Genomic DNA, 72,089 nt, shown 5'->3' with positions numbered 1-72,089 from the left:
TTAAAGAGGAGTGCATGATTTGCTTTCTAATGATCATGATCTTTTCCTCAGCTTTGCAACAGTATCAAAAATACATTTTGGATTGTTCTTATTTTATAGGCTTTCAATGGAAAAACAGGCATTTCAAAATAATAGCACTTCCTGGATGGATTTTCATCAGGTTTTCGTCTGCCATATCAGTTCTGTTATACTCACAGACATTATTCTAACAGTTTTGGAATCTTTAGAGTGTTTTCTATCCAAATCTACCAATTATATGCATATCCTAGCTTCTGGACCTGAGTAACAGGCAGTTTACTTTGGGCACGCTTTTCATCCAAAATTCTGAAAGCTGCCCCCTACCCTAGTGAGGTTAATAAAATTGGTGCCAAAATATCTACAAAGGCTTTATAGAACTAATTTGCTAAACCTTCCAAACCCTGACTTTTATTGCCTTGTGTTAAAAATTGTGTCCTTGATTTACATAATCAAAATCTATTCATCACACCTGCCTGAGATACTTTGGCACTGATTTTACCCAACACTTTGACAACACACACTTTATCTACGTCATTCTTTTTGTAAAAATTTCTGAAAGTATTCAACTGTATCTAAGATCGCAACAAAATAGTTTTATCTTTGAACTTTTATAATTTTCCAATTCTACAATATAATTATTTTTTTAAGCCCCCCCCCCCCCCCCCCCAAAAAAGACGAAATGTGTTCATTTTTTTTATTAGGCTACTGTGCAGTTTACAATACATACTGTAGTAAATATGGGAAAGTTCCTAATTCCTTTCATAAGGGAGAGCAGGCCATGTCTGTGCTACAGATGGCACGGCATGCGGGAGACCGGTGTTGTTTCATAGTTGTGATGTTTTCACTATTCTTCTACAATGTTGAACATAGTAAATATATAGAAAAATCCTGGAATGAGTAGGTGTGTCCAAACTTTTGACTGGTACTTGCTTAATTTATTTGATTGATATTATGCTGTTTCTATTCCATGAAAAACTAAAAACCTTCTTGGTTTCTGTTAGAATGGAACAGAAAATATGGCGCTGTACAACGTGATGGTCGGCAGTACAGTACTGGGCTATTTAGCTAAAGAATCCCTGTGTTGTGCGGACGGGAGACCGGGATTCCATCCCCCAATGAGGAGGAAGTAGTAGGCTGTCCTTGTAAATAAGAATTTGTTCTTAACTTTTTCATAGTTGTGATGTCTTCACTATTATTCTACAATGTTAAAAACAGTAAAAACATAGAAAAATCCTGGAATGAGTAGGTGTGTCCAAACTTTTGACTGGTACTTGCTTAATTCATTAGAATAATATTATGGTCTTTCTATTCCATGAGAAACTAAAGTGTTTCCGTTAGGATAGAATGGAAAATATTGCGCAGGATTGGAGGATTCTAAATTGTTTGCCTTCGTTAGACAACTTTGTTCCAATATTTCTGTAAATCAGTGATATATACTCCCATAGTAATTTGTTATGGATCAAACAGCAACTTTATTATAATATTTGCGAATCTGGAGCAGTTAATCTTTCTGGGAAGGGAGTTCCGCGAGCCGAACACCTGGCCAACAGCCAGTGAAATTGCAGGGCGCCAAATTCAAACAACAGAAATCTCATAATTAAAATTCCTCAAACATACAAGTATTAAACACCATTTTAAAGATAAACTTCTTGTTAATTCAACCACAGTGTCCGATTTCAAAAATACTTTACGGCGAAAGCACACCATGCGATTATGTTACGACAGCGCCTAGCCACAAAAACCATACAGACATTTTCCAGCCAAGGAGAGGTGTCACAAAAGTCAGAAATAGCGTTAACATGAATCACTAACCTTTGATGATCTTCATCTGGTGGCACTCCCAGGACTCCATGTTATACGATAAATATTTGTTTTGTTCGATAAAGTGAATCTTTATGTCCAAATACCTCCTTTTTGTTTGCGCGTTTAGTCCAGTAATCCAAATGCACTAAGCACAAAGTCCAGACGAAAAGTAAAAAGAGTTCCATTAGAGTTCGTAGAAACATGTCAAACGATGTTTCTAATCAATCCTTAGGGTGTTTTTATCATAAATATTCGATAATGTTTCAACCGGACAATACTGTTTTCATTAGAAAGGAAAGGGAACGGAACTCACGCTCACGGCCACGCACGAGACGAAACTTAAGGCTTTCAACCTGCTTTGAGTGGTCTTATTCTCTCCGCTTCACAATAGAAGCCTGAAACAACGTCTAAAGACTGTTGACATCTACTGGAAGTCTTATGAAGTGCAATCTGACCCCACAGACACTGGATATTCGATAGGCATTCACTTGAAAACTACAAACCTCAGAATTCCCGCTTCCTGGTTGGATTTTTCTAATTTTTTTGCCTGCCATATGAGTTCTGTTATTCTCACAGAAGTTATTGTAACAGTTTTAGAAACTTCAGAGTGTTTTCTATCCAAATCTACTAATTATATGCATATTCTAGCTTCTGGGCCTGAGTAACAGGCAGTTTACTCTGGGCACGCTTTTCATCTAAACTTCACCATGCTGCCCCCTATCCCAAAGAGGTTTTAACAATCAATCAATATTGCAGAGTTAAAAACCCAACAAACAGAGTTGGGCCTCAGCTTTTATAGAGAAGAACAACCTCTGTGTACGTGGCATTTAGCAGATGTGTGGAAACAGGGGCGGGGAACATGGTGCGTAAAAGGTGATTAGCTTGTCTGTGCAGATTAAGACAGCTGATGTTGCCACAGCTCACAATATTGTCGTTTCCTGCAAGTTTACACACAGCTCAATTCCTGCAGATAGTGAACACGGGATGTCACATACTGCTGTCACCCCGAAATGGCTCTTATCTGTATGCCCAGACTTATGCCCAGACTTATTCACACAAGACAAGTTTGTATCAGTAAAAAAAACACTAGCATATTACAAACAATTCTCTAAGTCAAAAACAGCATAGTATGTCTAATTAGTAATTTTCCACCACACCCCACTCTACCTCCTGCCCAAGATCGACAAGGACCCGGCGACTTGGGCGGCACCGCACCCTACAGATTTTCAGAGTGTATCAATGCCTACCTACGGCTGCTGGCATCATGACACAACAGCTACATCAGGGACACAGGCGACTTTCTGGCCAAGGTAAGGGCCACAAGGCTGGGAGCAGACAACCTGCTGTTCACCATGGATGTGGACAGCCTCTACACCAACATCGAGGTTACACTGGTCCTCGCCGCGATCCGACCTGCCTCGAGCGGCACCTTCAAGCCAGGCGACCGGACGAGGAACTCCTGTGGTTGTTAGGTGTCGCCATTGAACTGGAAGATGTTGTGGGTGAGTGACAGCTCTATCTACAGATCAAGGGAATGGCCATGTGTAAGCATTTGAACAGGGAACCTTTCACATGTGAGGTGAACTGGATAACCAGTACCCTACAGCAACTGCTGGTTGAAGAATCTACAAGGAGTAAACTGAATTTTACTGCTATTCTTTTCATTTATTTGAATTCCCATAACGAGGCACTTATGAAACTCAGAGAACTCTTGTTTCGAACCGGGGAACTATCGCCTATTAGGCAAATGTGATAGCCACTGCACTACAGAAACCGCTGGTTGAAGCATCTACAAGGAGTCAACTTTATTTCACTGACATTCTTTGCATGCATTTGAATTTCCATAATGAGGCATTTATGAAAAGTGGACTTCTCTGTGACGAATCAGGGACTTAGTGAGGCAAACTGGATAGCCACTAACTTAAAGGAACCGCTGGTTGAAGCATCTCCATTGAGTCAACTGTATTTTACTGATATTCCTTTCATCTATTTGAATTTTCATAATGAGACTTTCATGAAAAGTGGAGTTCTCTGTTGAGAATCGAGGACCTTTCACATGATACAAAGGTGATAAGCACTTGTTGGTTCCACTTTTCTGGGCTCCGTTATTTACTTAACAAATAAGGAATACCTAATGTGCATATATAAAATGAAGATGTTTTAATTAGAATACAGCAGTAGACAGAGGTCAAAGATCAACATACAGCTTATGTCTCTCCTGAGTTCTGCGCCCGAACAAAAGAAAGACAGCATCTTATATACACGAGATCACACCTCAAACCCTACATCTGCAGCTAAAAAAACAAGTTATTCTAAACACAAGGTTTCTGAGAACCTGTCTCAGCGGTATGCAAATCTGCCCTTGTTTCAGAAAAAAACAGAAGCTGTCTCTCTGTGTCTCGCTATCACCCTCAGTCCCTTTTCTCACGTTTTCTCTCAGACACCGTGCTGCGGGTTTTGGCAGAGAGCTAGACACAGAGAGAGGTCTTCTTTAGAAGACCCCCAAAATCAACTTTAACCCTTCATTCCCCCCCTTTGAGACTCACCCAGAGTCTCAGACAAAAGTATATCCCTCACCCTCAGTGTCATCTTCCAGATAAGCAGGTACAATATCAAAACCTGGGTCATTCCAATCATTTACGACATAGTGACTCAAATCAACATTCTGAGTTTGCAGTACAAAGATCCTCAAATGTCTTTTTAGCCAAGCACATTATTATACAGAAGACAACAGCAAACCACAATAACCCTACTAGAAGCGGAACAAACATGGCAGACAGGAACATCATTACCTTACCCAGCAAGTTTGCAAATGCACCATTGAACCAGTTCCAATTTGGTCAAATATGGTGTTGTCAGCTTTACAGAGTACCTCCTAATTTAACCAGGTTACTAATGATGTTTGTCATATTATCAGAGGAGTCAGGGCGCAGCATGACACAGTAATCATCATTGTCTATTCCAAGGGCCCTGCAGGCCCCACCCTCTTCCGCCAACATGTAATCAAGAGCCATTTCATGTCTGGTCACTACTGCCTTCAAATTCTGCACATCTAGTGACAACTGAGTAAAACCCTGTACGGTCAAATTAGTAAGGGCCTGCATGGAGTATGTCAAATTGTTAATCCACTTACCCATTACTACAACTCCTGCACCTGGAAAGATTACTAGGGCTGCCATCTCTACCTGAGACATCTCTACCTACCATGTCCATAAGCCTCATTATTTTGAGCCTCTGCTCTTTTAGCTCTGCCATTCGATCTGAAACTAATTTGCAAAGAACTCTTCAGCAGCACAGAAGCAGGTAATATTGCTGTTGTCAGTTCAGTTTTCCCCAGATAACAACACCCTTTCCATCCCAGGGGGAGGGAAATGTAGCCCTTACCCCCACAGATCCAGAGATGATCCGGAGGTGTCCCCATGCCTTTTCCTATGTTGGACATGTTCACTCTGGTTATCAATTGTTGCCCACAAAGCACATCAAAACTACTGGAATCCGTTTTTAGGCCTGTGTAAGACAGGCAATTAGTGGGGTTTCCTACATCCACATTCCCTGAGTTGCAGATACAAGCAGGGGGAGTTATTGTGGGTTTTAATCGTGCCAACACAACATCTACTACCTGTCAGATACTCCCTCCATTGTACTTTTGGAGGTCCTATGCATTTAATCAGCTTGGAAATGTTACCTGGTTGTACGCTAGGAACCTTCTTCCACCTTGGCCATTTAGTCTCAATGGGCGCACCCTCATTAAATTATTTAGCTGCATCTGAACTATTACCTGTTGTCTTATTGGATAATCCACTTCCCCATGCTGCTTCCTTCCCCCTAGTGACCAACGTCAGAATAGTATAATTACTGTTACTTTGTTGAACCCTGGTATTGTTCCTTTGCATAAAGTGGAACAATCCACATCCAAAATCATTACTTCCAATTGGTACTGCTTGGGTTCCCCACAGAGAGGTGGTGGAGGTGGGTTTCTGGAAAATCATTACCCGTGTGCCAGATGTGTTCCCCTTCCCCTGTAATCCTATGTATGTCACTGCTTTCACCCATTTATTATTCTCCACATCCCCATTCACAAAGGAAACGAGTAGGATTTGGAGAGCAATAAATACCCTGCATGTGTGTTTCCATGGTTGCGATTTTCTTGTTTCACAACCATAGTGTGTGTGTGTATGATGGTGACATCTAATGACTCTTCAGGTTCTGTGGCTGAACCCTCTGTTGGTTCTTCTGGCCTTTGGTCTCGGCCCTCTGGCTGTGGTCTTCCCAGTTTCTCCTCTGGCCCCTCCTCATCGGTGGATCTCAGCCTCTTTTGTTGCCATGGTCACCTGGAAGGGTCCCATCCATCTTGGCTGGTTCCATTTTATTTTATGGACTCGTAGTTTCACCCAGTCTCTAACGTTTATGGGAAGCTCGTCAAAGTCTTCACCTGGGGGAACCTCGTTTGCTTTCCTAGTGTGAGAGTGGAGACAACTTTACAACAGAGCTTAGTTCCTTCATGTACTCAAGATGGTCACACTGTGTCTCAGTTATTTCTATCTGTCGGTCAGTAATAGGTCTCCCCCCTGGGGTGTTCATTGGTCATCTTGTTAACATCTCATAAGGTGTACACCCAATATCTTTGTTAAGGCTGCTGTGCATTTTCATGAGGACAAGGGGAACGCATTCCACCCAGCTCATTTTTGTGGAATGGCAGGCTTTTGCAATCCTCCCTTTGATCATTTAATTAGCCCCCTCTGTAATCCCGTTACTCCACGGGTGATAGACGGACACAAACTTCTGGTCAACACCCATCATTTTGGCCACTTGGGCAATCACATCCCCTATGAGATGGGTCCCATTGTCTGCAGACAAAACCTCAGGCACTCCGAACATGGGTATAATTTCCCTGACTAGCAATTTTGCAACTGTTCGTGCATCACAGTTGGTGGTGGGAAATGCTTCCACCCACCTGTTGAACCTGTCAATTATCACCAGGCAGTATATCTTTCTTTCTTTTCGCTCTATCATGTCTATGAAATCCATAACAAGGTGGACAAAAGGTCCTTTTGGAGTGGGGAACTTCCCTGGTTGCAGTGGAGTTCCCTTGTCTATGTTATATAACAAACATGTTGTGCAATAATAAATGAACTGTTTCACGTGCTGATTCAAATTTGGGCAAAACCATTGGGCCGAAATCTTCTCCACCATATCCCCCTTTGACGAATGGCTCACACCATGAGCCAATCAGCAAATAGTAGAGATCATGGTTGATGGTAAACAGGGCATGCCAGACAAAAGATGTAGCAATAAGCCAGACCTATTAGTAAACCTTCTTGCTCTCCAAACCCCACTAGCATATGCTGAGTCTGAGTAGACAGTAAGGGCCTTCCATTACTTAATGTCCACAATCTGTTTTCTTTCTAGACGATACTGAAAACAAAATGCACGACGAACTGGGGGCTGTGAACTGGGTACGTAGTCTACTGTGTATAATACTGAAGGCTTGATGCATGGCAAGATATAATAGTTGTGATGACTTGTTGAGTAGTTATAGATATCACTGAAAAGCCCTTTAGTAATAGTGGCTTTTGTTTGCATGGTGGTGTTGTGAAAGTGGGGTGTAATTTGACTTGATCACCCAATGAGACACTATTCCTAATATTTATTCTTCCTTTTTCTTCAAGGAAGCAGATGTTCTTCTAAGGGACACCCTAGAGGCAGCAAGGTGGTGAGAACGCCAAACATTTAAAGGCACTGTTTCCCTCCCTAGTGTAATTGAGATGGACGGGGAAGACCGCATTACAACCATTATTTATTTATAAAAATTTATTTCACCTTTATTAAAAAAAAAATGTATTTCACCTTTATTTAACCAGATAGGCCAGTTGAGAACATGTTCTCATTTACAACTGCGACCTGGCCAAGATAAAGCAAAGCAGTGCGACACAAACAACACAGAGTTACACATGGGATAAACAAACATACAGCCAATAACACAATAGAAAAGTCTATATACAATGTGTGCAAATGTAGTAAGATTAGGGAGGTAAGGCAATAAATAGGCCATAGGGGTGAAATAATTACAATTTAGCAAGTCAACAAGGGAGTGATAGTTGTACAGAAGATGAATGTGCAAGTAGAGATACTGGGGTGCAAAGGAGCAAAAAGGAGGAGTTGGCTTTGGGGATGACCAGTGAAATATACCTGCTGGAGCGCGTGCTACGGGTGGGTGCTGCTATGGTGACCAGTGATCTGAGATAAGGCGGGGCTTTACCTAGCAAAGACTTATAGATGACCTGGAGCCAGTGGGTTTGGCGACGAATATGAAGCGAGGGCCAGCCAACGAGAGCATACAGGTCGTATATATATATGGGGAAGTATATGGGGCTTTGGTGACAAAACGGGTGGCACTGTGATAGACTACATCCAATATGCTGAGTAGCGTGTTGGAGGCTATTTTGTAAATGACATCGCCGAAGTCAAGGATCGGTAGGATAGTCAGTTTTACGAGGGTATGTTTGGCAGCATGAGTGAAGGATGCTTTGTCGTGAAATAGGAAACCGATACTAGATTTAATTTTGGATTGGCGATGCTTAAATAGCTACGGTTGTATGATGGCCTGGGTGAAGAGGAAAATGTTCTCAAGGAACCCTTCATGTTCCAGTTACAGAGATTTTATGAGATGTTCTACGTGGAGGCAGTTGACAACAAGACAATTACTGTCTTTGTCTCTTTTGAGGAGCAGGAGTGAAGCCATTTTTGAAGAGTGGTCAAATCCTGTTTTTGTCTGCTGTGTTAATTGTGTTGCTTAGTAAAGATGACGTAGAAGTCACCTGAGTCTCTGATCTCTTTACTGGAGCTGGTATAACTTAATGTAAAAGCACATTCATCTTTCAGTATGTCAATATGGTATAGTCTGTCTCCATTTTCACGAGGAAAGTAAATAGCATTATAAATCAGGTCAGGTACCAACTGTGTGTGTGTTTATATGCTCAATTAAATAATATAATTACAAAGTTATAACATTTATCAACACAAGTTTAACAGTACATGACTTACATAACAAGTATGTTCACTGCGACAATATCAGTAGCTTGTCTCAAAATATAGCATGAAGCAAAAAGTGTTACACATCTGCTGGTACCACTTTGTACACTGCTCAAAAAAATAAAGGGAACACTAAAATAACACATCCTAGATCTGAATGAATGAAATATTCTTATTAAATACTTTTTTCTTTACATAGTTGAATGTGCTGACAACAAAATCACACAAAAATGATCAATGGAAATCAAATTTATCAACCCATGGAGGTCTGGATTTGGAGTCACACTCAAAATTAAAGTGGAAAACCACACTACAGGCTGATCCAACTTTGATGTAATGTCCTTAAAACAAGTCAAAATGAGGCTCAGTAGTGTGTGTAGCCTCCACGTGCCTGTATGACCTCCCTACAACGCCTGGGCATGCTCCTGATGAGGTGGCGGATGGTCTCCTGAGGGATCTCCTCCCAGACCTTGACTAAAGCATCCGCCAACTCCTGGACAGTCTGTGGTGCAACGTGGCGTTGGTGGATGGAGCGAGACATGATGTCCCAGATGTGCTCAATTGGATTCAGGTCTGGGGAACGGGCGGGCCAGTCCATAGCATCAATGCCTTCCTCTTGCAGGAACTGCTGACACACTCCAGCCACATGAGGTCTAGCATTGTCTTGCATTAGGAACCCAGGGCCAACCGCACCAGCATATGGTCTCACAAGGGGTCTGAGGATCTCATACCTAATGGCAGTCAGGCTACCTCTGGCGAGCACATGGAGGGCTGTGCGGCCCCCCACAAAGAAATGCCACCCCACACCATGACTGACCCACTGCCAAACCGGTTATGCTGGAGGATGTTGCAGTCATCAGAACGTTCTCCACGGCGTCTCCAGACTCTGTCACGTCTGACACAGGTGCTCAGTGTGAACCTGCTTTCATCTGTGAAGAGCACAGGGCGCCAGTGGCGAATTTGCCAATATTGGTGTTCTCTGGCAAATGCCAAACGTCCTGCACGGTGTTGGGCTGTAAGCACAACCCCCACCTGTGGACGTCGGGCCCTCATACCACCCTCATGGAGTCTGTTTCTGACCGTTTGAGCAGACACATGCACATTTGTGGCCTGCTGGAGGTCATTTTGCCGGGCTCTGGCAGTGCTCCTCCTGCTCCTCCTTGCACAAAGGCGGAGGTAGCGGTCCTGCTGCTGGGTTGTTGCCCTCCTACGGCCTCCTCCACGTCTCCTGATGTACTGGCCTGTCTCCTGGTAGCGCCTCCATGCGCTGGACACTACGCTGACAGACACAGCAAACCTTCTTGCCACAGCTCGCATTGATGTGCCATCCTGGATGAGCTGCACTGCCTGAGCCACTTGTGTGAGTTGTAGACTCCGTCTCATGCTACCACTAGAGTGAAAGCACCGCCAGCATTCAAAAGTGACCAAAACATCAGCCAGGAAGCATAGGAACTGAGAAGTGGTCTGTGGTCACCACCTGCAGAACCACTCCTTTATTGGGGGTGTCTTGCTAATTGCCTATAATTTCCACCTGTTGTCTATTCCATTTGCACAACAGCATGTGAAATTTATTGTCAATCAGTTTTGCTTCCTAAGTGGACAGTTTGATTTCACAGAAGTGTGATTGACTTGGAGTTACATTGTGTTGTTTAAGTGTTCCCTTTATTTTTTTGAGCAGTGTATAATATTTCTTAAGATCTCCAAAAATGAAATACGTCTGTATACAACGTGTGCCTTGCGCAAACGTGTGTGTGTTTGTACTCAGTGTGCGACTGTCAAACCTCAGAAGGGCAAAAAAAGGTGGGTGGGGTCAAACGTGGGACTCCGCCCACATTGAGCCAGGCCCCGAATTGCACACTGCAGTCAGGGGTGTTTTGGGTTCGGCAGCAGCTTGAAGGCCGTCGACTCCGAACGCCTGAGCTGGACAGGAGGGGGAGCCAAAGCGAAAGCTGGTGTGACTAATGATTAACTTTAGTGGTTTTTATGACCAAACTCAAGGTTGATTTGTCTTCTATCCAAACAAATTCCCTTTCATGATCAATGTCTTGATTGACATTGACTACTGTGTGTTTATGTTACATAGAGCTAGTTAATGCAACAACAAACAAAAAACGTAATGGAGGAGAGTAAAACAATTCATAAAATAAATACTTTAAGCGTTGACCACTGAAAAAAAAAAAGTACTACAAATTACCCCACTTGAAAGCTACTCTATCATCTGCATACGTTTTAGTAATCTTCATGAACAGGTCTACTGTCCATCTTAACATACTGAAACTGTTCATGCATTGGAAATAGAGAGAACTCACAGAACATGAAATTATTTTATTTTATGCTACTCAGTCAGAAGTGGAAAGAGTACTGAAATATCCTACTCAAGTAGAAGTTCTGTTACTTTAATTACATTTTATTCAAGTAGAAGCCAAAATGACGTTTAAAAAAAACTACTCAAGTAAAAGTCAAAAGTAGCTCAATGAAAAAGTACTCAGAGTAAAAGTAATTGAGTTACTTAAAAAAAACATTGACCTTGATAATTAAGGTTACCTGAATGTTGCTACACATGATCTTGTCCATGCATTAAATTAAAAAAGAAAGAGAGGAAATTGTTACTTGACATCTTAGACCTTCCATCAAAATACATGTTTCACATTTAAAAACCATTCTCGAAAAGCTTCACATCTATTTGGTATTTTATTAGGATCCCCATTAGCTGTTGCAAAAGCAGCAGCTACTCTTCCTGGGGTCCACACAAAACATGAAACAATACAGAATGACATAATACAGAATATCAATAGACAAGAACAGCTCATGGACAAAACTACATCAAATAAAATTTAAAGGCACAAGTAGCCTACATATCAATGCATACACACAAACTATCTAAGTCAAAATTCTGATATTGAGATGCTGTCTCAAAGCGTTGAAGAATGGGAAAGTTTCAGTATTTCATCCACACGTTATAATCAACAATTATAATGTTTTGTTATGGATATACAGCCCCTGTGCTGCATCAGGAAAGTGCTGCCTGTCTATAGTCTACAATGAATTAATGAATGAAATTACTAATATATTAATGAATAATTGAATGAATGAATTACTAATAAATGAATGAATGACTAATATTATTGACCGTTTTTTAAGGGGACGTTTGCCCATTTCACGTGGCCTTATTTTCACTGTTTCTGTGCTTGTAGTTGATCGCCCAAACTGTATTTTGTGTATTTTTTGTTTGGTCAGAGAAAATTGGTTGTCACTTTTTGAGTCATCACTTGCCATTGACTACAATGCATTAAGAAAATGTGTCTAAAGCATGTTAGAAAAAGCTCCAAAACACACAAAAAAAAATCTCGTATTACATCAGAATCACATTCTGAATGTCTCTGCATTCGATTAAAAAAATCGTGCTCAAAATAAAAATAATAAAATATATTAAAATGTTAAAACAGTTTTGGGGGATCAACTACAAGCACAGAAAGAGTGAAATTAAGGCCACGTTAAAATGAGTGAACTTCCCCTTTAACGCTATGGTCATGCAAGAGAGCTGATCAAGAGGAGTAAGGCATAAACTATTGAATTGCATTATATTTTGAGTGAAAAACACACATTTGATTTTGTTTTGGTGTTGATAAATAGCAACCAGACAGTAGGACAAGATAAACACAGTAGACGGTTCGCTTATCAGAGTGCTGTAAAATACATTACGTAGCTAAATGTCAACACGATCTGACAATGTAGGATAGGGCGTGATTTAAATCCATGCAAATGTTGACATAATCAAAAATGTTAGATCTGATAGGACAAAATACGGATTCAGAACTCATGATGTTAATTTGACCCCGCCCTCTTTGTGTGCCCTCCACCCCCTCTGCATTACGGTCTCTAGTAGCCGTTGACGGCTCTTGTAGTGACGGATTAAGCGCTCCTGTAATAATTTTCTTTTTCATTGGTTTTGTGGAAAAAGAAAAAGGAGTACAAGTAAGCCGTTTTACACACATCAATCTCCAGTATCCCCTCTCTTATTTTATAACGTTAATTAATTTCTAGTTTGAGCTAGCAAAGTGGTAATTCTGCTAGCAAGCTAGGGTAAACGTTACTTGCCAGCGACAGCGTGAGCAATAAACTAGCTAACGTTAGTTAGTAGAGGGCTACATTACATTATTCTGCGATACAACTCGAGACAAGTCGGGACAAGACCAGGTTAGTAGTTACATCTTGTATTTCCTGATGTAATATATTAGCTAGCTAGCTAACTATATTATAGTTGAAATGTAACGATGGCAACCGCAAGAGATGTGTGCTAACATTAGTTAACTAACGTTAGCATCGGCTAACAGTCACTCGCTAGCGACAATAGTGTTGGTTAGCTAGCTATTAGCTGGCTGGTTTGGTTCATAGCAGGGCGATATGTAGAGATCTATTACAGATGGCTAGGTTACTAATTTAGATATATTGGTTCTACTGTATAGTTATACAATCTTGTTGCACAACAGCCATGCCCATGTGTATCACGGCGTGGGTCATAGCTACATGCAATGTTTGCATCGTATAGTTAGCTAGCTTAATTGCTAACCGGTTTGTTATAATGCAGATGGCCTACCCGCACCGCCATTTTGTTATGTTCTCTTCATAAAATAATTTGCGAAATCGCATAGTTCCTAGAAATTGAAATGTATACAATCTATACTAAAGCATTAAAAAATGAGTTGATTGACGTGTGATTCAACGAGGAATGTAACTAAACTAATTTCACCACCACAATTTATCTGGATATGCATTACGAAACATCGCAGTCCCCCTCCCAACGTGAATATGGAGGCCGCATTAGATTGCTGTTCAGAGTTAACTATGGCTACAGTCAATGTGATGTTTATGCTAGCAACTATTTTTGGTGAAGCGGTATACTTGGACTGTTGTGCTGACCCTTGCCTTTGAGTATGCTTGTGATTCTGATGGCATGCTGTGGCTGGCCCTGAACTCCTTTATGCGTTACAAGGCCCTTCCTGGTGTATTACATTGATGGCTTGTTTATCTGCCCTGTTAATCCCTGAACAACATGTTATTTGCTTGCCATCCCACAACCTAATTTTCTAATCTCATCGTGGTATTGAGGCACACAACGTGTGCTGCTATTTGACAGTGTTTGGGACAATAGTATGACTAAATGTACATTTATCCTATTAAAGCAACCCATATCTTCACATCATACAAATGTGCATTGAACACATCCTTTATTTATCATGTTGTGTATTTAATGGTGGGTACCTGCCGGTCTCTAATAATATTGTTGCAGTCTTTTAAATGGGTCAAGTTATCTTGTCAGTTGCATCTTGTGGTGTGCAGTGCACTATTACAAGGGTTCTCAAACTTCTTGAGGCCGGGGAACCCTTCTGTGATGGCAAAGTAATAAGGGACACCTCATAATTAGAACACAACTTGAGTGAGATACAAATAACATACAAGGTGTTTTTACCATGACTTGAGATGTCTCGGGCCCTGGGAAGGAACAGTTTAATGGTCCGCCTCTTGGCATTGGAACGAGAATATTAGTTTTCAAGCTAATTTCTTGCAATTCTGCAAAAAAAATTATGGGGCAGCAAAATGTTTTGCTAATATCCTGCAGAGCGCTGAGGCGATTTTTAAACAACTAATTGACCGACTGCAGTACAATTATTTAAATTCCATTTAATTTGTTTGTTTACTGTGAGCTCAATGCACACCTCGCGCTGCAGTTTCTCGAGATAAATCAGATCATGCCGAACTGTGCAATGCAGTAAGGTGTTGTAGTTTCCAACAGGCCAATTTTCTACATAGTTTAGTGCAGAAAAACTGATGATTAACTACGATGACCATATTGCATAGTGGTGGCTACTTGTCCGGTCTGTAATGTGAATAACTGATGGTTAATAAGTGATAATCCATCATGAGACATTTATTCTGCGCTACAGCATTCAACCCACAATGCATAGTACATTTAATGTTTAATAAATATTATTGAAATCAAAAATCTTTTTATTAATAATATAACTGAAACCGAAACGACCTCAAGGCACTAATCGCTCAGAACCAATCCTGCAATTCTACACATTTTCCCAAGAGGCAGAGTGAGAACTTTGCCATATTAAAGCTTATAGTAGTCTCCAGTGTAATTCTATGAAATATGACCTATAATTAATTACAATGTGAGTGAAATAGTTTTCCCACCAAAAAATTGTAAATAAGTATGTTTAAAAGCAGCCTTTTCTGTGTTGGAATAGTGTGTGGGCATACCCCAACAACAGAATGTTGTGGGCGTTTAACGGTCAATATTCATGCGAGTAGACCGCTGATTGGTCAGCTCATCGTCCTCAGGCGGATGACATAATCCTCAAGGAAACAAGCATTTTTTTGTGTGATTTGGGTTTTTTAACATTTAAAAAAAATTGAATTTATGCATTGGCCACAGATACGATTATAAGATCAGTCAACAACTTTATTTGGGTATGAGTTAACAGAATATGAACATTTAAAAGTGAGATTTTCAATGGACAGTTACTTTCTAATTACAGAGCATTTATGTAAATACAATTTTTGGGGAATTCAAGAAATATTGAGTTGAACAATTTATAATTGGCAGAGTACTGTGCATACCAATATCACTGTCAGCCTCTCAGACCCATTTTGTGCAGGGCAAAAAAATAAATACAATGTAATATTATTACTCTAAAATGTATTACACCCCATAAACTTATTCCGCTGGCCAAAATTAATTGCATCTGTAAACATACAGTAATCAAATCAAAATCAAATGTTATTTGTCACATGTGCCAAATAAAACCGGTAGTAGACCTTACAGTGAAATGCTTACTTACAAGCCCTTAACCAACTATGCAGTTTTAAGAAAATACATAAAAAATAAAAAAATCAGAAAAAAGTAAGAGAAGAAAAACAAATGATTAAAGAGCAGCAGTGAATAACAAAAGTGGGGTTATGTACAGGGGGTACCAGTACAGAGTCATTGTGCGGGGGCACCGGTGTCGAGGTAATTGAGATAATTGTGTACATGCAGGTAGGGTTGTTAAAGTGGCTATGCATAGATTATAACAGAGTTGTAGCGGGGGGGTGGGGGGGGGGGGGGGGGGGGGGGGGGCAAATAGTCTGGGTAGCCATTTGATTAGCTGTTCAGGAATCTCATGGCTTGGGGGTAGAAGCTGTTGGCACTCCGGTACCGCTTGCCCTGCGGTAGCAGAGAGAACAGTTTATGACTAGGGTGGCTGGACCAGTCATAAGTCTGGACACCTACTCTTTCCAGGGTTTTTCTTTATTTCTATTATTTTCTACATTGTTGAATAATAGTGAAGACATTAAAACTATGAAATGACACATGGAATCATTTAGTAACCTAAGTGTTAAACAAATCAAAATATATTTTCTTTTTGAGTTTCTTCAAAGTAGCCACCCTTTCCATTGATGACGGCTTTGCACACTCTTGGCATTTTCTCAACCAGCTTCATGCGGTAGTAACCTGGAATGCATTTCAATTAACAGGGATACCTTGTTAATGTGTGAAAATACTTTCCGTAATGAGTTTTAGCCAATCAGTTGTGATAAGATGGGGGTGGTATACAGAATATAGCCCTATTTGGTAAAATACCAAGTCCATATTATGGCAAGAACAGCTCAAATAAGCAAAGAGAAATGACACTCCGTCATTACTTTTATTGGTCGACCGATTATGATTTTTCAACGCCGATACCGATTAATTGGAGGACCGAAAAAGCCGATACCGATTAATCTGCCTATTTTTTATTTATTTATTTGTAATAATGACAATTACAACAATACTGAATGAACATTTATTTTATCTTAATATAATACATCAATAAATTAAATTTAGCCTCAAATAAATAATGAAACATGTTCAATTTGGTTTAAATAATGCAAAACAAAGTGTTGGAGAAGAAAGTAAAAGTGCAATATGTGCCATGTAAGAAAGTTAACGTTCCTTGCTCAGAACATGAGAACATATGAAAGCTGGTGGTTCCTTCTAACATGAGTCTTCAATATTCCCATGTAAGAAGTTTTAGGTTGTAGTTAGTATAGGAATTATAGGACTATTTCTCTCTATACCATTTGTATTTAAGATACCTTTGACTATTGGTTGTTCTTATAGGCACTTTAGTATTGCCAGTGTAACAGTATAGCTTCCGTCTCTCTCCTCGCTCCTACCTGGGCTCGAACCAGGAACACAACGACAACAGCCACCCTCGAAGCATCGTTACCCATGCAGAGCAAGGGGAATAACTACTCCAAGTCTCAGAGCGAGTGACGTTTGAAACGCTATTATAGCGCACCCCGCTAACTAGCTAGCCATTTCACATCGGTTACACCAGCCTAATCTTGGGAGTTGATAGGCTTGAAGCACAGCGAAGAGCTTCTGGCAAAACGCAGGAAAGTGCTGTTTGAATGAATGCTTACGAGCCTGCTGCTGCCTACCACCGCTCAGTCAGACTGCTCTATCAAATCATAGACTTAGTTATAGCATAATAACACACAGAAATACGAGCCTTAGGTCATTAATATGGTCGAATCCGGAAACTATCATCTCGAAAACAAGACATTTATTATTTCGGTGAAATACAGAACCGTTCCATATTTTATCTAACGGGTGGCATCCATAAGTCTAAATATTCCTGTTACATTGCACAACCTTCAATGTTATGTCATAATTACGTAAAATTCTGGCAAATTAGGCGGCCCGAACTGTTGCATAATACACTGTCTCTGCGTGCAATGAATGCAAGAGAAGTGACACAATTTCACCTGGTTAATATTGCCTGCTAACCTGGATTTCTTTTAGCTAAATATGCAGGTTTAAAAAATATATTCTTCTGTGTATTGATTTTAAGAAAGACATTGATGTTTATGGTTAGATACACATTGGAGCAACGATACGCACCGCATCGATTATATGCAACGCAGGACACGCTAGATAAACTAGTAATATCATCAACCATGTGTAGTTAACTAGTGATTATGATTGATTAATTGTTTTTTATAAGATAATTTACAGTTAGCTAGCAACTTACCTTGGCTTCTACTGCATTCGCGTAAAAGGCAGGGTCCTCGTGGAGTGCAATGTAATCAGGTGGTTAGAGCGTTGGACTAGTTAACTGTAAAGTTGCAAGATTGAATCCCCCGAGATGACATGGTAAAAATCTGTCGTTCTGCCCCTGAGGCATTTAACCCACCGTTCCTAGGCCGTCATTGAAAATAAGAATGTGTTCTTAACTGACTTGCCTAGTTAAATAAAGATTAAATAAAGGTGTAAAATTAAAAATCGGTGTCCAAAAATACCGATTTCCGATTGTTATGGAAACTTGAAATCGGCCCTAATAATCGGCCTTTCCGATTAATCGGTCGACCTCTAATTACTTTAAGACATGAAGGTCAGTTAATCTGGAAATTTTCGAAAGTATCTTCAAGTGCAGTCGCAAAAACCATCAAGCGCTATGAAGAGACCAGTTGTCACGAGGACTGCCACTGGAAAGGAAGACCCAGAGTTACCTCTGCTGCAGAGGATAAGTTCATTAGAGTTACCAGTCTCAGAAATTGCAGCCCAAATAAATGTTTCACAGAGTTCAAGTAACAGACACATCTCAACATCAACTGTTCAGAGGAGACCGCGTGAATCAGGCCTTCACGTGAAATTACTGCAAAGACAACACTACTAAAGGACACCAATAAGAGGAAGAAACTTGCTTGGGACAAGAAACATGAGCAATGGACACTAGACCGGTGGAAATCTGTCCTTTTGGTCTAGAGTCCAAATTGGAGATGTTTGGTTCCAACCGCTGTGTCTTTGTGAGATGCATAGTAGGTGACCGGATTATCTCTGCATATGTGGTTCCCACCGTGAAGCATGGAGGAGAAGGTGTGGGGGATGCTTTGCTGGTGACACTGTCTGATTCACTTAGAATTCAAGGCACACTTAACCAGCATGGCTACCACAGCATTCTGCAGTGATATGCCATCCCATCTGGTTTGCGCTTAGTGGGACTATCATTTGTTTTTCAACAGGACATTGACCCAACACACCTCCAGGCGGTGTAAGGGCTATTTGACCAAGAAGGAGAGTGATGGAGTGCTGCATCAGATGGCCTGGCCTCCACAATCACCCGACCTCAACCCAATTGAGATGGTTTGGGATGTGTTGGACCACAGAGTATAGGAAAAGCAGCCAACAAGTGCTCTGCCTGTGTTGCAACTCCTTCAAGACTGTTGGAAAAGCATTCCAGGTGAAGCTGCTTGAGAGAATGCCAATAGTGTGAAAAGCTGTCAAGGCAAATGGTGGCTACTTTGAAGAATCTAAAATATGTTTTATTTGTTTAACACTTTTTTGGGTTACTACGTTATTCCAAATGTTTAATAGTTTTGATATCTTCACTGTTATTTTACAATGTAGAAAATAGTAAAAATAAAGAACCTTTGAATGAGTAGGTGTGTCCAAACTTTTGACTGGTACTGTACATTCATTCTAATCTTGACAAATCCATCCTAATTGTTTTGAAATCAAATCATGTATCAAGCATTCTACTTTTTGCCACAAGGACTCAAACGCACATGTGCAGTAAGGTGATGAAACCCCTACTACATCACAAACAAAAAACTTCTCCCAAATAGATGCAGATTTAGTGATACTAGCCCAGCAACATGTGACAGAGCTGACATTCTCACCATGCAGTACCAGCACAAACAGGACTGTTGTTTTGGGTGACGCACACAGAGACAGTAGGTAGGTTGGTATGTCTTTTCTGGGTCATTCTAGAAGAAAAACCCTTGAATGGGTAGGTGTGACCAAACTTTTGACTGGTACTGTATATATTTTGAGATCTGACCGCGGACCCCCTGCATTTTTTACATATGGGTGGTCCCAGGATTCGAACAAACCATCCTGGCGTTGCAAGCTCCATACTCTACCAACTGAGCTACAGAGGGCTCCAGTTGCACGTTAATTCATTTGATAATCAACTCATTGTGCAGTTTGCAATTGGCCTCCGTCTTTGTAAAATGACAAGGGGGCAACATTTTCCTCAAAACAAGATTGCGCCGCCTACAAAGACGGATATTGTTTTTGTAATATTTGATCCGTTTACAGACACAGAACAACTCTCTAGCTGTAGCCAAATCTTTATGATTTGGACCGATGTCAGCCCAGTGGATTTTATTGGTGAGCTGTAAAATGGGCTCAACCCTGGTGTTGTTGCCATGGAGGCAACCCCTCTCAAGGCAGACCTAGAAAAAGTGGAACGTAATTTATAATGCATCACCATGGCAACTATACCATGGATCGCATTATTCTCTCGGTACAGTATTTCCTGTGTTGACGTGTTCATGGCAATGTACTGTTCACGTGCTAGCTCTGCTCACACATTGGTCTCTAATGTTATTGACCTGTTCTGAGCACTGTCCTCCCCCTCTGTCTGTCCACACTACAAACTTTGTAATGCGTACACTGCTAAGCAAAGACTGGATATCGGGACTCGTTTTGTTGTTTAGAACCTGCATCAACTCAACACCACGTTTACCTTCACGTTCGGTGACGCATACATGGTGTCAAATGTCTCCATCTCTTTCTCTCTTCCAGTCTCAGGGCTCACCTTACTCAATGAGCGGACAGCGCAATGTCAGAGCGCTCTGGGCAAACTGCAAAGGGGAAGGATGGCAAATCCAAGTATGCGTCTCTCAACCTGTTTGATACCTACAAAGGAAAGAGCCTTGAAGCACAAAAGCCTGTTGGTGAGTATTCTCGTTTCCATTGTCCAGGTTGTGTGTTAGCGTGTGGAACAATGTCAGGTGTTGACGTGAGGTGTCCGGATCATTTTCTGATCCATCATAGGTGATTGGATTTGTTGATATCGATTATGATAAATGGGTCATATTATGCAATCATTTTTCAACATGAGATGTATGGGCCGACTTGACTAGAAGTGCATACACAACCCACATTTTAGCACTTAACATTTTAGCGTTTAGTTTTAAGTTTTAATGTCACTTGCACAAGTGCAGTGAAATGCATTTCTTGCCAACTCAAAACTATGGCTGTGGCGGTCAATTTCGTCAGCCTGTGATTGTCAAGCTATTAACTGCCGGTCTCACGGTAAATGGCCGTTTAATTAACCAACACATTTAGCATCCCCTGGCTTCCTTGCATTTAAACAAACTCATTATATAACCAGGAAGGGCTCATTGCGATTTGAAATGTACTTTTCAAGAGCGTCCTGGCCAATCTAGGCAGCACAAAGTCATTACACAATTACAGACAGATACAACATGAAAAATGACAAGTCACCTAGTAAAAACCATAGAAATCAATAACGAAATCATAAAAAAGCAAATTAAAAACATTGACAGGTCAAGGCCTCTGTCAAGGTCAAGACCTCTGACACGTCGTCAGACCCACTGGCTCCAGGTCATCTACAAGGCTATTGATAGGTAAAGTGCCACCTTATCTCAATTCACGATGGCTACACCCACCCGTAGCACGCGCTCCAGCAGGTGTATCTCACTGATCATCCCTAAAGCCAAAACCTCATTTGGACGCCTTTCCTTCTAGTTCTCTGCTGCCTGCTACTGGAACGAATTGCAAAAATCTCTGAAGTTGGAGACTTTTATCTCCCTCAACAACTTTAAACATCTGCTATCCGAGCAGCTAACCGATCGCTGCAGCTGTACATAGTCCATCGGTATATAGCCCACCCAATTTACCTACCTCACCCCCCATACTGCTTTTATTTATTTACTTTTCTGCTCTTTTGCACACCAGTATCTCTACTTGCACATGATCATCTGATGATTTATCACTCCAGTGTTAATCTGCTAAATTGTAATTATTCGATTTATTGCCTACCTCATGCCTTTTGCACACATTGTATATAGATTCTCTTTTTTTCTACCATGTTATTGACTTGTTTATTGTTTACTCCATGTGTAACTCTGTGTTGTTGTCTGTTCACACTGCTATGCTTTATCTTGGCCAGGTCGCAGTTGCAAATGAGAACTTGTTCTCAACTAGCCTACCTGGTTAAATAAAGGTGAAATAATTTTTTTTTTTTTTTTTTAGAATCAGCCTCAAAATCCTTCATAAATTATTTAAAAAAAACACCAATCGGGACAAGTTCTTCCAGTTTAAAAGTAATTTGTAAGGCGTTCCAAGACGATGGTGCACAGTACATAAAAGCCCTTTTACCAAATTCAGATTTGGAACAGTTAGCACAATGAAATCCTGCGAACGAAGAATACCCACCACATTTCCGAAGAATAAAAATGGTAGTAAACACACATTGGCTTTTTAATTAAAAGTATACCGGTGACAGAGATTCAAAGCAATAAATTCCAACTGTTTACAAATAGTTTCAGACTTTGCCACACTTACAAGGAATGTAGGCTTTACATATATAGCCACACCCACACCTTTTTTAAATCGATCAGTGCGATACACACTGTAACCATTTTATACAAATATCCTTATCAAGAAGAGACTTGCGGAGCCAGGTTTCAGGAAACACAATTGCCATCAGTTGATTAAGCCAAAATCCTAACCCCATCAATCTTAGACAACAGGCTCCAATTGTCAGATATACTCACCCAGCGGCAATGTTTATTTTCTCCAGAGTTCAGTAAAGTCAGTGTGCAAAGCAATACCACTAGAATTGTCATTTTCTCTGAGAGATTTAAGAAATAGAGTCCAAGGAAAGGTAAGGGGAGAGAGGGACTGGGTGTGTGTGAGTAGATTGGGGGTCGATTGAGAGAACGGTTTGGGGATTGTTGAGCTGCCGCTGACAAACAGGTGGAGAGCGAAGAGGAGCAGCTTGGACGAGACACTCAGCAGAGGGAAAGGGAGAGTTACCTAGGTAAATTTTGAGTAAAGAAGTGCAAATGGCGATTAAAAGATTATCCAAGTTGAGGGAGACCCGCTATCTTTACACCAGAAAAAAAGTAGTTTGCACTACACAACAAGGAAAGTATAGATTTGCTCCACTATAAATGAATTGTTATTAGTAGGTTAAAAACTACTAATCACAGACAAACGACTTGACATGCTGCCATCTTGGATTGAGAGACTGCATAGCCTACAAGCCACTGATGCAGACCTTTGAAACAACTATATTTAAAGTAATATAGCCTACGTCATCACAATAAATCCAATATTTATTTTAGACTGGTCTAAAGAAACATGGTATTTAGTCTATTTCAGAAGAACAGAATAGCGTACTCTGAATTGTCGTTATGTTAGGCCCTGATCTGGCTGTGGGCTACACTGGTTCATTTTGCAGACGAGATTTGCTTTGAATTCCGTGGCATTCTTTTGTAGTATGAAGAATACAACAGGGCTCTACAGCGCTACCAGTTTGGGGGCATATGCTCCTAAATATTTTGCTGTGCTACCTGGAATTATAATTTGGGAGCACAAGTGCCTCAAAAAAAAAGAAAAGAATCACCAAGGTAATAATTATTGTAATTTATTCGCTGTCCCGCATCCTCAGTAGTATTCAAACAAAGAAAGGAAAAAGTAGAGCTTCTTCAGGACCTGAGCTCCAAAGTAGCTAGGATTTATATAGACCCAGTTAAAATATATATATATTTTCTGCTGCTCATAAACCCTGTATTTTATAATTGGTGGCAGTTATTAGTATTATTATTATTAAAGGGGCAATCTGTAATTACTACATACATTTTTTTACTTAGAAATTAATGATATAAACCCACTGATTCCTGAAGAGTATTACTTATAAATGCCCCATGGACTTAGTACCCCATCAGAAGCAAATATACAAGATTGTTTTTCCAATGTTTGTAAACAAAGTAAATGTAAACAAACGCTGTATAGCCTCAAACGTGGTTAAAACTATAGTTTTCATATGTTGATGGTCAGTCCCTGCGTCCATAGCTCTATGAATTTGGTTACATTTCTCAAGCCCCATCCCTCAGCTTTTTACTGAAACTGTGGCGGCGATGATGCTTTGTTATCGTTTCAACAGCGGATTGCCCCTTTACTACCTCCGATTTTTCATTCTGGTCCTAAATGTATTTGTGTGCTCCTAGATTTTTCAGTTTAGGAGCAGATATGCTCATTGTAAAAAATGTCACAGTCGAGCTCTGTACAATTGAACATAGCTGAATAAAATAAAGGACATTTTCTCCAAAAAATTTGAGGTAGTTCACGCGTACGGCTATTCTGTGTTGAGCGGTTAACAAAGAAACAGGTCCTATGTGCTTAATTTAGTTATTTATTTCACTTTAGTTGTGATACAAACATTGGGCTATATGTTTTGATTTGTAATACATTCAAAGACTGCATGATGCGACTGAAGATTTGAAAAAAGTTCCATGAAAGGCATGAGCGCTGCTTTGTTTTTTGTGCAGGCTGTACACACTTCATCAGTCTCTCATTCACAATTTGACAAGCACTTGATAATGCATCGAATTACCCGGCGGCATCCTCTTTGTGTGGCCACAATGACCCCTAAAGAATCCATGTCTTTTGTGGCTGTTGTGCCATTGGGCTGAATATAATAATTATAATTAGAGGGCGACCGATTAATTGGCATGGCCGATTAATTGGGGCCGATTTCAAGTTTCCATAACAATCGGTAATCTGCATTTTGGACGGCGATTATGGCTGATTACATTGCAATCCACGAGGAAACTGCGTGGCCGGCTCACCACCTGTTACGCGAGTGCAGCAAGGAGCCAAGGTAAGTTGCTAGCTAGCTTTAAACTTATCTTTGTAAAAAACAATCTTAACATAATCAGTAGTTAACTACACGTGGTTGATATTACTAGGTTAACTAGCCTGTCCTGCGTTGCATATAATCAATGCGGTGCCTGTTAATTTATCATTGAATCACAGCCTATTTCGCCAAACAGGTGATGTTTTAACAAAAGCGCATTCGCGAAAAAGCACAGTCGTTGCACGAATGTACCTAACCATAAACAACAATGCCTTTCTTAAAATCAATACACAGAAGTCAATTTTTTTTAAACCTGCATATTTAGTTTTAAAAAATGTTACCAGGCAATATTAACTAGGATAATTGTCACTTCTCTTGCGTTCATTGCACGCAGAGTCAGGGTACATGCAACAGTTTGGGCCGCCTGGCTCTTTGCGAACTAATTTGCCAGCATTTTACATAATTATGACTTAACATTGAAGGTTGTGCAATGTAACAGCAATATTTAGACTTAGGGTTGCCACCCGTTTGATAAAATATGGACCGGTTCCGTATTTCACTGAAAGAATAAACTTTTTGCTTTCGAAATGTTAATTTGCGGATTGACGATATTAATGACCAAAGGCTCGTATTTCTGTTTTTATTATAATTAGGTCTATTATTTGATATTTGATAGAGCAGTCTGACTGAGCGGTGGTAGGCAGCAGCAGGCTTGTAAGCATTCATTCAAACTTTACTGCGTTTGCCAGTTTAATAATAAAGTGTCTACTAGAACATCCAATAGTCAAAGGTATATGAAATACAAATGGTATAGAGAGAAATAGTCGACGCGTCACAATTCCTATAATAACTACAACCTTAAACTTCTTAACTGGGAATATTGAAGAACTGGGAATATTGAACCACCAGCTTTCATATGTTCTGAGCAAGGAACTTAAACTACACGCACCAATCCCTTTAGCAGGATCGATTTGACAACATCCAGTGAAATTGTAGCGCGCCAAATTCAAACTACAGGAATATATTTCCTTGAATGTTGAATATTGATACGTGTAATACATCAAAATAAAGCTTAACTTCTTGTTAATCCAGCCGCTGTGTCAGATTTCAAAAAGCCTTTACGGCGAAAGCATACCTTGCGATTATCTGAACATTTTCCAGCCAAGTAGAGGAGTAACAAAAGTCAGAAATAGCGATCAAATTAATCAATTAGCTTTGATCTTCATATGGTTGCACTCACAAGACTCCATGTTACACAATAAATGTTCGTTTTGTTCGATAAAGTCCCTCTTTATGTCCAAAAACCTCCATTTTGTTCAGTAATTTGGTTATTGCTGCCAAGGGTTCACATACTTTTCCCACCCTGCACTGTGAATGTTTACACTGTGTTTTCAACAAAGACATGGAAACATATCATTTAGAGTGTGTTATTAGTTTAAGCAGACTGTCTATGATTAGGATCAGATCAAATGTTATGACCGATTTTTGCACAAATCCAGGTAATTCGAAAGGGTTCACACTACTTTATATGTACAGAGGTAAAGTGACTAGGCAACAGAAAATAAGAACGATTAATAGCAGCTTGTATGTGTGTAGAGTCCGTATTAATGTAGGTGCATATTATGTGTGACTGAGCAGATGACGGAGTGAGTGTACATCCTTCATGAGAACTGGAGTTACACATGTAAATCCTGTCTTGGATTTGGCTCCGTTTCATATAAAATGCCTATGTAGTTTTTTCCCCCCCATTGATCGCGTAAACTCTGTTATAGTAAATATGCTTTGCTTGGGCTTACTCCAGGGCTATTCAACTGGTGGCCCGCGGGCCAGATCCGGACCGTTTATTAATTTACACCGGCCCTTTGATCAATTTTGAACACTACTGTCTTACTGTGTAAGTGAAAGGGCGAACTCCAATACATGGTGACAAGCCATATTAGCTAGTACCTAGACAAGTGTCTGTATAATAATGTTATAATGATGAACGGAGTAAAGTACTGAGAGATCCTTGATGAAAACCTGCTCAGGACTTCAGACTGGGGCAAAGGTTCACCTTCCAACAGTACAACGTCCCTAAGCACACAGCCAAGACAATGTAGGAGTGGCTTCTTGACAAATTCAATTATTAGTGGGTCTCATGGTTGTGGAAGGCTTATCTTTATTTATTTAACTGGGCAAGTTAAAGGCTTATATTTAGCTGGGTATAATTTCACAAGCCCTGCATTCGTTATATTTTTGCCTACTATTTGAAATGCAGTAATAGTTGACCCTTTACATTCTACAATGAAGCTTATTTAGATTTTTTTTGTATTTAAAAAAATAAATAAATCAAGATATGCTTTTTAGGCCTAATCACCCAGCCCTATTCTCTGCGGTTCTTGCGGAGTCTTTATCGAACGCCTACATCTTGTCGGCGATAACCACTGTTGTTTTCATGACCTCATCTCCCTTCCCATTTGGTTCTCAGTGGTCTTTCTGCTAATGACCTCGTCTCCTCTCTCTCTCCCGCCCCCCCGTCAGTTCCCCCCCGCCATGGCCTGCAGTCTCTTGGTAAAGTTGCCTCCGCGCGGCGCATGCCACCCCCTGCCAGCCTGCCCAGTCTGAAGGCGGAGAACAAAGGCAACGACCCCAACGTCTCGCTAGTTCCCAAAGACGGCACAGGATGGGCAAGCAAGCTGGAACCAGCAGACCCAAAGAGGTGAGGAGGAGTCCCCCCCTGGCACACTCCCCATGAGGCGCTCTATAGATTTCACTATACTAAATTATTCTCAGTCGCACTCTATTCACTGAGCTTTCCTATTTAACGTGGTTGGGTATTATTGCCTCTTGTTTAAAGTCTACATCTGCCCAGAACTTGAATTGAATCGATTTATCATCCATATTGATGATTTATCTGAATTAGCAGGATTGTGTCCATCTTCATCTGCAGAATAAATATATTCTAATGGTGATATGAATATACAGATGCGATGTTATCTCAAGAAACGCCAGCAATACCGTCGTGGGTCATCGGTAATAGGCCGCTACTAACTCGGTAATTGGCACAGTTGTCTGACTGGCGTGTCTGACACTTACCCATCTGGCATTTCTCTCTCTCCTTCTCTCAGTACCGATGTATTGTCAGCACCGCAGCTGGAGTTGCCGCAGCCTGTGGTTTCACAGACGCCTGTACCGACCCGCCCGAGAACCCCGCCAGCTCCAGAGGTACACACCAATTCAATATCGATGTGAACTGCAACACAAAATGGTTCCATGCCGCCATGGTCCTTAATTGTTGTGCTGTTGTGTGTGTCTCAGGCTCCACCTCCGGTTCCCGCCCCGGTTTCAGCCCAGGCCGCAGGGGCAAGGTCCTGGGCTCAGGCCAGTGTTACACATGGAGCACAAGGAGATGGTGAGTATCATACTTTACGTCTGTCACGTCTCAGCGGACTTGACTGCATCATCAATGGCTTCCTAACTAACTCACGTCTGGATATTTAACTGTGAGTAACCCCTCCTCTCTCGCACCATACAGGTGGAAAGGGATCAAACCAACCGTCGCCATTCTCTCGCGAGGAATTTCCCACCCTGCAGGCGGCTGGCGACCAGGACAAAGCTGGCAGAGAACAGGGCACTGCAGATCAGTGGTATGGGCCCGGACCAAGCCTCCGCCCTCCGAGTGAGTAACGCTCATCTCTGTATAGGTTATTATAGACCACACAGTGAAGAGGGCTACCAACAGTACAGAAGAAGCAGTGGTCAGAGCAAGTGCATCTTTTTAAATTTCTTTGTATTTAAAAAAATCCAACTACGTTGGAAAATTCCGGTAACTGCCCTAAAATTCCCACATTTTCCAGAAACCCCAATTGGTGATATGCAGGTTGATTCTAAGATTCCTCTAACTGAAAGAAAGACACATTTTTGGGAACAGTTTTGTAACTAGGACATCGGTTATGGCAAGATTTCATTGCATGTCCAGTATTTGTTCCTGAATACAAAATGCTGGTATAAGTGGCTTTTATTCCCTCGTGTTTTTTTTTAACCTCTTTTCCTTGTTTTTCCCTCTCTCCCCAGACATGACGAGTTGGCGGGACGGTGGGGGCCACGCCCTGGCGCCCACCGGGGAGGGGGTCGCAGAGGGTGGCCCAGGCGGGGCACTGGTCATAGAGGGGGCTGCCGTTGGTGGCCAGGCAGGCCCACCTCTCCACCAGCAGCAGAACCCACAGTCCCATGGGCTGCCTAGGAACCCCCCTGCCAGCAGCCCCGTGCTGCCCCAGCCCCCCGTGGGCCCTGGCTTCCCACAGTACAGAGGGATCATGCCTCCATTCGTAAGTCTACTCCTTGTGTAATCTCCGCATGTGTGCTCACAATAGATGTAGCTTTCAGAAAGTATTCACACCCCTTGACTTTTTCCATATTTTGTTATTAGAGCTTGAATTTCAAATGGATTACATTTAGATTTTGTGTCACTGACCTACACACAATACCCCATAATGTCAACGTGGATTTTCATATATTTTTTATGTTAACGAATTAATAAAAAATGAAAAGCAGAAATGTCTTGAGTCATTAAGTATTCAACCCATTTAAGGCAAACCTCAAGTTCAGGAGTAAAATGTTGCTTAATAAGTCACATAATAAGAGCGCATGGGATTCACTCTGTTTGCAATAATAGTGTTTAACATGATTTTGTAATGACTACCTCATCTCTGTACCCTACACATACAATTATCTGAAAGGTCCCCCAGTTGAGCAGTTAATTTTAAACACAGATTCAACCACAAAGACCAGGAGGTTTTCCAATGCCTCGCAAAGAAAGACACCTATTAGTAGATGGGCAAAAAAAAATAAAAAAATACATTGAATATCCCTTTGAGCATGGTGAAGTTATTAATTACACTTTAGATGGTGTATCAATATACCCAGTCACTACAAAAATACAGGCGTCCTGCCTAACTCAGTTGCCGGAGAGGAAGGAAATTAACTATGTCTTGAATACAACATCACTAAATACCACTCATCATATTTACAAGCATGGCGGTGGCTGCATCATGTTATAGGTATGCTTGTCATCGGCAAGGAGTAGGGATTTTTTTGGGGGGGGGGGGTAAAAAGAAACTGAATAGAGCTAAACAAGAGCACAATCCTAAAGGAAAACCTGGTTGTCTGCTTTCCAACAGACACTGGGAGACAAATTCATCTTTCATCTGGACAATGGCCTAAAGCACAAGGCCAAATATGCACGGTTTCTTACCAAGACGACCGTGAATGTTCCTGAGGGCCTAGTTACAGTTTTGACTTAAATCTACATGCAATATATGGCAAGACTTTAAAATAGCTGCCTAGCAAAGATGAACAACCAACTTCACAGAGCACGAATAATCTTTTTAGGAATAATGTGCAGATATTGTACAATCCAGGTGTGCCAAGCACGTAAAGACTTACCCAGAATACTCACAGCTGTAAACGTTGCCAATGGTGACTCTTAACATGTTATGACTCCGGGGTAGGAATACTTATGTAAAATGAGATAATTCTGTATTTCATTTTCAATACATTTGCAAAAATGTCAAATTCTCTCACTGTATATGGTATTGTGTGTTGAGTGAGAAGGGGAAAACACACATTTTATCAAATTTTTTTTATTCAGACTATAAGACAACAAAATGTGGAATAATTCAAGGGGTATGAATATTTTGAGGGCACTGTGTTATCTCAGTAGCTAGCTTTTCATCCATTTGTAAAAGATTTTCAAGCAAAAACGCCTGTTCTTAATATTCACACAAAATATATGCACACTTTACCGGCAGCTGTGTTTCCATCAAAATGGCTTGTTGCGAATATAAAGCGTGTGATGATTTTAAAAGCACTTTGTCGTATAACATGTTGTGTACCAAATAAAAAAAATGAAGTTCTATGTGTTTCCATCCTGTTTTTTTTTTGCTCTGTTGGTTTTGGAACAAAGTCTTGACAATACTGTCATATTAATTAGGTGTTTCTGTACATCAGTGGGTGTCTCGTTAGCGAAGTTTCCCATTGTATATTAAGGTGTTAGAACATCACACTGTTACAGGTACACACAGATGGGCTCTCAGCCTGTTAGCCACCAGTGTAGCAGCAGTCTATTGTCAATCTCTGCTTTTTTTGCACCACTGCTTTTGTGTAACTCTCTTAAGCGGGATCGCTCTCTCTCTGTCTCGCAGATGTACCCTCCCTACCTGCCCTTCCCGCCTCCCTACGGCCCCCAGGGGCCCTATGGGTACCCTCCGCCTGGTGAGGCACCTCCCAGGTTTCGCCAGCAGGGTCAGGACGGTCGCGGGCGTCCCCGTGGCGGGGGAGGAGAGATGGTGAAGCGACCCTCCATCCTGAAACAGGATGACCTGAAGGAGCTAGACGAACTGGACCACCAGGATGGAGACGAGGGCTGGGCAGGTGAGAGAGAGGGGGGGAGATGTCAGGACTCATGAACACTTATATTTATTGATTATACTGCTCCGGGAGCAGTGGCAAGTTTAAAGATCATCACATGAAGAATGCGGGTACACTGTTCAATTGATATGAGAACATTCCGTAAACAAGATAGGACAATTATGACTGGATAGCACTTTATGAAAGCATTATGTTTGAAAATTACACATTGTGACACAGCTTTTTATTTCTCCACCGTAATCGCAAAGAATATTATTTTTTTCTGTTTGGCAAAAGCAGCCAATTGAGCATGACCCCCACCCACCCACCACAAGGAAGCCAGCCCCAAGGGTTGCTATTCCGCTTTTCATTCTTTTTCAACCCGAGTTTATGCTAATATAGCGGGAGTTTGCTAATACATGGGGAAACAAAGTGGGCATCACATTTGACTGCATCTCACGGATCCAGTAGTGCTGTGAGTAGGGGAAGGGAGACATCAGGTTTATCCAAGTGGGAATACATCTGATACCCACTGTGGGTGTCATTGTACGCTGATGATTCATGTTTTGTTTTAAATCCGCAATCTGGATCCCTGCTCAGCCTCTTAGAGAATCTAGATAATTCTTCTATCCTGTCTGGATTACAACAGAACTATGATAAGTACCATATTACGTATTGGATCGCAAAAAAAATACAACTTTTACATTACTGTGTAGTTTACCAATAAAATGATCAGACGGTGAGGTTGACATACTCGGTATTCATATCCCGAAAGCAAGTAATGATCTCACTACAATACTTTTTTATAGAAAGTTGGCAAGATGGGAAGGACAATACCTGTCTATTTGTGGAAAAAATCACCCTGATCCACTCGTAACTGGTCATGTCCCAGTTTAAATATAAACGCAACATGCAACTATTTCAAAGTTCATATAAGAAAATCAGTCAATTGAAATAAATGAATTAGGCCCTACTCTATGGATTCAACATGACTGGGAATACAGATATGCATCTGTTGCTTGCAGATGCCTTAAAAAAAGGTAGGGGTATGGATCAGAAAACCAGTCAGTATCTGGTGTGACCACCATGTACCTCATGCAGCGAGACACATCTCCTTCACATAGAGTTGATCAGGCTGTTGATTGTGGCCTGTGGAATGTTGTCCCACTCCTCTTCAATGGCTGTGCGAAGTTGCTGGATATTGGCACGAACTGGAACACACTGTCATGCATGTCGATTAAGAGCATCCCAAACATGCTCAATGGGTGACATGTCTGGTGAGTATGCAGGCCATGGAAGAACTGGGACATTTTCAGCTTCCAGGAATTGTGTACAGATCCTTGTGACATGGGGCCATGCATTATCTTGCTGAAACATGAGGTGATGGTGGCGGATTATTGTTACGACAATAGGCCTCCATGATCTTGTCACGGTATCTATGTACATTCCAATTGCCATCGATAAATTGAATTCGTGTTCGTTGTCTAGCTTATGCCTGCCCATACCGCAAGGTGCACCTGATTTAGTGATCATGCTGTTTAATCAGCTTTTTGATATGCCATCTTGGCAAGGAGTAATTATCACTAACAGGGATTTTTTTTTTTAAATTGGGCACAACATTGAGAGAAGCTTTTTGTGTGTGTGGAAAGTTTCTATCATATTTTATTTCAGTAAATGAAACATGGGACCAACAATTTACATGTTGCGTTTATATTTTTGTTCAGTGTACCTATGGCCCTGCCCACACATAACAGCCTGTTTTTAAAATTATATGAGCAAAAAAATATTCCACTTTATTTGGAACGGCAAGCCAGATAAAATGTTCCTATTTATATAATGAATAAGAATTTGGATGGCAAAAATGATTAAATATTAAAGCATTGGTGGACCTCACTAAAGCAGGGCTCATCAACTAGTTATAGCCACGGGACTATTTTTTTCTTGAGCGGATGGTTGGAGGGGCCGGAACCTAATTACAAATCATTTGTAGACTGCAAGTTGACCTCAAGAAGCCCAAACGGATATGTTTGACTAAAAATAGAAATATGGTTGCTATTTCACTTTAATCCCCCAGAAAAGACAGAACACATACACTAATTGATTTAAAAAAACATATTTTTAAAAACGGTATCTTTGTAAATTGTATAACTCCACCAGTCCTATGTCACACATGCAGTTAACAAAACATATATGGACATGTCTGCTCTATCCAAAATTACAACCAACTGATTGCAGTATTACCACAAAAATGGGGGCAAGGAACTTTTCTGTCAGCCCTGCATTAATAAAAAAAATTGTGATAAAGAATACCATTTTAATTAAAGGACTAACATTTTTACAGGTTGCAAAGTGATTTAAGATGTACCGATTCCATGGTTTATGAAGTGATACATGATTCAATTTAAATTGGCCAACATTCTATTGGTAGAATTGAATCTATATGTGGGACAAAACCATCCCTGCTCTGCAGATTTTCCTGCAAAGAGATGGAATCATTAGATCACTTGTTTTGGTACTGCCTTTATGTAGCTTGTTTTTGGTCACAGGTTCAGCAATTGCTGAAGAATTGCAACATTTACCTGGATTTAACTTTGCAAATTGCACTGCTAGGGATTTGAAAAGTAATAGTCAATCGATCAATAATATAATTATTCTGTAGAAGCTATGAGAATAAAGGTTTAGATCTTTTGTGAAACAGCCGTTTAAAATTATCTGGCAATTAGAAATCAAAACGAAATGGTTTTCAGAGAGAGATGGGAGGGGTTGAGGGTAGGGCTGGGCGATATGACAAATCTCATATCCCGATATATCACTATATATCACCTTTTCAATTAATAGTTTATATAAAATGACCACATGTAAAGGCCTATTTCGTATTGTATTTTGAATTATACTCAACAAATAAAGGTACTTACTCATATTTGATTTCTCCTTTAATTGAGAACTTTTGTGCAAATGTTCAATGTATAAAATCTACAAAGGTAAATAGAAAACACTTCAACTATAGTTGCAATCAAAATAATATGGTCTAAAATATCCAAACCAAACATATAATACTATTTAATAGTAGAACTGTTCGAATTGTAGCAGCAAACCAATTAATACAGCTTTAAAAAAAATATTGGTTTATAAAATACCAAATGTAAACATGGTACACTAAAGTTTAAACTATAGCAGCAAAATAAGGCTCACAAATAAATATAACGAGTAAACAAAACACTCATTCAAGCTTGAATTAACGTTACAGCATTATATGAAAACAACCAAAGTGCTGCAAACAACTTTTTGGTGTCTCATCCGTACTGTTTCACGTGATTCTTGTGTAGTTGGTAAGAGGTTAGTGGTGTTTGAGACTGTTAGCGCGACCGGCCTGCGGCATATTTTGTAGAGGGTGGTTTTCTGGTCCGTGCCAGACTTCATACCCAAACTATGTCCATGCGACCGAAGTAGCCCCTCCATTAGGTACGAGCTCCGTGTCTCCGTGCTCTGTGTCACGTTCACTCTCTTCCATGTTTGTTTGTGTCGCAAATTTCATTCCACTGCACGTGTGGAAGACCGCAAAGTGTTCAATTGATGGAAAAATATTGCCGTAAAGTGTGATTTGCGACAACGAAATAAACGTTAGAGCATAATATGAAACAATAGACGTTTTTCTATCGTCACACGATATATATCGCCCAGCCCTAGTTAAGGGTAGCTGAAGGGTGGGGGAAAAAACAAAATAATAAAATAACGAATGTAAAATATACTGTGTACATAAAATGTATATAGTATGCATAAGCCTAAGTATTGTCCGTTAGTTTACTCCAATTAGGGGAGGGGTGGTCGTATTAGGGGAAATTAATAAATATGTGGGGGATTGGAAATTATGCAGAAAATTACATTGATATAAGCCACAATTTATCTGCAATATTAAAGCTGATCTACCCCCTAAAAATAGTTGAGGATGTCAGCGGTACAAATGCTTCTACTCTGAACCGTTTGGTCTGTCAAACAGGGGCACATGAGGAAATCGACTACTCAGCCAAGTTAAAGTTCAGCGACGATGAAGGAGAAGAAGATGAGGAGAGGAACGAGAGACCCGAGAGGAGGGAAAGAAGCGAGAGCAAGAACGGCCCACGGTATGTCCCACAGTAGCTGCCCAACATAACAGAACGACATGGTGTGGGAAATACAGTTTGACCGTTTCAAACTTTTTGTACTGTTCTCTGCTCGCAATCCTCCTTTGTGCCATCTAGACCGAGACACCCACATAAATGGTTTCTGAATTAATAAATGACTGAGACAGAAAATAACGAATTTGTGAAATTAGTTGTTGCATGTGGGATTGCTTTTGACGTGACACACGTGTCTCTCATTTCCTTCCCCAGGGAGAAACAGAGGTCTCAAGAAGGTCCCCTTCAGGTGGTCCAGCGCTCCCGAGCCTCTGACAGCGGAGGGGACAGGGACACCAGCTGCACCCCTCCCTCCAATGCCGACCACGACTGCTCCCCACCCCCCTCAAGCAAACCAGGATGGGCTGAGGAGGGGTGCAACAGCGGCTGGGGGGGCCAAATTTCCCCCGCCACCTACCAGGTACGGCTAGTCTAGTAGACGTTCAGAGGCAGCTCAGGGATAATATGCAAGTGAACAATGACCATTTTATAGTAAAAAGCAGGATTGCTTTGGGAACGTGGATATTAGCGTAATGGCTAACTGTAACCTGTGACTGCCTGTACACTACAGGAGCGTAGGCCTGGACTGGGTGGCCCCCGGGAGCAGCCCTCCCCCCCACCTGGGCCTCTCCTCCACCAGGGACAGGGGCCTTACTCCTACTACCGACAGGTATCTGCCTACCTGGGGAGAGAGAGGGCCTCGTATATACACTGAGTATACAAAACATTAAGAACACCTGCTCTTTCCATGAGACCGACAGGTGAATCCAGGTGAAAGCTATGATCGTTTATTGATGTCTCTTGTTAAATCCACTTCAGTCTGTGTAGATGAAAGGGAGGCGACGAGTTAAACAATGATTTTTTAAGCCTTGAGACATGGATTGTGTATGTGTGTGCCATTCTGTGTGAATGGGAAAAACATATTTAAGTGCCTTTGAGCGGGGTATGGTAGTAGTTGCCAGGCACACCGGTTTGTGTCAAGGACTGCAACGCTGCTGGGTTTTTCACGCTCAACAGTTTCCCATGTTTATCAAGAATGGTCCACCTCCTAAAGGACATCTGGCCAACTTGACACAAGCATCGGCGTCAACATGGGCCAGCATCCCTGTGGAAGGCTTTCAATACCTTATAGAGTCCATGCACCAACGAATTGAGTGTTCTGAGGGCCAAGGGGGGCAACTCAATATTAGGAAGGTGTTCCTAATGTTTTGTATACTCAGTATATATCCGCACAGCATTTTCACACACTTTTTTGCGGATCAGTTATTAATTTGAGTTATTCATGCCATCTTAGGGAAGTTTTATTTTCATAATGCAGCCAAGATTGTGGTCGTGTGTGTGTCCTCATTCCATTTTCTCCTCTCCCAGGGCCGCAACTCTCCTAATCAGTCCGGCCTGGTGGTTGCCCCCGGAACTGTCTCTGCCTCCCTGGCCCCCGGGAAGCCCGCCCCCTCCCCGCAGCTCCAACAGCAGCAGGCTACTTCCCCCGTCCCCGGGGGACCCACACCTCCGCCTCAGACAGCTAGTCTGCTAGCCCCGCCCCCTGGCGAAGACGAGGACGAGACGTGGCGCCAGCGCAGGAAACAGTCCTCCTCAGAGATCTCAGCCGCCGTTGAACGTGCCCGCCGGCGCCGCGAGGAGGAGGAGCGAAGGATGGAGGAAGAGCGGCGCGCGGCTTGTGCTGAGAAGCTGAAGAGGCTGGATGAGAAGGCCCAGCAGCAGGGTGGTGGTGGGAGCAGCGGAGGCTCCAAGCCCCCCAGTCTGGACGGCAACTCCGCCACGGCCGGAAGCCCCAGCCCTTCCCTATCGGCCTCGGCCTCCTCCCCTAACATCAGCCAGCCCCCTTCCCCCTGCGTGGACCATGACGAGCCCCCCCTGGCTGTCCTGGCTGCCCAGGCTTTGACCAGGGACCTAGTGCCAGGGCCCAGTCCCACCGACAGACAGAGGGCCAATAGCAACAGCAGCTATGACTCCATTACTGGTGAGTTTTGACTAGGGCTGTGACGGTCATTAAATTTTGTCAGCCTGTGATTGCCATGCAAATAACCGCGGTAATTGACCCTTGATTAACTTAAACATGTTTAGCATCTCCTGGCTTCCATGCATAGCCTACAAGCCAATGATACGGAGCTTTTGGAACATCTACATTTTAAAGTCTAATAAATTCATTTAATATAGCCTACACCATCACAATAAATCCATTATTTATTTTAGGCAGGTCTAAAGAAACATGATAAGAAAAAAAATCTAGCCTATTTCAGAAGAACTTAATAGCATATTCTGAGTTGTTCTTATGTTAGGCCCTGATCTACACTAGTTCATTTATTAGACAAGATTTGCTTATAATTCCTGTGGTATTATTTTATAGTAAGAAAAATACAATTGAACAATGCTGAATAAAATAGAACGGATATTTTTACCAAATGATTTCCGAAGAAGTGCGCACATGCGGGTATTCTGTGTTGAGCGGTTAACATAGAAACAGGACCTCCTATATGCTTAATTTAGAGTTATTTATGCAACTTCAATTGTGATTCAAACTTTACACTACATTTTATAATTTTTTTTTTTTACATACGTACTAAGGCTACATGATGCGACTAATGATGATTTGAAAAAAGTCTCATGAAATACATGAGCTGTGCTCTGTTTCTTGCATAGGCTGCATACACTTCATCAGTCTCTCATTCACAATCTGGTCTTCACGTAGATATCTTAATCGAAAATGACTCAGGTAAAAGTGAGTCGCATAGTAAAATACCACTTGAGTAAAAGTCTTTGGTTTTAAATATTTAAATATCAAAGTATTTGGTTTTAAATATTTAAATATCAAAGTAAATGTAATTACAAAAATCTGCTTAAGTATCAAAAGGAAAAGTATGAATAATTTATAATTCCTGATATTAAGCAAACCAGACAACATTATTTTCTTGTTTTATTTATTTACCGATAGCCAGGAGCACACTCCAGCACTCAGACATCATTACAAATTAAGCATGTGTGTTTAGTGAGTCTGCCAGATCAGAGGCAGTAGGGATGACCAGGGATGTTCTCTTGATAAGTGCGTGAATGGACCATTTTCTTGTCCTGCTAAGCATTCAAAATGCTTTTGGGTGTCAGGGAACATGTATGGAATAAAGTACATTTTCTTTAGGACCGTGGTGAAGTTAAAGTTAAATAGTAATGCACAGATAACCCAAAAAAACGACTTAAGTAGTACTTCAAAGTAATTTTACTTGAGCACTTTACACCACTGACAGAAATAAATCAATTCATTCAAAATTGGCTACTAATGATTTGGCCACAGAGGATCATTAGCTTCTTCTTCAAAAATCATTTGTGGATTGTTTTAGATCTCATTGCCTACAGTCAGAAGGAAAGGTAGCGCGGCAAATGCCAAGTACATGATTGTTGAGTTGCGACTGCCATCGAAAGTAGAGGCCCAGCCAGGCATGTCGCAATGTTTCAAAGTACAATGGCAGAAATCATAGGTTGGAAAGCAAATGGTTATTGATGTAATCTGTCTTTTAGTTATCAAAATGATCAACTTAATTGAGAGAACAATAGTATTGCCTGTCTTATTGGCACCAGCCTATGGACAACGTCATTTTTATTGATCTGTTTGTAAGTGTAAGCAGATTAGGCTACACTGTAATTTGTCATGTTAAAAAATATTATGCTAATGTATCCATTCATATAAAGTGTAGTAGAATAGCATTACATGTGTTTATAAAAGGCCAAAAAATGTTAGTGCAAAGAGAGAAGAAATCTGATATCGCCTATTAGCCTAGGCCTACTCTAAGCTACACGCGCTCAGCCATGCATTTGAACGTCTTTTTTTGCGAACAGTGATCAAATTTTTTGTTTTGTTTTGTTGCCTAAATTGTGACTGTCCAATCTACTCATCACATTCCGAATAGTAGGCTGTCTTCAATAAATCTACAGATGCATGGAATGCTTTATTATAAAGGTGCATTTTTATGGTGGAAATTTGCTTCCCCTTGAATCTCACGCTGCCGGCTTCACCGGTTGTAAAGCAGATTAATGTGCTTAGTTTTAAGAGTTGAGCAATAAATATAGCAGCACCAGAAAGCTGGGATCTTCTTTTAAATAGTGGCCAGCCAGAACTTTTTTTTTTTTCATACACGATTGCGCAATGACTGGGCCTATAAGAACACATGTGTCACTAGGTTATGTGCTCTCCAACTGTGTTTCAGGGGGCCTAGGCCTATAGGCTGTGTTTAGTGTTATTTGGGCATTATAGTCGTGATACAAACCTTATCAAAACATATAGGCCTACGGTCTAGGCTACCTGATGCATGTGACTATGATATGAACAAGTCATGCTCTGTTTCTTGGCTTAGACTGCACACGGTTGGCATCATTCACAAGTCACCCATCGGACTATTCTAAATGTAATCTTGTCTTTACATATACTAAATAATATACATGTAGTAGGCCTAGCCTATAGAAAGCTGATGGTATCCTCTTTTAAATAGATGTCATCAAGACTTTTCTCATGCAATTGCCATAGAAATGTTGCGCAACATGGGCTTATGGGCTTAAGTTTATTTTTCACGTGCGCCGAATACAACAGTGAAATGCTCACTTCTAGGCCCTAACCAACAGTGCAATTTTTAAGTAAAAAAATAGGTATTAGGTGAGCAATAAGTAAAGAAATAAAAACAACAGTAAAAAGACAGTGAAAAATAACAGTAGCGAGGCTATATACAGGCACCGGTTAGTCGGGCTAATTGAGGTAGTATGTACATGTAGGTATGGTTAAAGTGATTATGAATATATGATAAACAGAGAGTAGCAGTAGTGTAAAAGAGGGGGTGGCGGGTGGCGGGACAGAATGCAGATAGTCCGGGTAGCCAATGTGCGGGGGCACCGGTTAGTCGGGCTAATTGAGGTAATATGTGCATGAATGTATAGTGACTATGCATATATGATAAACAGAGAATATCGGCAGCGTAAAAGAGGGGGGCGGGACACAATACAAATAGTCCGGGTAGCCATTTGATTACATGTTCAGGAGTCTTATGGCTTGGGGGTTAAAACTGCTGGTCCTGGACTTGGCGCTCCGGTACAGTTTGCCATGCGGTAGTAGAGAGAACAGTCTGTGGCTGGGGTCTTAGACAATTTTTAGGTCCTTCCTCTGACACCTCCTGGTATAGAGGTCCTGAATGGCAGGCAGCTTAGCCCCAGTGATGTGCTGGGCCGTACGCACTACCCTTTGTCATGCCTTGCTGTCGGAGGCCGAGCAGTTGCCATACCAGGCAGTGATGCAACCAGTCCAGATGCTCTCGATGTTGCAGCTGTAGAACCTTTTGAGGATCTGGGGACCCATGCCAAATCTTTTTAGTTTCCTGAGGGGGGAATAGGCTTTGTCGTGCCATCTTCAATGCTGTCTTGGTGTTTGTTGGTGATGTGGGGACACCAAGGAACTTGAAGGTCTCAACCTGCTCCACTACAGCCCCGTCGATGAGAATGGGGGCGTGCTCGGTCCTCCTTTTCCTGTAGTCCACAATCATCTCCTTTGTCTTGATTATGTTGAGGGATAGGTTGTTATTCTGGCACCACCCGGCCGGGTCTCTGACCTCCCTACAGGCTGTCTCGTCGTTGTCGGTGATCAGGCCTACCACTGTTGTGTCGTCTGCAAACTTAATGATGGTGTTTGAGTCGTGCCTGGCCACGCAGTCGTGGGTGAACAGAGAGTACAGGAAGGGACTGAGCACGCAGCCATGAGGGGCTCCAGTGTTGAGGATCAGTGTGGCGTATGTATTGCTACCTACCCTCACCACCTGGGGGCGGCCCGTCAGGAAGTCCAGGATCCAGTTGAAGAGGGAGGTGTTTAGTCCCAGGATCCTTACCTTAGTGATGAGCTTTGAGGGTACTATGGTGTTGAACACTGAGCTGTAGTCAATGAATAGCATTCTCACGTAAGTGTTCTATTTTTCCAGGTGGGAAAGTGAAGTGTGAAGTGCAATAGAGATCGCATCATCTGTGGATCTGTTTGGGCGGTATGCAAATTGAAGTGGGTCTAGGGTTTCTGGGATAATGGTGTCAATGTGAGCCATTACCGGCCTTTCAAAGCACTTCATGGCTATGGATGTGAGTGCTACGGGTCTGTAGTCATTTAGGCAGGTTACCTTAGTGTTCTAGGGCACAGTTACTATGGTGGTCTGCTTGAAACATATTGGTATTACAGACTCAATCATGGACATGTTGAAAACGTCAGTGAAGACACCTGCCAGTTGGTCAGCACATGCCCAGAGCACATGTTCTGGTAATCCGTCTGGCCCCGCGGCCTTGTGAATGTTGACCTGTTTAAAGATCTTACTCACATTGGCTACGGAGAGCGTGATCACACAGTCGTCCGGAACAGCTGATGCACTCATGCACGCCTCAGTGTTGCTTGCCTCGAAGCGAGCATAGAAGTGATTTAGCTTGTCTGGTAGGCTCGTTTCAATAGGAAGCCACGAGGCTGTTCTTCCCTTTGTAGTCTGTAATAGTTTGCAAGCCCTGCCACATAAGACAAGCGTCATAGCCGGTGTAGTACAATTCAATCTTAGTCCTGTATTGACGCTTTGCCTGTTTGATGGTTCGTTGGAGGGCATAGCAGGATTTCTTATAATCTTCCGGGTTAAAGTCCCGAACCTTGTACTCCTCAATGCCTTCGGAAGAATCCCGGAACATGTTCCAGTCTGTGATGGCAAAACAGTCCTGTAGTTTAGCATCTGCTTCATCTGACCACTTTTTTTATAGACCGAGTCACTGGTGCTTCCTGGTTTAATATTTGCTTGTACGCAGGAATCAGGAGGATAGGATTGTGGTCAGATTTACCAAATGGAGGGCGAGGGAGAGCTTTGTATGCGTCTCTGTGTGTGGAGTACAGGTGATCTAGAATTTGTTTTCCCTCTGGTTGAGCATTTAGCATGTTGATAGAAATAAGGTTAAACTGATTTAAGTTTCCCTGCATTAAAGTCCCTTGCCACTAGGAGCGCCGCCTCTGGGTGAGCGGTTTCCTGTTTGCTTATTTCCTTATACAGCTGACTGAATGCCAGCATCTGTCTGTGGTGGTAAATAAACAGCCACGAAAGGCATAGCATAGCTGAAAACTCTCTAGGCAAGTAGTGTGGCCTGCAATTTATCACAACATACTCTACTTCAGGCAAGCAAAATCTAGAGACTTCCTTCGATTTCGTGTACCAGATGTTATTTACAAATATGCACAGACCGCCCCCCCCCCCCCCCCCCCCCCTCGTCTTACTGGAGTGTGCTGTTCTATCTAGCTGGTGCAGCATATCCATGTCATCATTCAGACACGATTCCGTGAAACATAAGATGTTACATTTTTTGATGTCCCGTTGGTAGGATATTCGTGATCGTACCTCGTCTAATTTATTGTCCAATGATTGTACGTTGGCAATTAATAATGACAGTAAAGGCAGCTTTCCCACTCGCCTTCTCCGGATCCTTACGAGGCACCCCGCTCTGTGTCCTCTGTACCTGCGTCTCTTTCTCTTGCCAATAACGGGGATGTCGGCCTTGTCGGGTGTCTGAAGTACAGCCTGTGCGTCCTGCTTGCTGAAGAAAAAATCTTTGTCTAATCCGAGGTGGGTGATCGCTGTCCTGATATCCAGAAGCTTTTTTTGCCGTAAGATACGGTGGCAGAAACATTATGTACAAATTTACGCAAATAACGCAAAGGGAACAAAGCATAATAGCACAATTGGTTATACGCCCGTAAAACTGCTGCCATTTCTTCCGGCGCCATCATGAAGTGTTTGATTTTATTTTCAAATGCATTTGCATTGATGTCAGTGTGACTAGAGGGACAATAGAGCGCTGAGTACCAGGCCATTAGCGACGGGTGGTTTGCAAATTTGGTAGGCTACTAATGACTATCAGCGACATCAGAGGGCAGTTTTGGAGAAGCCTATTTACTGTGACTAAATGGTCACGTGGAATATGACTGTGGTCATGACTCGTGACTGCCGGTGTGGTTGTGATACGGTCACCGTAACAGCCGTAGTTTTGACTCGGCAATCTGGTGTTGTCTACATAGTTCAACTTGCTTAGCCATTTGATGTGGATATCTCTAAAGAAAAGTCTGTTTGGGCCATAGACAAAAGGCTAATATGGATTTCGCCAAACAGTTGTGTATCTTTGAATTTGTTGATTTATCAACATCTTAAATTCATAATAGTACCTCTGTTGACCTTCCTTCAAATTTGATAGCATGTTACTTGTGCTCGTTCACATCTGCTTACCTCTTCCAACAACCAGTGGTATATCATTGCTGTATTCTCTCCCCTTCCTCCATCCAGATGCCCAGGTGTATCCCCAGCCCCCCACTCCCCAGCTGCAGCAGCCCCCTCTGGAGGTCCTGGTGCCTGGGGAAGGGAAGGAGGAGATCCTGGGTAGTGCTCACGTCCGCAGCGGAGGAGGTGGTGGTGGAGGAGTGGTAGACCCAATTAAGGTAGAGGGCATGGGAGGAGGAGCAGGTCGCCAAGCCAGTGCCCTCCCCGGACAGGGCTTTTCCAAGTACCAGAAGTCCCTGCCTCCCCGCTTTCAGAGGCAGCAACAGGTCAGTCTAATAACCTATTGAAGTCATTACCAAATGTACATGTATGGGTAATGATCTTAAGGACTACATTTGGTTCGCTATGCTGCTCCACAGATTGCAGCTCGACTGAAATACATATTTAATTGGTCACTGGAAAAGGGTCAATTTCCAAATGTATGGAAGCATGCTAAGATGTGTCCAATCCCGAAAGACAACGAACCCTTTACGCCTGCCAATAGTCGACCAATCAGTCTACTTACTCCCTTCACTCAGTAAGATATTAGAGGGTATTGTGAGTAAACATATATGGGAGTACATGGGAAATTATTTCTAGATTTCAGTGCAGCAAAATTACTAAATGTTTTATTTACTTTTGTAAATATGCTTTTTCTTTACATGTCAATATGTCAGTGTATTATGTCTGTTTTGTAAATTGTATTTTAAAGTTTAAGGACTCATCGAAGATGAGGACTTATTTGGACTAAGAAATCCTAATAAAATCAAATCTGTTAAATCTGATGTGACGTAGACAAGAGCCGAGACATACACGTGGGGGATGAAGCCCAGTCAAATCGACGTATTTGGGGTATATATTGTCCCTTTCACATCCCAAATTGAAGTTCCATTCTACAAAGCAAGCAAACCGTTTCATTCACTGTCCCAGAAAAGAACCCCTGATCAATACAAACCAAATCAATGTGGGACCAGAGTAGTAGTTCTGTCCTTGACGCTGCATTTCAGATTGGCTTAACATTCCCAACGTGCCAATTTGAGGAATTTACCACTACCTTTTTGTGGCTCCATTTTATGACTGCAGTTCCAATAAAACAAACGCTATAAATGATCTGTGTTCGAATTCAGTCTGAGTAGGAGTGCTGATATAACACCTTTGTTTGTTTTTTCCTTTATAATTATAATGAATAGCAATATACAGTGCATTCGGAAAGTATTCAGACCCCTTGACTTTTTCCACGTTTTGTTACGTTGAATCCATTTTAGAATAAGGCTGTAATAGTTTTTCCCCCCCATCATCAATCTACACACACTACCTCATAATGACAAACCAAAACATTATTTTTGTGTGATTTTATAAAAAATATATAAAACATGACATTTACATAAGTATTCAGACTCAGTACTTTGAGGTACCTTTGGCAGCGATTACAGCCTCGAGTCTTTTTGGGAATGACGCTACAAGCTTGGCACACCTGCATTTGGGGAGTTTCTCCCATTCTCTGGAGATCCTCTCAAGCTCTGTCAGATTGGATGTGGAGCGTCGCTGCACAGCTATTTTCACGTCTCTCCAGAGATGTTCGATTGGGTTCAATTCTGTGCTCTGGCTGGGCCACTCAAGGACATTGAGACTTTTCCTGAAGCCTCTCCTGCTTTCTCTTGGCTGTGTACTTAGGGTCGTTGTCCTGTTGGAAGGTGAACCTTCACTCCATTCTGAGGTCCTTAGTGCTCTGGAGCAGGTTTTCATCAAGGATCTCTCTGTACTTTGCTCCGTTCATCTTTGTCTCGATCCTGACTGGTCTCCCAGTCCCAGCCGCAGAAAAACATCCCCACAGCATGATGCTGCCACCACCATGCTTCACCGTATGGATGGTATTGGCCAGGTGATGAGCGGTGCCTTGTTTCCTCCAGACGTGACAATTGGCATTCAGGCCAAAGCGTTAAATCTTGGTTTCATCCGACCAGAGAAATATTGTTTTTCATGGTCAGTCCTTTAGATGCCTTTTGGCAAACTCTAAGCGGGCTGTCATGTTCTTCTTACTGAGGAGTGGCTTCTGTCTGGCATCTCTACTATGAATACCTGATTGGTGGAGTGCTGCAGAGATGGTTGTTCTTCTGGAAGGTTATCTAGTCTCCACAGAGAAACTCAAGACCTCTGTCAGAGTGACCAAGGCCCTTCTCCCCCGATTGCTCAGTTTGGCCGGGTGGCCAAATCTAGTTAGTCTTGGTGGTTCCAAACTTCTTCCATTTAAGAATGATGGAGTTCACTGTGTTCTTGGGGACCTTCAATGCTGCAGACATTGTTTTGTTCCATTCCCCAGATCTGTGCCTCGACACAATCCTTTCTCGGAGCTCTACGGACAATTCCTTCGACCTCATGGCTTGGTTTTTGCTCTGACTTGCACTGCCAACTGTGGGACTTTATATAGACAGGTGTGTGCCTTTCCAAATCATGTCCAATCAATTTAATTTACCACAGGTGGACTCCAATCAAGTTGTAGAAACAGCTCAAGGATGATCAATGGAAACAGGGTGCACCTGAGCTCAATTTCGAGTCTCATAGCAAAGGGTCTGAATACTTATGTATATGTGATATTTCAGTTATTTTTTGTAATTTTATTAATATTTTTATTTAAAAAAATGTTTTGCCGTTTTTTTCTCCCCAATTTCATGATATCCAATTGGTAGTTAGTCTTGTCCCATCGCTGCAACTCCCGTACGGACTCGAAGCTTGAGAGCCATGCGTCCTCCTAAACACGACCCCGCCAAGCCTCACAGCTTCTTGACACAATGCTCGCTTAACCCGGAAGCCAGCCGCACCAGTTTGTCAGAGGAAACATTGTACACTTGGCTACGGTGTCATTGTGCATGCGCTCGGCCCGCCACAAGTGTCGCTAGAGCGCGATGGAATAAGGACATCCCGGCCAGCCAAACGCTCCCCTAATCCGGACGACGCTGGGCCAATTGTGTGCCGCTTCATGGGTCTCCTGGTCGCGGCTGGCTGCGACACAGCCCGTTATCGAACCAAGATCTGTAGTGACGCTGCTAGCACTGTGATGCAGTGCCTTATACCGCTGCGCCACTCGGGAGGCCCTGCTCTTTGTAGGGTCTGCTCTTTGTCATTTATTGGAGTTGAGACATAAGATTACGTTTTCCTCTATTACAGTAACATTTCTCCATGTGTTTCAGTGTACATAGAGTATAACCGATTATGTTGGACCAAACCGCACATGCAAAATAGTGAGTTGAAACTACTTGTTGTCAGAGAGGAACAAGTGATCTTTCATCATTGTTGTTGCGAGTGGCAGGGGCTTGGTGTATGTGTTTGAGTGGGAAGGTGCACTCAGCACAAAAGAAGCGAAGGAGACCAGACCAAAAAGATAAGATAAGAACAAGCGGACATAAACGCTCATAAAATTGGAAAAACTAAATAATTTGATTCTCCCGATGCATGCATTTGGAATTTTTTGCGCAAAAAAATACATTCTAATTAATCTAATTAACTTGATATATCTCCCAGCCCTACCCGCGTGACTAAGCTGCTTTGGATAAAGGGTCTCCTAAATGGCTTATTTATTTATTATTATAATATCTCGACCACTTGGTGTCTTCAGGAGCAGCTGATGAAGCAGCAGCAGCAGTGGCAGCAGCAGCACAGCCAAGCAGCCCAACAGAGTCAGCAGCAGCTCCCGCCTCAGCAGTCACCTCAGCAGCAAGGCCCAGGTGCCACCCCTCAGACCCAGGGTCCCAAGCAGCAGCAGTCTGGGCCCCTGCAGTATCCTCCGCAGGGCTCCATGGGCCGCGGCCCCCTGCCCATGAACTTTGACCCCCGCTGGATGATGATGCCCTACATGGACCCCCGGATGATGCAGGGGGGCATGCAGGGTCGCCCTCCAGGGCCCATGGACTACTATCCGCCCAACATGCAACACGCAGGTAGTGTGGTTAAGGAGTAGGCATATTGTCATAGAGCTGAATCTGAATTTGCATGGAACTTAGTTTTGTGAAGAAACAAAACATTGTAAATCCTCTTGTGGTCAATGGCAGATTTGTGCAAACCAGAATTAAATGTAGGATTTAGCCCGTAGAGATTATGGTAATGCAATAAAGTTAAAATGCTATAAGAAATAGCACCAGGTTGTCGGCCAAAATGTGAATAATTGTGTGACTTTTCTAACGTGACACATCTCTGTTGCAGGGATGATGGGACGAGAGCGCTCCGATTCGGGGGGCTCTGGGTCGGAGAACTTCGACAGGCAGCAGCACCCGGGACACCCCCACCGGGGGACGCCCCCTATGGACCCCAAACTGGCCTGGGGGCCGGAGGTGTTCCCTGCGGTCAGCGAAGGCAGGGGACTGAGTTCCCCTCTGAGACAGAAGCAGGCTCTGGAAGAGGACAATGTCAGTGGCAATGGGACTAGGTAAGACGGGGAGGGGGTCAAATGTCAATCATTTAAAGGGATACTACTAATCTACTTCCCCAAAGTCAGATTTACGTGTGGAAACCATTTCTTTGCCTACTTTTTATAGGAAGTTGCTAGCTAGCTCTAGCGCAATTGCGAACTAGCGTTAGACTTCCAGTCATTGTGCTAACGCTTGTTAGCATTGGCTTGCGAAACTACCTCTAAATTAATACTGGACAGAGAAATAAAAAAATGTATCCACGAGTTCATCTGACTCTAGGGAAGTAGATAAAGATAAAGTTGCCCAAATCCTGAAGTATCCCTTTAATTGTCAGATCATACAATACTGATTGAATAGGAAAATATGTATTAGTTGAAATCACATTAGATTATAAATATTTGAATTGAGTCAGTGTTGTAAGTACAGGATGCGGTTTCCATAAGTGTCTTTTATCAAATCTCTGGTCTTTATTTTAGGAGTGACACCCCTCCAGTCCGTGGTTTGCGAGAGGGAGGGCTAGGCCCCATCCAGCAGCCAAACTCTGGCTCGGGCTCCTCCAACCAGACCCCACCACCTGTGGGCACTCAGGTGGGGGGCCAGGGAGGAGGCAGTCACCACCACCAGTCCTACATGGGAGGCCGGGGCAACTACAGCAACTTCCCCGACCAGGGCTCCCGCATGGCCCCCCACCAGCAGCAGCAGCAACAGAGGGGGAGTGGTGGAGGCTTCGGCCACCAGGATGAGGGCCAGAGCCACAAGGGCGGCCAGCAACAGGGCCAGATCTGGGGGGCCCCCCGCCCCCAGTACGACCGCAACGGGCGCACTGACCTCTCCCCCCTGGAGAATAACAACTCCCACCACCCTCAACACCATGGTCATCAACAACATCAAGCCCCCTCCCACTTCCATCTCCACAAGCCCGAGAATGGCCGCGGCGAGAGAGGAGGCGAAGCCCCGAAGAAGGGTGACCCCCCGCCCTTGCTCCAACAGCCGTCCCTCTCCTCCTGCTCATCCTCCTCTTCCTCATCCAGGGAGGACGGCAGTGGAAAGGCGGTCCTGCATCACCTCCCACCTCAGCGCGAGGCCGACACAGGAACCGGGCAGAGACATGAAGCAGGAAGCAGCAGAGAAATGAAGCAGGAGAAGATGGGCCCTGGCCACAGCCACTCTCAGTCCTCTGTGACATCTCAGCAGTCCCAGCAGCAGAGGCAGGGCCAGGAGCAGCACCACCACCGTGACCCCAAGCCCAACCAGAGGGAGCGAGGCGGGAGGGAACACAAGACTGAGACCCAGTGGGGGCCAAGGCCTGGCAGCAGCAACATAGGGGTCCCCTCCTCACACAACAGGAGAGCAATGGGTGGAAACTCCCGCGGAGGAGAGGATTCATCCAATCACCCAACAGCGTCTGACCACAACAAACCCGCCGGTGGCCAATCGGGAGGCGGCAACACCAACAAGAGGGCGGGGCCTATCAAGAGGCCTGTGCTGAAGAGAGATGGAGGGGAGGGCGAGGGAGGAGAAAAGACCAGCGGCGGCTTCGGAAAAGACAAAGACGAAAGACAAGATGGAGGCCATTCATCAGTCAAGCAGGAAGGATCATCCGGCCCACAGAGCTTCGCTGCAGTGTCTGGTAAAGAAGAGCCGGCTCAGACCGGTCCTAAACCCAGAAACGGAGGGAAAGATCGAGCAGCAAACGAACGAGGAGGAGTGGGTAAGGGGCCCAAAAATGGGGTCAACCCCACCCCCTCATCAGGGTACTCCGGCCACCCCTCTAACAGGCGGGACAGAGAGCGTTCCTTCGAGAGGGGCGGTGGTGCGTCCTACCACAGCGTCTCAGCCCGTGGCAGCAGAGTCGGGCGAGGTGGCGAGTTCTACGGGCGCGGCCGGGGTTACCGAGGCACCTACACGGGCATGGCCGGGGGTGGCAGCGTTAGCCGTGGCAGGGCAGCGGGCAGCAGGAGCAGCCGAGACTACCGATCCGGCGGAGGCTACGACGAGGCATCGGGGGGAAGGCGCGGCCGAGGGGGGTCGCAGGCCAACCCGGGGCGCGCCCGTAATCAGAGCGAGACCCGCAGCGAGGGTTCTGAATACGAGGAGGTCCCAAAGAGGAGGAGGCAGAGGGGGTCTGAGACGGGCAGCGAGAGTGCCGCCAGCGACCTAGCCCAGTCGGACAAAGAAGACCGCAAGTCCAGCACCAAGAACGGCAGCGGCACAGATAACGTTACCGGTAGCGGCTCCACCCCACCCAGGGGCTCCCATGCCCGGGTGTTCACCCCCAGAGGTGTGCCTTCCAGGAGGGGCAGGGGGGGAGGTGGCGGGGGAGGAGGTGGTGGGGGAGGAGGTATCTATAAAAGTGGTGGTGGTGGAGGAGGAGGAATGGCTGGAGGTCACAGGTCAGGATCTCGGGCCGACCCTCACGGCTGGGCCTCCAAGTCCTCAGCCTCGGTCCGCAAGCATCAGGCCCCAATGCAGTCGGCCGCACCCAAAGACACGGGTCGCGGAACCAGTGGGGAGAAGAAGGAGAAGGCAGCGGATGGAAGCCAAGCTCAGAATCAGGGAGGAGCAACCCCTTTGCAGTCTATACCTGCTGCACCTACTCCAGCCCCACAGGGCTCCACAGAGAACGGAGGAGTTGGAATCCAGCAATCCATGGCTAACCCCACTACCAACTCCAGCGGGCCCCTTCCACTCCCTCTCTCTGGGCCGGATGGGCGTGGCTTCCCTCGCGTCCCGCGTGATGGCTTTGAGCGCCCTCCGAGACGCCGTCGCCATGGCCGCTCCCAGCATCAACAGGATAAGCCACCGCGCTTCCGGCGGCTGAAGGAGCGAGAGAACGCCGCTCGCATCAACGGAGGAGTCGGGGTCATCGGAGGAGGACGACCCTCCTCGCCCGGACAGAGTTATGTTCAGGATGTCACTGACGGCACTCCCAATGCGGCGCCCACAACCGGCGATGCCCCCAATGCTAACACCAATGCTACCACGGCTACCAACAACAGCAACAACAGTACCGGTGGCCATCTTGGAAGTGCTAACACAAACAGCCACCACCACTACAACCAGGGCATCTCCGGCCAGGCCCACTCTCAGCATCACCACAACCCAGCAGGGGGTGCCAAATCCCCCGACTTCTCCAACCAGAACTCCGATCAGGCCAATGAGGAGTGGGAGACCGCCTCCGAGAGCAGTGACTTCACAGAGTTCCGGGAGAGGGAGGGAGGAGGAGGGAAGTCCTATTCCTCCCATCACCATCATCACCCACCCGGAAGAGGAGGTGGTGGTGGCGGGGGAGGAGGAGGAGTCGGAGAGCGAGAGATGACGGCGAAAGAGCAGGCGGCAAACAAGAGAAGCTTCTCCAGCCAGCGTCCCGGGATGGAGCGACAGAACAGGAGGGTCAACGCTGGAGGAAGAGAGGGAAGAGAAGGAAGAGGCCCACGGGGCCCGCCCAGTGGTAGTGGAGGCGGAGCCGGAAATGGAGGGGGCCAACGTGGCGAGCGCCGTGGAAACTGGCCTTCCCCCAAAAACAGGAAGTGAAGTGGAAGATCTGGAAACATTTCAAATGCATCCACCCCGCCCCACTGTTATTTATCCCTTTGTCTGTCGTTCCTTCAGCCTCTCTGTTCTCGTCCCTTAACATATTAGCACATTATTGTTCAATACATAGTTATGGAGACAATGTACACACTCACGTTAGGCTTCTTTCGCTCTTCATCCATCTACTATCTACCATCCGTTATTGTAAAGTGTCACTCTGCTCCCCCCTTTTCAGTTGTACTCACCACCACCCTTCAGAATTCCACCCCGTTTTAGGATCAGCAGACACACTTGTTCGTTTTGAACACACACCTTTTGACGGGAAAACATTTTTTTTTTAAACAACACACGTGTTTGCATTTACAAGCACAATATGACATATAACAGACATACACAATCACGCGCAGTAGTTTGTGTGTATGCAATATGATATGTTAAACATGTTGGATAAATTGGCTAACCAGGAGAAGGCAGATTTGTATATTTATGTACTTGTGTATATTTCTACCACGCTTTGGGCTGGGGTGGTATTCTGTAGGGCAGTTATCTGCATTATATTTTCCCACGTGGGGTGGGGGGGGTGCAGGTTCTTATTTTAACGAGAACAATTGTACCATAGATTTATACAAAATAATTATCTTTGTGTTTTGTTTCCCCTCTTTGCCTCTTGTCCGTTTTGTTTCAGCCCCCCCACCCCCACCCCTCCCCCCTTAAAAAGTTAGGGGTGTGTATTTTTATCCTGCAAAGCAGGTCTTTAAAATAACTTTTTATACAATTCCCCCCACCTCCCTCTGGGTTTTTGATCTCCCGACGAACAAGTACATCTCTTTAATTACTGTGACAGCCACAACAGGCCAGTTGAAGTACTACTGCTCACCCATCCACACTCTCCTGACATTGATTGTTGTCTCTGATATCAATGTCTTTGCTGCTTGTTCAGAACTAGACGGTGTGATTTTGTTCCTGTTGACCTGCTCTTATTACTTTCTGTTGCTCTTTTGTTCCTGTTAGATATAAGGTTCTCTCAACGTAGCATTCTCTTCTCACAAGCTGCAGACGTTCTATACCAGGGGTCTCGAACATTATTCCTGGAGAGCTACCCTCCTGTAGTTTTTCGCTCCAAGCCCAGTTGTAACTAACCTGGTTCAGTTTATCAACTAGCTAATTCTGAGAAACGTGTGTGTGTGTTAGATTAGGGTTGGTGTGAAATTCTACAGGACAGTAGTGCTCCAGGAACAGGGTTGGGAGAGCCCTCTTATATACACTGCAAAAAAGGACGTTTTGCTGAAGAAAGAGTCTCTCCTGTTCATCAAGTTTGTTTACCCTAAGAACACTGAATTAATAGCTTGAATGCTTTATATAAAAAATAAAACAAATACATTTTCTGTGGAGGCAATTTCTTTTCTCAAGATACTTTCACATGAAACTTCTGGTCAGGGAAACATTTGTTCAATGAAAATGCAAGTCAGGTTGCGAGAAAGACATATAAAGTTATATGCTCTTATTTTAAGATACCGTTTTACTATTTTCTTTTCGATTTTTTTTTTCTTCAATTGATAAATGAGTCCACTCCTATAGTATAAAGAACTGGTTGGTGTATTTTTATTGAACAGATTTGTTACATTATGCAGTAGGTGTCGTACTCTGGTTCCAGAGTGCTAAGTTTGGCCATCAGAGTATTGTACTACTATATTCATGCTGTCCTACTCAATGTAGGAAGGCGCTCTACTCAAATACAACTGCACTGTGCTGTAGAAGAGACAGACCCCTGTAACAAAAGTCGGGCTGGCAAGAGCTCCATATTGAGGAAGTATTTTCAAAGTGTACATTATTTCAAGACAACCTTTCCAAAACCTCGGTGGCAACTATATAGCTCAATTGAACTGAATCTTGGACTATGGTGGAAAAGGGCCAGGGTGATGTGTTGTCACACCACTGATTTCCCAAGTGTCCAAATACATTTGCAAGGTATAATACTATTCTCTAAGAGTGTTACAGGGAATACATGGGTTTAGAACTTTTGATGTAGACTGACAGATTCACAAAATGGCTTACAGCTTGTTTTGAAAATTTGATGGGGGCGGGGTGCAGCATCCAAGTTAAAAATTGATAAAATTATAACTTTTTATTTTATTTATCTGCATACATTTTTCACTGCTTGTAAGTTGGGGTTTGTTTGTTTACTGACAGCCACCATTTTAAGATTAGCTTTGGGATGTTTTGAGTAGGGCATTTGAGTGCATTTGTGTGTGCATGCATTTTCTGGTGTCTATATAATAACTTTTTGGGGGGGAGGTCATGTGGATGGCAAACACTTTTGCCTTGTTTGCCCACACTTAGTTTTAAGAACTATATTAAGACAATTCTACAGTTCTTTCTTATACATTTTATGTATATACATTGAAGTATATGTTTATCCAAATTAAGTACATAATCAGTTACTTGGGTATAATGCCATTTTTGACATACACCAAGGCAGGTAAAAAATGAAGTGGGTACATTTTATTTTCCACTGACTTCTACTAAGCATTACCACATCCATGGGTGCAGCTTGCCTTGCCTGTGGGAGAAAAAAAAACATTGGTAGCCATACACTTAACACAGGCTTATGAGCCCTGCATCCTTCCTTAACTCTTACTATTGATGTGCTCATATTGTATGTATCCATGTTTTAAAGAAAACAATAGTGTATTCTTGAAAACCTCAAAGATTGTACTATATTTACAGCATTACCAAGGTACCTGGAGTGGTTAAAGCTGTTCTATAATTTATGGTTTATTAATGGAACCGTAACATACCAATATATATACATGTGTATATATCAACGTTTTTGTCTACCCCAACTTACATTCCCACAAACAAATGTTGCCATTTTTTAAGTTCAAGGGAGCAATGTACAAGCAGAGAAGTGTCTTATTATAATAAAATTACAGAGAATAAACTTTTGTTTTAATGGAAAATCTGGTTTTGTCTGAGTTTATTATGAATTGCTGCCATGTGAAGAAGTTGACACAAATTAAATCTATATTAATTTCAGCACCTGGGCAATGGTAGGTGGTTCTCTGCACTGATATGCATGTACAGTACCAGTCAAATGTTTGGACACACACTACTCTTTCAAGGGTTTTTCTTTATATTGACTATTTTCAACATTGTAGAATAATAGTGAAGATGTCAAAACTATGAAATTGAGATGGTTTGGGATTAGTTGGACCGCAGAGTGAAGGAAAAGCAGCCAACAAAGCATATGTGGGTACTCCTTTTAAGACGGTTGGAAAAGCATTCCAGGTGAAGCTGGTTGAGAGAATGCCAAGCGTGTGCAAAGTTGTCATCAAGGCAAAGGATGGTTGCTTTGAAGACATGATTCCATATGTGTTATTTCATAGTTTTGATGTCCACTATTATTCTACAATGTAGAAAATAGTAACAATAAAGAAAAACCCTTGAATGAGTAGGTGTGTCCAAACTTGATTGGTACTGTACATCATGGTCTTGCAGATTGATGATTGGTGTATGGAGGATAGGACATTCCAATTTATTTGATTGGGAAATACTGCTCAGTTATGGAAGGGTGCTTGCTGGATAGAGCGCTTAGTTGTTAACGAAGAGTTTGGAGGATCGAGGCCTTCCCACCTAGAAAGTCTTTAGCCTAATTAAAGTGTCTGGGTTGCATTGAGATGATGTGGGATAGAAGTCTTAACAAGGGCTGGGAGATTTTCACTCCCGTTTAGAGCTTTGAAGGTTATTGGTCTTAGTGTTATCCTAAATCCTTGACTGGGTACTGCAAGCCATATAAAACCAAAGCCTCCCCTACAGAACTTGGCCACCTTTGTTACAGCATGATTCACGAAGGACCCAAAAATATGAGGAAAGGTATTCTTCCAGTGTCCGCAGAAGGCATATAAATCTGTAAAAAGTCATTACAAGCAGATGAGGAATTTGTTATTCTTATCTCTTAATTTTTTTGGAGGTATTTTTTTCAAACTGCATTGTTGGTTAAGGGCTTGTAATTAAGTTGTATTCGGAGCATGTGACAAATACATTTGATATTCAAATCAAATCGTATCTATCCGCTGTGGACTGCCCTCACTGGTGGTTTACCAGAGAAGAAGATTCTGTTCTCATCCTACATTTTATACTGGACAATATATTAAAATCATAACGCAATAAAACCTCTGTTTTTCGGCCTTTCTCTTAATATTGTTGTTGAAGGACTTCAAAACTACAGTACCCATAGTCTCTGAATTTGTACGTCATCAATTTGCCTACAACGAAAACACCTACTGCAGCGGTTTACTGGGAGGTGGTGTCCATTTTATTTACAACACTAAATATTACGTTTCTTATATTTTACTTGCGTTAAACCCATTAAAGAGGGGGTAAGTTACCACAATTACTACATGTATTAATGTGAGATATGCTATAGCTAAGAGGACTTGCGACTGAAAACTGATCAAATTTATTGCGGCCCAGTTTGGACGATGCGCCATATTGAATTTCCACCTGGCTTTAACGTTAGCTGCTAGCTAAGGATGTAACTTAGCTAGCTATCATTTTCAGCTGGTCATTTAGCAAACTTGGGAACGCTACTAATTATGATTGTTGATGTAACATAGGTATTTTCATGGGTAATATCCTTATTTCGTACACTTCCAATGTCAACTAACGTTAACTACACATTTGCGCGGTAACGGTAGCTAACTAGGTAAACCTACAGTTAACGTTTTCTAGTTACCTAGCTAATTGCTCTTATGGTCTTGATATAATTATGTTTGGATTTTTTATTGTAGCTCGCCACCTATGATATTTTTGTGTTGCTGAACTATCAACCGCCGTTTTCACATGACTGAATGGCTCTGTTGTTGAATGTCTTTACCCTTTAGTCTCCCGAGATGAGCAGTTCAGAGGAAGTGTCATGGATCTCCTGGTTCTGTGGACTGAGGGGAAACGAGTTCTTCTGTGAGGTCAGTATCTAACAGCACCCAGGACAATATAGCCAAACTCATAGACCAAAAAGTGAATGTAAGCTAAGACAGGGGTGGCCAATCCTTTATCCTGGATGTGCAGGTTTTTGCTTCAGCCCTACACACCTGAATCAGCTAACCACGGTATTGATAGGCAGGTAGTGAGTTGAGTAGTGCTCAAGTAAAATCCTGTTATTCACAGCCACCCCTCACTACACAAACTCACTTTCATGCATGAATAGGTCTGGCATTTGTCGCTAACTTCTGTCACCGCTTCTGTCCTCTCCTCCATTGGCAGGTGGATGAGGACTACATCCAGGACAAGTTCAACCTGACTGGGCTCAATGAGCAGGTTCCCCACTATCGCCAGGCCCTGGACATGATCCTGGACCTAGAACCAGGTCAGCCCAACTCCAGAACCATCTCTACTGCACTCGGAAGTACAGAACATCCCACACAATTTAGATCAGAATACAAATATTATTGTTGCATCAGCTCAGTGTTAAAGTTATGTACGCACACTAAATTGCCTCAGTGGTCACTAACCCTGATCCTGAGTTATAGTGTGTGGCAGGTGTTTGTTCTAGCCCGGCACTAAAACACCCAATTCAATATTTTTGGGTTGCTGTATTAGATGCCGATATCTTTAGCATGTGTAAAGACGTCACAGTTATGTACACAATTATGCTTTTGTGAGTAATCTTTAAATCAGAACATATGAGTGGCCTCTTCCCCTCTCTTATAAGCTCTTCCCTCCTATGTTCCACAGATGAGGAGCTGGAGGACAACCCCAACCAGAGTGACCTCATAGAGCAGGCAGCGGAGATGCTTTACGGGCTGATCCACGCCCGATACATCCTCACCAACAGGGGCATCGCTCAGATGGTACAGCGACTACCTTTCTCTGTTTCTAATGTTTGTTGAGAGGCTGCATATCACATGTATGCAGCATTTCTCCTGAAATGTTTTTCACGTTGATCTCTATCTCTCTTTCTCAGTTGGAGAAGTATCAACAGGGGGACTTTGGCTACTGCCCCCGCGTCTATTGTGAGAACCAGCCCATGCTGCCCATTGGTGAGTGTGTGTCTGTCTTGTTTCAACCATTACCACCCACGCCTAGTGTGGGGACAAGTAATTGACCGTATAAGACTTAAGGGTTGTTTTGATTAATCTCAAAGAGCAACATTTGTATCTTGGCTTTGAATATTCGTGTGCCAAAGACCGAAACAATTCTGGGTATCCAGCCACATTACTTTCCGAACGCAAACTATGCTACGCAGATCCTCCGTGTACTGTATCGTTGAATCCTCTGTGTAATATTTGAATGTATTACGATCCGTGTCAAATCTAATCTTGTTTCCAAAAGACACCTGGATGAATACAGTAGTGTGTCCTCGATAATAACTTCAGACCAGTAACGTCTCTAAACTCTCCCCCTCTCCCTCCCTAGGTCTGTCAGATATCCCAGGTGAGGCTATGGTGAAGCTGTACTGCCCTAAGTGTATGGACGTGTACACGCCCAAGTCCTCCCGGCACCACCACACGGACGGGGCCTACTTCGGCACTGGATTCCCACACATGCTCTTCATGGTGCACCCTGAGTACAGGCCCAAGAGGCCTGCCAACCAGTTTGTGCCAAGGTCAAGTACAACTGTGTCACCCTAAAATAGGGTTGTGCCTTTTCATGTCATTCCCACGTAACTCACTGAAAGCAAGTCCTAGATCAATTTCCTAATAAATATCAGGTACATACCATAGGAAACAGTCATGTAAAATAAGTGCTACCATAATAGAATCTCTTCATAGACCCCATATCACACGCTCATCAAGATCTAATGAATTCGCATGTCCTCACAACAGGCTTTATGGATTCAAGATTCACCCCATGGCCTACCAGCTCCAGCTGCAAGCAGCCTCCAGCTTCAAGAGCCCGGTCAAAGCCATCCGCTAAAGCCCAGAGAGAAAGAGAAGGGAGAGAAGATGAGGATTGTGAGGGGACGGGTCAGCTGCACCAAGCTCCATACAGATGCCTCCTCCCCGTCCTGCAGACTTTATTATTTGGTTTAGGTTAGGACGTTTGAGAACAATGTGTAAAAAATTAAATGTGAGCGAGACAAACGCACAGGTTCTATCCCAAACCCTCACACACGCACACACACATTTAGAATTACATGTGTCTGTTACCAAACTCACCAGTGCCAAAACAGAAAAGGGGGAGGGAAAGAAAGTCCATGGATGTTATTGGATTTGACGCTACTGTTTCCTTTTGTGAAATTACCCCATTTTGCCCTGATGAATTCTCGCCATGTTCTGGTTTTTTTTCTGTCCTGTCTTTGGCACGGTTTGGTAAAGGGTCGTGGTAGAACGTCACCACTGGTTGAATAGCAATCCCCGCTCTACCCCCATACACATGTACACTGGCTGGCTCTCACAGAGACTGCTTGGTTGATGATAAGGACACAATCTGTCACTAAGGGTGTTGCCATCTCACCTGCTTCTGTAAACCATTGTTTTACCAAGGCACACACTCAGGCTTGTATCACTCTTTTATTGTGTGACACTCCCTGAGGCCAGTGTGTCAAGGCAGTCATTCACAATAGTGTTCTGTCAAATTTGCCTTAAACAGAGAGATGCGCGCTGTGATTTGTGGTTTACAGGAAGTGCGAGTCTAGGACACATTATAGCTTTGAATTTGTATATGTGTGACGTAGGATAGACACGAATAAACCTGAAATGAATTAAATGTTCTAGAAGGACCCAGAAAAGACATACCAATCCACCTACTGTCTCTGTGTGCGTCACCCAAAACAACAGTCCTGTTTGTGCTGGTACTGCATGGTGAGAATGTCAGCTCTGTCACATGTTGCTGGGCTAGTATCACTACAACAGGACACATCTCTCTCCACAACTGCACTGACTTGACTGGTGACCCTCCACACATAGTATAAATATTTATGTAAAATATAGCGACAGAAAATCTGCTTCTATTTGGGAGAAGTTTTTTGTTTGTGATGTAGTAGGAGTTTCATCACCTTACTGCACATGTGCGTTTGAGTCCTTGTGTCAAAAAGTAGAATGCTTGATACATGATTTGATTTCAGAACAATAAGGATGGATTTGTCAAGATTAGAATGAATGTACAGTACCAGTCAAAAGTTGACACACCTACTCATTCAAGGGTTTTTCTTTGTTTTTACTATTTTCTACATTGTAAAATAATAGTGAAGACATCAAAACTATGAAATAACACATGGAATCATGTAGTAACCTAGAAATTGAAACAAATCAAAATAGATTTTAGATTATTTTAAGTAGCTGTCCTTTGCCTTGATGACAGCTTTGCACACTTGGCATTCTCTAAACCAGCTTCATGAGGTAGTCACCTGGAATGCTTTTCCAACAGTCTTGAAGGACTCCCGAGCGGCGCAGCGGTCTAAGGCACTGCATCTCCGTGCTAGAGGCGTCACAACAGACCCTGGTTCGATTCCCGGCTGTAGGGCAGCGCACAATTGGCCCAGTGTTGTCCATCTTAGGGTTTGGCCGGGGTAGGCTGTTATTGTAAATAAGAATTTGTTCTTAACTAACTTGCCTAGTTAAATAAAAAAGGGCTTCCCACAACACTTGTTGGCTGCTCTTCCTTCACTCTGCAGTCCAACTTGTCCCAAACCATCTCAATTGGGTTGAGGCCAGGTCATCTGATGCAGCACTCCATCACTCTCCTTGGTCAAATAGCCCTTACACAACCTGGAGGTGTGTTTTGGGTCATTGTCCTGTTGAAAAACAAATGATAATCCCAATAAGCGCAAACCAGATGGGATGGCGTATCGCTGCAGAATGCTGTGGTAGCCATGCTGGTTAAATGTGCCTTGAATTAAAAAAAAAAAAAAACACAGACAGTGTCACCAGCAAAACACCATCACACCTCCTTCACGGTGGGAACCACACATGCGGAGATTATCCGTTCACTTGGCGTTCTCTCACAAAGACGCAACGGTTGGAACCAAAAATCTTACATTTGGACTCCTCAGACCAAAGGACAGATTTCTCCCAGTCTAATGTCCATTGCTCGTGTTTCTTAGCCCAAGGAAGTCTCTTATTATTTGTGTCCTTTAGTAGTGGTTTCTTTGCAGCAATTCGACCATGGCCTGATTCACGCAGTCTCCTCTGAACAGTTGATGTTGAGATGTGTCTGTTACTTTAACTCTGTGAAGCATTTATTTGGGCTGCAAACTGAGGTGCAGTTAATTGCCGATTTCTGAGGCTGGTAACTAATGAACGTATCCTCTGCAGGAGAGGTAACTGGGTCTTCCTTTCCTGTGGTCCTCATGAGAGTCAGTTTCATCATAGCGCTCATGGTTTTTACGACTGCACTTGGAGAAACTTTCAAACTTCTTCAAATGTTCTCTATTGACTGACCTTCATGTCTTAAAGTAATGATGGACTGTTGTTTCTTTTTACTTATTTGAGCTGTTTTTGCCATAATATGAACTTGGTCTTTTACCAAATAGGGCTATCTTCTGTATACCAACCCTACCGTGTCACAACACAACTGATTGCCTCAAATGCTTTAAGAAAGAAAGAAATTCCACAAATTAACTTTTAACAAGACACACCTGTAAATTGAAATGCATTCCAGGTGACTACTTCATGATGCTGGTTGAGAGAATGCCAAGCGTGTTTAACGCTGTCATCAAGGCAAAGGGTGAATACTTTGAAGAATCTCAAATATATTTTCATTTGTTTAACACTTTTTTGGTTACTACATGATTCCATATGTGTTATTTCACAATTTTGATGTCTTCACTGTTATTGTACAATGTAGAAAATAGTAAAAAATGAAGAAAACTCTTGAATGAGTAGGCGTGTCCAAACTTTTGACTGGTACTGTATGTCTGTGTTTTTTTTGCAACCGTGGAAGAGTGACCAGGATTCAGAATTCTCAATAAACATTTTCTCTTTTCATACAATTGTGTTTGGTTAATGTATAAATTAGGTAACTGTAGCAGTCTGATCTGTGATTGTATACTATACATTGTGAAGGCAGTAGTCACAAAGGGCTTATAGCTGATGCGCAAGACTGTTTATTTGTTTGTGTGTGAGAGAGAGAGAGCATGCATGGGCATACCGGTGAGGAAGCACATGCTCTGAGGTGTGAATGTATGACTAACATCTATACGTCCAACCTCAATTCAATTCTAAAGGCTTACTTTGTGTGTGTGTCTTAATTCCTGGCAATGTGGTGCGTGACATGTTTGAGACATTTCATACAGGGCTTATACATTTGCAGGAAGTTATACAATTTCCTTAGAGATAGATTGAACACTCATCTTTGTATCTGTACCATTAAAGTGTCTGTGACAGCATGGGAAGCGCCATTGAGGCAATCTCCATTTTGAAGTAGTACATTTTCCTCTTCGCGATTGGCTGATTCCTCCTGATGACCCGGTTGGACATGACCCCAAAAGGGTCATCAGGAGAGATCAGCCAATGAAGTTGGAAGTCCCAACCAGTTGACTACATTAAAATAGTGGAAGCCCTGGAAAACTAAAGGCATAAACCTTTAAATGACTTAGTAACAAGAAATACATTTCTTTCCATGACAGATTCCATGACAGATTTAAAAAGCAATTTTGGACTGACCATTGTAGATATTTTCAAATACATGCAATTTAAGAGACAAAATTCATAAATTATACAGCACAACGGCAGAGGCATGTCTTAAGTGTAAAACTAATAATGACTCAATCGTCGATGCTTGCTGGGAATGTTATAAAATCCAAAAGTTATGGGCAGGGCTATAAAGTTGGCCGTCAGAAGTATTACAATGTAAACGTAGTTTTAATCCGTCTGTCTGCATATTTCAAGACATGGCATATGGGGATGTAGTGAGATACCCAAAAGGCTGGACTTTTTATTCTCTTCTTATCACTCATCTTGGAAAAATGTATACTAAAAACGTGGAAATCAATCAATCCCACAGTTAACACAACAGAAAAATCGAATGATTTATTGTTGAAATACACGGGCGACAGAGAAAAACAAATTGGTAGGGGAAAGCGAGGTAAGTTGTCACACGGGTAAGTTGTCAAACCTTTCATACCTCCAACACTAGACGCGCTATCTCAAAAATCAAATATCTACTTTGTGGGACTACATGTCTTATGGTCAACTTCCTGTTCACATGTGGCCAAGGTCACTCTAATCTGAGGTGAGCATAAATTTCTTATTTTTCCAGTTCAAAAGTAAAAAATTGGCCCTTTACATTTTCTTCAATTAAACTTTGTTAGGTATGAACGTTCAAAATTATAATTTTGCACTGAGTAGAGGAGACAATAACATATCTTTTGATACTTTAGCTGCAGTTCTATGTTGAGCTAACCTTGTTGCCAGCCAACATTAGCACACATGTCAGTTTGGGGCAAGTTGTCTCAATGACCTTGGGGCAAATCTTCACATGTGACAAATTGCCCCAGTATACATAGAACATGCTCAAAAAACATTGTGATATTGTGTAATCAGCTCTGATAATAGCATTAAATGTTACTGTAAATGGATCATTATAAACTCAGCAAAAAGAGAAATGTCACTTCAGGACCCTGTCTTTCAAAGATAATTTGTAAAAATCCAAACTAACTTCACAGATCTTCATTGGAAAAGGGTTTTAACACTGTTTTCCATGATTGTTCAATGAACCATAAACAATTAATGAACATGCACCTGTGGAACAGTCGTTAAGACACTAACAGCTTACAGACGGTAGGCAATTAAGGCTGAAAGGAGGCATAAGGTGTGGCCAGGGCAATAAATTGCAATGCCCGTACTGTGAGACACCTAAGACAACAGGGAGACAGGACGAACAGCTGATCATCCTCGCAGTGGCAGACCATGAGCAACAACACCTGCACAGGATCGGTACATCCAAACATCACACCTGCGGGACAGGTACAGGATGACAACAACAACTGCCCGAGTTAGACCAGGAGCGCACAATCCCTCCATCAGTGCTCAGACTGTCCGCAATAGGATGAGAGAGGCTGGACTGAGGGCTTGTAGGCCTGTTGTAAGGCAGGTCCTCACCAGACATCACCGGTAACAACGTCGCCTATGGGCACAAACCCACCGTCGCTGGACCACACAGGACTGGCAAAAAGTGCTCTTCACTGATGAGTTGCGGTTTTGTCTCACCAGGGGTGATGGTCGAATTCGCATTTATCGTCGAATGAATGAGCGTTACACCGAGGCATGTACTCTGGAGCGGGATCGACTTGGAGGTGGAAGGTCCGTCATGGTCTGGGGCTTTGTGTCACAGCATCATCGGACTGAGCTTGTTGTCATTGCAGGCAATCTCAACGCTGTGCATTGCAGGGAAGACATCCTCCTCCCTTATGTGGTACCCTTCCTGCAGGCTCATCCTGACATGACCCTCCAGCATGACAATGCCACCAGCCATTCTGCTCGTTCTGTGCGTGATTTCCTGCAAGACAGGAATGTGAGTGTTCTGCCATGGCCAGAGAAGAGCCCGGATCTCAATCCCATTGAGCACGTCTGGGACCTGTTGGATCAGAGGGTGAGGGCTAGGGCCATTCCCCACAGAAATGTCTGGGAACTTGCACGTGCCTTGGTGGAACAGTGGGGTAACATCTCACAGCAAAAACTGGCAAATCTGGTGCAGTCCATGAGGAGGAGATGCACTGCAGTACTTAATGCAGCTGGTGGCCACACCAGATACTGACTGTTACTTTTGATTTTGACCCCTCCTTTGTTCAGGGACACATTATTCCATTTCTGTTAGTCACATGTCTGTGGAACTTGTTCAGTTTATGTCTCAGTTGTTGAATCTTGTTATATTCATACAAATATTTACACGTTAAGTTTAATGAAAATAAACGCAGTTGACAGTGAGAGGACGTTTCTTTTTTTGCTGAGTTTATATACGTATGGTTTAGAGCAGCAGACATATCCCTGGACTACACAAGTCAGGCTCTAGCGTGTGTGTGTCTATTAGCACACTACATGCCTACAGATATACTTCATACAGAGTCATGAATTTAGCGTGGTGTTATGAATAGCATTGTGGCAAAGCGGGCAAAGAAGATGCTTAGTTTGTCTGGGAGCAAGACATCGGTGTCCGTGACGTGGCTGGTTTTCTTTTTGTAATCCGTGATTGTCAGTAGACCTTGCCACATACGTCTCGTGTTTGAGCCGTTGAATTGCGACTCCAAGTTGTCTCTATACTAACGCTTTGCTTGTTTGATTGCCTTGCGGAGAGAATAGCTACACTGTTTGTATTTGGTCATGTTTCCAGTCGCCTTGCTGTGATTAAAAGCAATGGTTCGCACTTTCAGTTTTGAGCGAATGCTGCCATCATTCCACGATTTCTGGTTAGGGAAGGTTTTAATTGTCACAGTGGGTATAACGTCACTGATGCACTTGCTAATAAACTCGCTCACCGAGTCAGTGTATACATCTCGTATACATTGGGGAAAATGTGTGTGTGTGTGTGTGACAGAGAGAGAGAGTGTGTGTGTATGTTGTGTTTCATTTTCCTTGTCAGCCACCCATCTCTGCTTTGTCAGTCTTGATAGGCCCAGTGTATGCACTTCTGGGTGAGGCTGTCGGGCAGTGGTGGAGTGCATGGCAGATCTGAAGGAGAGATGCACAAAGTTACAGTAAATATACAGTTCAACAACATGTTTGTTGGTGTGAGTGAGCGTTTGCGTATGTAATATAATTCTGAATTACCTGTATCCATCTGGGAATCCTCAAAATGTTCTCCCTTCACAGTCAGTGTAGTAGGATCTGGTGCAGTCGGTAAATTAAATACCACAGCAGGGGACTGCTGTGACTGCAGCTGAACTGCTGGGGGTGGCAGATCTAAAAGAGAGAGACACAATCTTCTTAACTGACAGTAATCGTTACAACTAAACAGACGAAATGAGTGTAAGGCCTAGATTCAATCAGATCAAGCATTATCCGGCGATCTGTCAAATCGGAAAGCAGCTGCTCTTGATCATTGTCACGAAACTTCAACCGTCTTACTTGCGTTACATGTTCGAGAAAGTGTAGGCTATATAGAAATAAGGATGGTCAAATTCAAAATCATTAAACGAAATAATGAGGATGTAACGGCTGTTGGAAGGAGAGGACCAAGGTGCAGCGTGGTACGTGTCCATATTTATTAAATGAACACTGAAATAACAAAAATAAAAGAATAACGACCGAAACAGTTCTGGCTGGTGCAGACACACAACAGGAAACAATAACCCACAAAACACAGGTGGGATGAGGCTACCTAAGTATGGTTCTCAATCAGAGACAACGATAGACAGCTGCCTCAGAACCACACGCGGCCAAACACATAGAAATATAAAACATAAAACAAAAACTTAGAAGGCCCACCCTGACCAAACCAAAAATAGAGACATAACAAAGGAACTAAGGTCAGGGCGTGACAGAGGATTTCTATCAGCCTAATGGAGGTGTATATTACATCTCAAATTCCAGTGTTCAAACTTGTAAACAGGGCTGCATGAGATTTCTGTTAATGCAACTCCGTGGAGCCAATGGCAAAGTCCGCTTTGGGTATAAATGCCAGGAGCCGCTTGTGGATTTGACAGCTCTAACACAGTTCCACATCTCACACCACCAAAACATCCGCTATGCAGATGTCGGCTAAAGCGGATGTGATTGAATAGAGCACCAAGTGAGGGCGAGGATGCATGTATGTGATAATTTCCTGTATCACCTGTCGTGACCAGTATAGCAGGTGCAGGGGCAGACGACTGCAGCTGTGAGGGCTGTGGTTGAGATAATAGGGATGTCAGATCTAAAAAGAGAGAGGAACAATTTTTTTAAGTCGAAATAATTATACAACAAAACAGATATGTGTGTGATAATTAACTGGACCACATCACATCACTGCTTCAGGTCTACAAGCCTCTGGAAGTTCCAGCATTTCACTCCAGGACTGGAACAGCTTGGTGGAAACACTCACCTGTCACCCAGCGAGCTTGGTTGACAGATCTGAAAGATAAGCACAATATTATTTTAGTGACAAAGCCTTGACTACACTAACCTAAATGTGTAGCGGTATTAATTAGAGAAGGGTAAAGAAGATTTTGTTCGGGCGCCAGGCAAGTATTAACCATGCCGAAAGAAAAATAGTAGAACAGCGAGAGTACCACTACCAGACCCACACACATCAGCAGAAGAGACTGCCTAGAGTGTAGCCTGTTGACCAGATAGCCAGCAGAGAGAAAAAAGAATACACACCCTATAGATCCCACATCACAGCACAGTCCTTCCACAATTCTTGGTAACCCCACCAAGCATACCTCATATAATAATAATGGCAGAGCAAATAAACAGCAACTTCATACAATAAAGAATGAACCCAGTCATCACACAGAGGATTTGCAATAGTTTGTATTCTCTTCCAGTGGAGGAGTGCAGAGGGTATGAATGTGGGGTGTTTATATACACACTAGTCCAGCTCCAATGAACTTCAATGCATTTAGGAAAATAGAGTCTGTTGCAGAGTAAAGCACTGGAACATAGCGGGAAGAGAAAGAGAGAAAGGGAACAAGAGAGGTCTTAGCTGTGGTCTTTAGGGTGCAGGGGTACGATCTGACTGTCCGATGGTGTGTTGGGTTGTAGTTTAACGCTTCGCAGCAATGTTGCTACTAATCCATTGCGATCCATAACCGTCGTTATCCCAAATGAGAACAACTACGTCGTCGAGCGATCACACCGAGGATTGATTTAAATGCTGTATAACTACATACGCTGAAGACAAACAAAAAACTTCTGCAGCATAGCACACACAATCAAAACTGTCGCGCCACCCAAGAGCTCCTCCCCAAAGAGCTGAACGAGCTCTTTTTTTTCCTCCTTCCTTACTGCTCATGCGCTCTAGAGTGGCAGGGCACGGTGAAGGCTCCGTGCAGGATTTCGCCACAAATGAAGTGTGTGATTCTGGGCTTTAGTCTACACAAATTAAAACACAAATTAAATAAAGGATGCAGGAACTGAGCCCTAGGACAATGCCACAGGACTACCTGGCCTGATGACTCCTGGCTAGCCCTGTCCCCAGTCGACCTCGTCGTGCTGCTGATCCAGTCTCTGCTGTTTCTGTCTGCGGCTATGGAACCCTGACCTGCTCAGGACTCACCAGAAGTGCTACCTTGTCCCAGACCTGCTGTTTGATCCTGTCTCTCTCTACCGGACCTGCTGTCTCAACCTCTAGTTACTCAGCTATGAAGAGCCAACTGGCATTTACTCCTGAGCTGCTGAACTATTGCACCCTCTATAACCACTGTGATTATTATTTGACCCTGCTGGTCATCTATGAACGTTTAAATGTCTTGAGGAACAATCTGGCCTAAACGGCTGTACTCCTTTATAATCTCCACCAGCACAGCCAGAAGAGGACTGGCCAGCCATCAGAGCCTGGTTCCTCTCTAGGTTTCTTCCTAGATTCCTGCCTATCTATAGGTCGTTTTTCCTAGCCACTGTGCTTCTGCGTCTGCATTGCTTGCTCTTTTTGGGTTTTAGGTTGGGTATCTGTATAATCACTTTCTGACAACTGCTGATGTAAAAGGGGCTTTATAAAATGCATTTGATAGATTGCTTGTATATGCTTCTATTCACGTCAGTAACTCTAAATATTACATTGAGTTCTCTTACATTTCCTCAATAGGAAGTTGTACCTTAAGCCAACACTTGTTCCTGGTCTTTTCTGCTGGGGACAGGGGGCTTCAGGTTTGGGAATGGATGGCCTAGAGATTTAAGAAATGAATGAAATTCAATTTGGGTTAGCTGTGTATCTCATCTGATTGAGAATTGCTGATGATATACTGTATATGTCTATTTTCTTTTGAAAATCTGACACTGAACGACACAATTATATCAGGTGAGAGTGCACACAACTGTTAGGTTATTTTACCAGGTCAAAAATAACATAATTTGGTCAAGGGAGACCTGGCAAAGAGGACAGAGCTCTCAAGTAAAAGGCTTATCCATAGCAGCAGCTTTGGTATGGATAAAGACAACGTGACACCGCCACAGCTGTATGAATGTGTGATCTTTCTATAATATTAGCTATTTGAACAATTTCTAGAGCGGGTAGTAGTGATGGGCATTCGGCTCAGCTCACCAAAAAGAGCCGGCTCTTTTGGCTCCCAAACGGCAATTAAAAAATATATATTTTGTATTTTTTTCTAGTCAAACCGTATGATTGGTGTAAAAAAATTCTGATTCAATGAAATCATACTCTACCTTAACCACAATGTATTTAAAAATGCATAGGTTTGTTATGAAATAGAATGCTATTAAATATGTGCATTTAAAGTATACCTTTTTCATGTATTAAAACAAAGTGCATATAAAAGTAAGAATTAAAAACGAATACAATCTGAACAAAATAATAATAGAATATTGCACATATTCTCAAAAAATAAATAACAATGTGCAAAACTGCAGCATCCCACTTAAAACATTAAACTGGTCTCTCTTTTCTCTCTCTTCTTTATTGCCATGTTATAACCAGCAGCACACAGCAATGATGACCATATTTTGCTTTTATGAGAGATTTGCATTCAGAAATGCAAGCTGCCTCACTTGAGGGGCTGATGCGGTTTCTTCTCTCAGTAATTCTTTTTCCCGTTTTTGAGAAGACCCTCTCATAGGGAACGGATGTGGCCACTATGCAGAGTCTCCCTGTCATGACTTTAGTAAGCCGTGGGTAGACAGAGGCCTTGTTCTTCCACCAGCTCAGAGGATCTGCAGATCTTTAGAGGGGCTCCTCCAAATAGGATCGGACCTCCATTATGGCATCTGCTGAGGGATTACTTCGTGCTGCATCCCCAGTTTCTCTCTCGTCAAACAGCATCCAAACAGCAGATGTTTGTGGCACTACTGCTGGTGCTTCTGCTCCCTCTTCTTCCTGTTGCCCTGGTGCCTGACCCAGCTGACTGCTGGGGCTGTCCCTCCCTGCTGCTGAGGTTATTCTTTGAAGAGCCTCATCAATCGCTCTGGCATCACTTAAGGCTAACTTCTTGGGGTCAAGTGCAGAGGTTTCTGATAGCACGTGATTATATTCCATTCTGTGGAACTTTCTGTCAATTGATGAACATAGGGTGTCCATCAACTCTGTCACATGTCCTGTGGTTACATTTGCTTCTATCTGGCGGCTGGCTGTGATTCACTGCAGACCCTTACACAGGAGTATCATTTTTGAGGCTGTCACATAGCTGAAAAGAGAGAACATTAACTTATTAATTCAGGTTCATGTTTTGTCTACTAATACTACATTCTCATCTACTGCTCATATACATATATAATACTGGATTAAATAATATGTAGTAATAACTGCTTACTGTACCTCTCTCCACTGATCTCCACAGTGACCTGCTCAAAGGGTTCCAGGACTCTGCACACCTCCTCCACCACCTCTCTTTGGTCAGAGCATCAACAGGTGCACTGACAATGGCCAGGGTAGAGATGATGGCATCCTTTGACTCAAGAAACAGCTTCAACATATAAAATGTTGAATTCCACCTTGTAGTGCAGTCTTGTTTAGGCCTCAGCTCAGGCATCCCCATCTGGCGTTGTGTAGACTTTAGTTTTTCAGCACCTACTGTGCTCCTGTGGAAGTATTCCACAGCTGCTTTGACTTTGTCCACAGTGGCCTTCATCACCTTCAGAGCATTTCTTACAATGAGGTTGATTGTGTGGGCAAGACATGGATCATGGGTCCATTTTAAAATGTTCATGGCTTGTATGTTCATTAATTTAAAATGTTCATCTAGCTGGTAAAATGTTCATGGCTTAGCTGCATTGTCGCTTACACAACAGACAACTTTTCCATCTACTTGCCATTCTCTGGCCACTCTCAACAGTTCCTCTGCCAAGTTCTCTGAGGTGTGTCTGTCGCTGAACTCAAAGCAGTCCAGAAGACAGCTAGACATCAAAAATCTTCAATGAAGTGACATGTAACCAACATGTAAGAAGTGGTTACCCTTGATGTCCAGCAGTCAGTGGTAAGGCAAACTGCAGTAGCTTTTTGGACTCTTTCCCGCACTGAAGCCTGTGTGCTCTTGTACAGTTGTGGAATAAGTGATTTTGAAAGGGGTTTCCTGCTTGGAATTGTGTACAATGGATTTATTGGTGGCAATCATTTTAGCCAATGCAATATTAGTTTGGCCTCGTTTTGCTACAGACATAGACTTTGGCATAAACTGGTCCATAGAAGACTGTGTTGCTGTGAGTCATGGAGTAGGCCTACTTGACTGAGTGGATACATCTCCACGTGTGGAGGTGCTGGCTCCACCACTATCACTAGTAGGTCTACTTGACTGAGTGGATACATCTCCACGTGTGGAGGTGCTGGCTCCACCACTATCACTAGTAGATCTACTTGACTGAGTGGATACATCACCACGTATGGAGGTGCTGGCTCCACCACTATCACTAGCAGACCTACTTGACTGAGTGGATACATCTCCACGTGTGGAGGTGCTGACTCCACCACTATCACTAGCAGACCTACTTGACTGAGTGGATACATCTCCACGTGTGGAGGTGCTGACTCCACCACTATCACTAGCAGACCTACTTGAATGAGTGGATACATCTCCACGTGTGGAGGTGCTGGCTCCACCACTATCACTAGCAGACCTACTTGAATGAGTGGATACATCTCCACGTGTGGAGGTGCTGGCTCCACCACTATCACTAGCAGGCCCGCTAGTTTCTCCAAGCTCCACTACAGCTAGCTTCACAGTTGGGTGCACAGTTCACATATGCCGGTGTAGGTTGTGCGTATAACCGGCTTTATATGAGATTTTGTTTTGGAAAATGCTACACTGTGCTCTGACATTGTCTACATTATTAAAATGCATCCAAATGTTACTGTGCTTCCGACTCATTTTCCAGCTGTTGTTTTCACAGCTGTCCTTCCTCTCTCTCCTCAGCTGCTAAGTGTGTGACTGTGAGTGAGTTGGCTCGGGCCTCCCTCACGCATCTTTGGTTCATTAGTTGACACTGCATGTCTGATTGACAGGAACGACAGGTGAGGCTGTTAGTCTGGGCAGACAGTCAGAAGGAATGTGTGCGCGCTTGAGCATTTAGACCTATATTATATGATGTATTTTTTCGTTCTTTGAATTAGTTCATTCTATTCATTTAAATATTTTTATTATTCATATGTTATTTTTTATATATTTTTTTATAAATAGATTCGGCTCTCCTGATATGCGAGCCGGCTCCCAACGTTCGCCTACAAGAGCCGGCTCTTAGAACCGACTCATTCGCGAACGACCCATCACTAGTGGGTAGCTAAAGCAAGGGGCTATACCAACACACAAGTAGACTACAATTGCATGCTGGGCCGGGCATGCCCTGAGCTAATTAAGTGAGCGCTACTGGAGCGGAATTGGAGGGGATTAAAAGGCCGATGCTCCAGCCTTTGTGAATCTCGCTCAGCGCTCCAGTCAAATTGGGAACGCTTCTCTCCTGACTCCGCTCAACTCACATACTCTGCACAGGTGTGAACTGAAGCGCTATAGGTTATTTATTATTAAGCTGACAGTCCCCCAAAATCGGCCACTAGAATTACTTTTAAAAATGTGTACGTTCGTATAACTTATTTTATTGATTTCCCACAGTTTTATTAGTCAGAATACAGTTATCAAGACCTTCCTACGACCATGTACACGTCGTTCTTCGAATAAACGTGTATTTGCTTTCCTGTGGTGATCAGCTGCATCATTACATC

At 42.9% G+C, this 72,089-nt stretch overlaps 2 protein-coding genes across 5 annotated transcripts; both read left to right on the top strand.

Annotated features, from left to right (window-relative positions):
- Positions 1-12,711: 12,711 nt before the first annotated feature.
- Positions 12,712-54,310, top strand: LOC129819571 (protein PRRC2A-like). Of its 3 annotated transcripts, none has more exons than XM_055875927.1 (16): positions 12,712-13,050; positions 20,477-20,628; positions 27,084-27,261; positions 27,671-27,767; positions 27,861-27,954; positions 28,078-28,221; positions 28,617-28,870; positions 30,746-30,974; positions 34,948-35,071; positions 35,321-35,525; positions 35,676-35,774; positions 36,473-37,085; positions 43,441-43,700; positions 47,027-47,348; positions 47,611-47,833; positions 48,293-54,310. In XM_055875927.1, exons 2-16 carry the CDS (start codon positions 20,514-20,516, stop codon positions 51,348-51,350), a joined length of 6,015 nt encoding a protein of 2,004 aa, XP_055731902.1. In that variant the 5' UTR covers positions 12,712-13,050; positions 20,477-20,513; the 3' UTR covers positions 51,351-54,310. The 3 variants fall into 3 exon arrangements, with proteins under 3 accessions (XP_055731902.1, XP_055731904.1, XP_055731903.1); XM_055875928.1 differs by having other exon boundaries at positions 12,715-12,828; XM_055875929.1 differs by lacking the exon at positions 35,676-35,774 and having other exon boundaries at positions 12,713-13,050.
- Positions 54,311-55,596: 1,286 nt separating this feature from the next.
- LOC129819570 (casein kinase II subunit beta) lies at positions 55,597-61,281 on the top strand. Of its 2 annotated transcripts, none has more exons than XM_055875926.1 (7): positions 55,597-55,729; positions 56,234-56,314; positions 56,613-56,715; positions 57,084-57,199; positions 57,313-57,388; positions 57,765-57,954; positions 58,175-61,281. In XM_055875926.1, the coding sequence occupies exons 2-7, from the start codon at positions 56,243-56,245 to the stop codon at positions 58,263-58,265; spliced, it is 648 nt and encodes a 215-aa protein (XP_055731901.1). In that variant the 5' UTR covers positions 55,597-55,729; positions 56,234-56,242; the 3' UTR covers positions 58,266-61,281. The 2 variants fall into 2 exon arrangements, with proteins under 2 accessions (XP_055731901.1, XP_055731900.1); XM_055875925.1 differs by having other exon boundaries at positions 56,613-56,754.
- Positions 61,282-72,089: the final 10,808 nt, after the last annotated feature.

The sequence above is a fragment of the Salvelinus fontinalis genome, chromosome 22 (assembly GCF_029448725.1).
Source record: "Salvelinus fontinalis isolate EN_2023a chromosome 22, ASM2944872v1, whole genome shotgun sequence".
Classification (NCBI taxonomy): Eukaryota; Metazoa; Chordata; class Actinopteri; order Salmoniformes; family Salmonidae; genus Salvelinus; species Salvelinus fontinalis.
Note: the sequence above shows the minus strand (reverse complement) of the source record. Positions and strands in the feature narration are given on the sequence as shown.

Bases quoted from the DNA above. Each gene is read 5' to 3' on its own strand.
- LOC129819570 (XM_055875925.1), top strand. From the start codon at position 56,243: ATGAGCAGTTCAGAGGAAGTGTCATGGATCTCCTGGTTCTGTGGACTG. The intron at 56,755-57,083 runs GTACAGAACATC...TATGTTCCACAG, and splicing joins CATCTCTACTGCACTCGGAA to ATGAGGAGCTGGAGGACAAC. The intron at 57,955-58,174 runs GTCAAGTACAAC...TCCTCACAACAG, and splicing joins GCCAACCAGTTTGTGCCAAG to GCTTTATGGATTCAAGATTC.
- LOC129819571 (XM_055875927.1), top strand. From the start codon at position 20,514: ATGTCAGAGCGCTCTGGGCAAACTGCAAAGGGGAAGGATGGCAAATCC. The intron at 28,222-28,616 runs GTGAGTAACGCT...CTCTCTCCCCAG, and splicing joins ACCAAGCCTCCGCCCTCCGA to ACATGACGAGTTGGCGGGAC. The intron at 47,834-48,292 runs GTAAGACGGGGA...TCTTTATTTTAG, and splicing joins GTCAGTGGCAATGGGACTAG to GAGTGACACCCCTCCAGTCC.